At 39.0% G+C, this 53352-nt stretch overlaps 1 protein-coding gene and 1 pseudogene across 1 annotated transcript; one reads left to right on the forward strand and one right to left on the reverse strand.

Annotated features, from left to right (window-relative positions):
* The first annotated feature begins 6385 nt into the window (after positions 1-6385).
* Positions 6386-7295, forward strand: LOC148121934 (vomeronasal type-1 receptor 90-like; annotated as a pseudogene).
* A 25754-nt stretch (positions 7296-33049) lies between these two features.
* On the reverse strand, positions 33050-33967 carry LOC148121935 (vomeronasal type-1 receptor 90-like). Its single transcript, XM_087906741.1, has one exon. The coding sequence runs from the start codon at positions 33965-33967 to the stop codon at positions 33050-33052; it is 918 nt and encodes a 305-aa protein (XP_087762867.1).
* Positions 33968-53352: the final 19385 nt, after the last annotated feature.

Raw genomic sequence — 53352 nt, forward strand, 5'->3', positions numbered from 1 at the left:
TTTCACGATAGCCACAAACACCATAAAATATCTTGGGGTCACTCTAACCAAGGATGTGAAAGACCTATTTGACAAGAACTTTAAGCCTTTGAAAAGAGAAATTGAGGAGGATACCAGAAAATGGAAAGACCTCCCCTGCTCTTGGATTGGGAGAATCAACATAGTAAAAATGGCAATTCTACCAAAAGCAATCTACAGATTCAATGCAATCCCCATCAAAATCCCATCAAACTTCTTCACAGACCTTGAGAGAACATTAATCAAGTTTATATGGAAAAACAAAAAACCCAGGATAGCCAAAACAATCTTATACAATAAAAGAACTTCTGGAGGCATTACCATCCCTGACTTCAAACTCTATTATAGAGCTACAGTATTGAAAACAGCTTGGTATTGGCATAAGAACAGAGAAGTCGACCTATGGAATCGAATAGAAGACCCAGATATTAACCCACAAACTTATGAACACCTAATTTTCAACAAGGGAGCTAAAGGTATACAATGGAAGAAGGAAAGCATCTTTAACAAATGGTGCTGGCATAACTGGATGTCAATCTGTAAAAAAATGAAAGTAGATCCATATCTATCACCATGCACAAAAATCAAGTCCAAATGGATTAAAGACATCAACATTAATCCGTCCACTTTGAACCTGATAGAAGAGAAAGTGGGAAGTAGTCTACAAGATTTAGGCACAGGAGGCCTCTTCCTAAGTAGGACCCCAGCAGCACAGACAATAAGAGAAACAATGAATAAATGGGATCTACTGAAACTGGGAAGCTTCTGTAAAGCAAAGGACACTGTCAGTAGGACAAAAAGGCTGCCTTCTGACTGGGAGAAGATCTTCACCAACCCCTCATCAGACAAAGGTCTGATCTCCAGAATGTACAAAGAACTCAAGAAACTAGACACTAAAACTCTAATTAACCCAATTAAAAAATGGGGTACTGATCTGAACAGAGAATTCACAACAGATGAACTTCGAATGGCCAGAAGACACTTAAGGTCATGCTCAACCTCCTTAGCGATCAGGGAAATGCAAATCAAAACCACTTTGAGATACCATCTTACACCTGTCAGAATAGCTAAAGTTAAAAACACCAATGATAGCCTATGCTGGAGAGGATGTGGAATGAGGGGAACACTCATCCATTGTTGGTGGGAATGCAAACTTGTGCAGCCACTTTGGAAATCAGTGTGGCGGTTTCTCAGGAAACTGGGAGTCAACCTCCCTCAGGACCCAGCAATTCCACTCTTGGGAATATACCCTAGAGATTCCCAAACATACTACAAAAGTGTTTGTTCAACTATGTTCATAGCAGCACTATTTGTAATAGCCAGAACCTGGAAACAGCCTAGGTGCCCCTCAATAGAAGAATGGTTAAAAAAGGTGTGGAACATATACACATTAGAGTTTTACTCAGCGGTAAAAAATAATGACATCTTGAATTTTGCATGCAAATGGATGGACATAGAAAACGCTTTACTGAGTGAGGTAAGCCAGACCCAAAAAGAGGAACACGGTATGTATTCACTCATAAGTGGATTCTAACCATAATTTAAGGTCTTTGAGCCTATTATTCGTGATCCTAGAGAAGCTAAATAAGAAGACGAACCTGATGAAGATTATTTAGCTATCCGCCAGGAGGTAGGAAATAGTCAAGAGTCCCAGGTAACCTTGGGTGCATGGGGGGTGGGGGGGTGGGAGGGTTGTTGGAAGGGGAGAGGGTTAGAGAGAAGGGAGTAGGGGAGGAATGGAGAAAGCTCGGTTGACCGAGATGGGGGGAAGGGAGGAAGGATGAATGTGGGATCAGGGAAGAATATATTTCAACTAAGGGAGTCATTTTAGAGTTTACAGGAAACTTGATTATATATGGGATCCCAGGTCCAAGGAGAGATCCCCAGATTGTTCTCTGGACAGAGGAGGGGGTGCCTGAACCGGCCTTGGCCCGTGACCATACTGATGAATATTTTGCTTATCACCATAGATCCTTCATCTGGCGTTGGATGGCGATACAGATGGAGGCCCGCGTTGGAGCACCGAACTGAGCCCCCCAAGATCCAAATGAGGAGCAGAAGGAGGAAGAAAATGACGAAGGACTGCGAGGGATACTATCACCCACTGATACAAGGGGTCGGATCTAATGAGAGTTTACCAAGGCCAGATGGACCGTGACTGAACGAGCATGTGATCCAACCAGATTCTCTGAATGTGGCCGGATTTTCTGAATGTGGCTGGCCTGCAGTCTTTCTGAGAAGCCATTGACAATGACACTGGGACTGGTTTCTTCTGCATATACTGGATTTTTGGGATCCAGTCTGTTTGGATGCTCACCTTCCTGGACCTGGAGGGAGGGGGGAGGAACTTGGACTTCCCACAGGGCAGGAGACCCTGACTGCCCTTGGGGACAAAGAGGGAGGAGGAGAGGGAGGGGGGAGTGGGAGGGCGTTGGGAGGAGGGGCGTAAATGGAAACTTTTTATAATTTAATAAAATTACTTTCAAAAAAAAACTGTAGAACAATTTATGACTTGATACCAACAGGTAGACAGGAAAGACAGAATGCAAGTTAGGAGCCTTCAGTTTCCATTTCTATGAAATAAGAAATTCAGGGACTAAAATAAGCTCTGTGAACAGAAACAGAGGGGAGGTAACTGGGGCCGGCGGGGGGGGGGAGAACAAGAGGAGAGAAGGGAGGGAAAACTCAGATCAGGATGTAAAATAAATGAAAAAATAATTAAAAACAACAAAAAAGGAACTTAAGCCATCATTTAATAAGAATCCTGAATCCTCTGTGGAGTTTAGATGAGATAACCAATTTTTTTTAAAGATTCTAGCTTCATGTCTTATTCCAAGAGACAACATTTTTTGTATTTTTGAACCTTCCAATTACAAGACAGGATTTCTTTCTTTATTAGAATGTCTTGGAGAAGACAATGTAAGAGATAATGTATAAACTTCACTATACTTACATACTTTTTAGAAATAACCTTTATTGCCTTGGTTCAGGGGAAAAGAAAGAATAGTTTATTAATGACAATTCTACACTATAAAGCCAACTTCAAAAGATCCATCTTTAGTATAAATTTGCATTCTCATAACAAAATACATGAGAAACTATCTTCTGAATACATAAAGGAGGCATACCTGGAATGATATCATTGATATGCAGAAGAATTGTACTTTCAACATTCGCAAAACTACAAAGTTGTACTCCATCAAACCTTCCATCCCAGTTGCCAATAGGGTTATCCTTGAAATGCCAAAAAAGTAAACCTTTATACCTTTGTCAATAAAATATAAATATGAACACCAACATTTCTTACAAAAGTATTACCTAATATATCTTTCATAGAGAAATGTTAACTATTTTTCCCAAAAGAAAGGCTGTATTAGAAATATCTGCTAAAGTAACAACATTTTACAATAAAAGTAATAACAATCTACTTACAGCAAACACACAAAATAATGAATCAAAAGCGTTTTTCATACTTTAGTCTACAGTAATAACACCAGCTGAGGTTTAAAGAGACATTGTCTGCAAAAGAAAATTTACTAGAAATGCATTATCTTACCCAGAAACCTACCCTTAAAGTTAATCACACATTTGCACCCCCTGGGCACTGTGCTCACTGTATTCCTATTTGTCTTTCTATAAACAGAATAGCAGTTACTTCAGAATTCTCTTGTTATCTGTGGGTATACAAGATTTTCCTCAAAAAATGGGGATTTTCTAAGTTATTCTCTACTGTGTCACCAGCCACAGGAGTTATTAGTGAGGCACAACCAGTCACAGGAGTTATTAGTGAGGCCCTTGTTCTCCTCCTCCTGGGTGCCCTATGTCCATGTCGTCCTTCTCTTCAGAACCACGACACCGTTGGCTGGGAAAGGGAAAGACATTTAGCTAAGGTGGAGGACCCCCAGTCTCTCCTCTCCAGTCTCCCATAATAATGCAGCTACAGATGGACCCTCTTGGTCTATGGATGGTTTCAGTCACAGTGACAGTACCCCCAGAGTCCTGGCACCACACACATGAGGTCAATGGACTTCCCCTCTCCACAAGGCCACACAACCCACCCTCCATCCCGATGTTGCTTTTCACAGGCATGGGCCTCTTTTCCCCAGAGAGGCCAAGAGATGGAAGGGCTCATTGCAAACCTAAGGGCTCGTTGCAAACCTAAGGGCTCGTTGCAAACCTAAGGGAAACATGCCCAGCCAGGCCTTGCCATCCCAGTGACCTCCAGAATTCGTGCCGCACACTCCTCAGCGTCTCGAGTACCACATAGCATGTGATCTACAGTTGATAAGGTTCCTGTTACCTCCGCTGACACACCCTGGCACACTCCCTGAACTCCTGCTGCTCAGTTTAGGTGAGCTGGATGAGAGAAGAGCAAAGCCAGTGCAGTGTCTGTTAGAGGCATATTCGACATACATGCGTGCATGTGCAAGCGTGTGCGCACACACACATTCTTATATTCAAAGTGAGGCCCACTTCTTTTGCCCATGATATTATGAACCTTGGCTTGTGTCCTTCAAAATAACTGTCCATAGGCTGGGGAGGTGGCTCAGTTGGTAAAGTGTACCCGTGTACAAAAATAACAAGCTGGGTGTGGAGGTGCACCCCTGTAATCCCAGTGCCAGGGGAGCTGAGACAGTAGGATCCTTGTGGCTTGCTGATCAGGAAGCCTTGCCAAACCTACTATTCAGGTACTATCCAGGTTCATTGAGAGATACTGAGTCAAAAATAGAGATCACCTGAGAAAGACACTCAGTGTCAACCTCTGAGCTACACACACACACACAACCCAGAAGAATCATCAGACACTGCACCATACTCCAGGATCTACTTCTACCATAATGTATCCAGATCCTGAACATGTAAACTTCTCCAAGTTTTCATTACAAGCAAAGTCACCGGCTCCCACACACACAGAAAGCAGTGCCTCAGCATCTTTTCCAGATCTAAACTTTAGGTTTCATGGGAGATAAAAAGTGTTCTCCATCTTAGCAGGAATTAGCACACAGCCCACCTGGTGAGGAGGAGAGGGCTGGTTCTGTCAGTTCTGCGCGGGCCCTCCACGACTGCCTTCCGTAACTTCTGAGAGGCAGGTGGCCCACAAACTACTCTAGACTCCGATGAAGTAAACAGTGGGGACACTAGGGCAACTGCTGGCGTTAGGCTGAAGTCGAGGCTTGCACACCAATGTGACATCAGAACCTGCCTGGTTCCATCGTTCTTCACATAAAACAAGATTCATTCTTCCTGTGTTCGCCCAGTAGATGGCACTAACTCATTTCAAATGTGGCTTTAGAGGCGCCAGAAAAAAACGCAAGCTGGAGTCAGAACTGTGGCAGAGTCAATTATGAAGGAGGACAGTGGCAGCAGAAACGGCCAGAACAACCATCTGTCTTCAAGTCACACGGGGGAAGCTTAAGACCTCCTGCGTGTCATTTATGATGTGTCATGTAGTCCCCAAGGCTAGGTTTGCTTCCAACATCACCTGTTCCTTCCACACATACAGTCTGATGCGGGCTGACTACTTGGGAGCAATCATGTATTTTGTCATAACCTAATGTAACCACAAGAAGGCGCTGCTGCACGCAGGACAAGATGCTTAAGGAATCCCGAATTTTACCAAGCAGCATGGAGACTTGCTGAGGCAGAGAGGAGGATGAAGGGTGTGTTTATTAGTCTTGCAAGGCTATCTAAGTTCGTGACTGTATTTCCACTATGTTGCCGTTTCGGCTGCTACTGGTGGCTACCATCTAGTAAGGAGTTTCTGAGCACCAGGCATTGCGATCAAGCACTTTATAAACATGGCTTTATTCAACGTCTGCAGAAAGCCTTCTGGGGATGCTCTGCGATGTCTCCAAGATCACTTAGTTCATGTTTTTGGATTTCTTTCATGAATATTTTCCAGGTCAATGTACGTTTTACTGACTTGTAAAAATGTGACTGATTTCTGTGTTCATCATTACTGTATAATGTGTTAACTCTAAAACGAGGCAATGTAAATCAATAAGACTGGATTGCTAAGGCATGTACCCTGAGTTAATAGCGGGCCCACAAACTGTGCGTTCTGTAGAGGATGTGACTATATATATGCCTTTCCCATCTCTAGTATGCTATATACACAGGTAGATACATGGGGAAGTATATAAAAATGTGGGCTATGATGTCCATTCTGGAACACCAAAGGTTAAAGAAACAGGTTAATCAAGAATAAATAGGTAAAATAAAATGATGATATAGAAACACTGACCAGTGAATCACAAGTCTGATGTATACTCTATTATTTTTTCCAGGTATATAAAATACACTATTATTTTTTAGCTATATGAAATATGCTTCTACTATGAGCTTAAGATGAGTTCCCTTTCCACGTATGTCCTCATTAAAGATTGCCCTTAATTTCCAAGCTGCACTTGGAGTCTTGGCCAATATGTTTCTTTTTTTTTTCCTATACTTTTATAATCCTAAGCCACAGACCTAAACCCACGGACATGATCTCCTGTCAATTGGCCTTCATCCACATAGTGCTGGTCCTCACTGGAAGTGATATTTGGCTTAAAGAGATAGTTGAGTCATTGAACATTGAAAATGACTTCAAATGTAAGACAACTTTTTACATAAACAGAGTGATGAGAGGCCTCTCCATCTGCATCACCTGCCTCCTGAGTGTGTTTCAGGCTGTCACTATCAGTCCCAGTGCCTCTTTGTTGGCAAAATTTAAATATAATCTTTAAAAGTGAATGATTTGTGCTTTCTTATTTATTTGGTCTTTCAACTTGTCATTCAGTAGCAACCAGATTTTCTATGCTGGTGCTTTTACCAATGTGAGTGTGACCAACCAGATGAAGGTCAGTAAATCCTGCTCACTCTTCTCTTTGAACTACATTTTCTGGGCACTGATTTTAACAGTAGCAATCTCCAGAGATGTATTTCTTATAGGAGTTATGCTGGGCGCTAGTACATACATGGTGATTATCTTGTTCAGACATCAGAGGCAACACAAGCATCTTCACAGCCTCAGCCACCCAAGAGCATCCCCTGAGACAAGGGCCACCCAGACCATCTTGCTGCTGGTGGTTTTCTCTGTGGTGATGTACTCGGTAGACTTCATCATCTCATCCACCTCAGTCCTGTTATGTATGTACGACCCAGTCACCCTGAGTGTTCAGAAGTTTGTGATGAATGTCTATCCCACAATTATTCCTTTGGTACAAATCGGTTCTAATAGCAGAATAATTGATATACTGAAAAGCTTGTGGTCAAAGTGCCACCAGATTTTTTGAAAAGGATAATTTTTCTCGTTTTTAATAAAATTATTTATTTATTTTTATTTATGGGTATTGCATCAACATGTGTGTATATGTGAATTCCTGATACCCACAGAGGTCAGAAGAAGCTATTGGCCCCACTTGACCTGGATATAGAGATGGTTGTAAGGCATAATTCTGGTTCAGTTACAATTATATTTTTCAAAAATACAGATTTTTCTTAATTTTTTTAATAGTTCAAGTAAAAAAATCACGATTCTTTATATATTTAAATAAAATTTGTGATATTACACAGGTACGTTCTTGTGACATTTCTATTGCCAAGTACTGTATAGTCCTTTAAGTTCACTGTACTCCAGAAGTTGAAACTTCCCCAGGAAATCTCTTACTCTTTCCTTTTTACTTTATATCATAAATGTTCCTTTGACGCTGAGGTTATTCAAAGGAAGTGCCTTGCTGATATTAACATTAACATATTTTGTTTGAAGGGAATTTAATCCACTTTCAGTCATTAAGAATAGTGCAAATATTCTATTGTAGCTTTAACTCTCTATCCTAAGTAGTTTCTCTGCAGCACAAAAACAATGTGAATTGAATTTTCCATTTTTAATCAAGGTTAATTAATAAGTCTTAGATGAAAAATTCATTTGCCTGTGTATTTGAACTTCATTTCATTCACAATTTTTAAAATATTGTTGGTAACTAAAGATTGTTATATACACATACATGATGTACTGTGTGTTTTTTGTGAATGTGTGTATGCATGTGTGTGTGCTCATATGAAGGATGTGTGTGCATATGCACACTGAGGTCAGGAGACAACAATGTTGCCTTTAATTCTTCATATGCCATTTACTTTCTATCTTGAGAGAGCATCATTTGGTAGGAGCTTACAAACAGGCCAAGATGGTAGCTCCAGTGATTCTCCTGTCTCTGTCACCCCTGCTCTAGCTTTAGAAGTGTTCACCACCACAGCCCACCATTGAAATTTTGTGTTTTTCTTTTATAGATAAATGATTTTTTTCATACAATATATTCTGGTTAGAGTTTCCTGTTCCCCCAATTCTCTTAGTTCCTCCCCTCCCTCATCCAGAGCTACACACTTTCTGTCTCATTTTAGAAAACAAACAAGCACCTGAGCCTACTAATGAAATAAATATCAAGGTAAAACAAAAATAAACAAGTCAGAATAAAACAAAACAAACAGAAGAAAAGGAGACAATGAAAAAGCACAAGAAACACATATAGATAAAAAAGACAAGTTCACATATAGGGCTCTCATAAAAACACTAAACTAGAAGACATAATACATATGCAAAGGACCTGTAGATTCCACTGAGTTCATTTGTGTTGACCACCTTCTGTTGGGCATGGGGCCTACTCTTCAGAGTGGTTTATTTCCCCCAGTGAAACTCCCTTGGAAAAAAACTAATGCTTCATTTGCAAGTGACTATCAAATGGTGATACTTCTGGATTTGTGATGGGGCCAGGTAATCACTTCTCCTTTCTGTCTTGGAGTCCATCTGGTATAGACATGTGCTGTTGCCACAGTCTCTGAGTTTATATGCGTGTCTCTTGTTCTTTGTTTGGCAGGCCTTGTTACTTGGTGTCCTCCATTGTGTAGCAGAGTATATTGCAGGCAGGACACGATTGTGGATTGAAGGGTTGTAGCTGACTTGGTGTTTGCTTTTCTCCGGTTTTTGGTTCTCTCCTTTTGTAGTGTTCATGTTACTTTACAGTCCCATGAACTCTCATCTGCTGCGGTGAAGGCTTTAGATAAGCACCAGCTTGAATTCTTCATGTTCAATTAGTTGTGTAGGTATTGTCTTTGGGCAAAAGAGATGGTGTCTATCATTTTGTACAGAACAAACAATAGCCTTGACCATATCCTGGTTGTTTTCAGGTTCTCATGGAGCCCCTGTGGCCAACAACTCAATTAGATGTAACCATTGCCTAGTACTGGAAGCTTCATTTGATGATGAGAGATTGAGTTTGGGGCTCTGTCCTTCTGTTATTCTGTGATGTGATTGCTTTCTTATCTGTATGTACTTTAGGAAGTTTCTGCTCTATTGTTTTCCACATCATCCCTTAAGTGTTCCTTAGATCCAGTTGTCCCTCTCGGCATTTAATCCCCCTTTCCCCATTTAATCCCCCTCTCAAACCTCATCTATCCATAACTATCTAATCTATCTTCCTTCCTAGTGAGAGTCCCCCACTACTGTTCCCTAATTCTATACCTAACCTCTGTGGCTACATGGATCATGACTTGCTTATCAATGACATAATAAATAAAATCCAAATATGAAGAAACAAACCATGTTTGTCCTTCTGGGTCTGTGTTACCTCACTCAGAATGACTTTTACTAGTTCCTCTTTACCTGCAATTTTCATTACTTTCCACGGCTCAGTAATATTCTATTGTGTAAATATACCACATTTTCTCTATTCATTTATCTGTTATTGGTAATCTGGTTGTTTCCAATTTCTAGATGCTTTGAATAGCATGTGCCTCTATAGTAGGATGAAGTGTTCTCTGGGTTTATGCCTGGCAGTGGTAAAGCTGAATCTTGAAATTGCTCCATTCCCAACTTTCTGAGGAACCACCACCCTGATTTCCATAGTAAATGGGCAAGTCTGTGCTGCCAACAGCAATGGATGAGCATTCTCCTTACTTCATAACCATGCCACCAGGAAGTGTCATTTGTGTTATTCATCTTGGCCGTTCTGATTGGTGTAAGATAAAACCTCAAAGAAGCTTTAATTGACGTATTCCTCATGACTAGGGATGTTGAAAAGTTCTTTAAGTGCTTCTTAGTATGTGATTTTACTCTTTTGAAAATTCTCTGTTCAAATCCATACCCCACTTTTAAATTGTGTTATTTGTTTTCTTAATGTCAACATGTTGAGTTATTTATATATTTTGGAACATTAGCCCTCTATTTGATATGTAATTGTTAAAAATCTTTTCTCATTCTGTAGGCTTCAAATTTTTCTCTTTTTTTCCATTCAATTATTTACACTTCCTTCCCCCTCCTCCCAATCCCCTCCTGCTCCCCCATATCCCCCCTCCCTCTCCTGCACTGCTTGAGAGAGGGCCTGGAATCCTGCCCTGTGGGAAGTCCAAGACCCTCCTCCCTACATCCAGGCCTAGGGAACTGTGCATCCTTATAGACTAGGATCTCAAAAAGTCAGAACATGCCATAAAAATAAGTCCCACTGCCTTTATCAATGGCTTCTCAATCAGCCCCCATTGTCAGCCACAATCAGAGAGTCCGGTTTGATCACATGCTCCTTCAGTCCCAGTCCAACTGGATTTGGTGAGCTCCCATTAGAACAGGCACACTGTCTCTGTGGGTGGATGAAACCCTCACAGTCCTGACTTCCTTGATCATCATCTCCCTCCTTCTGCCTTTCAACTGGAACTTGGGAGCTCAGTCCGTTGCTCTGATGAGGATCTCTGTCTCTATCTCCATCCGTCGCGGGACGAAGATTCCATGGTGATATTTGAGATAATCATCAGCGTGATAGTGGGGCAAGGACAGTTCAGGCACCCTCTTCTCTGCTGTCCAAGGACCTAGCTGGGGACATCCCCGTGGACACCTGGGATCCCCTCTAGATCAAAGTCTCTTGCCAACCCTAAAATGGATCCCTTACTGTAGGTGTCTTCTTCCCTGCTCCTATATCAACTATTTCTCCATCTCCACCCTCCCACTCCCCCAAGCTCTTGCCAGTCCTTCCCTTCTCCCTTCCTTCTCGCCCTCTCCCCAAACTCACTCCCACCCCTGCCCCCACCCCCATGCTCACAGCTTTTGCCCTAAATCTTGTTTGCTTCGAATTTCCAGGAGGATCTATACAAGGGTCATACCTAAATATAATAAAAGCAATACATAGCAAGCCAACAGCTAATATCAAATTAAATGGAGAGAAACTCAAAGCTATTCCACTAAAATCAGTAACAAGACAAGGCTGTCCACTCTCTCCATATCTCTTCAACATAGTGCTTGAAGTTCTAGCAATAGCAATAAGACAACATAAGGAGATCAAGGGGATTCGGATCGGAAAGGAAGAAGTCAAATTTTCGTTATTTGCAGATGATATGATAGTGTACATTAGTGACCCCAAAAACTCTACCAAATTTTTCTAAATGAAGTTGATTTTTTTCCATACAGCAAGGCTTTTAGTTCATGAGAGTTTCTTTATTAATTGTTGTTCTTAGTGCCTGTGTAATCAGTGTTCTGCTCAGATCGCTTTTATTCTATGACAGGCTCAAGACTATTCCCAAATTTCTCTTTTGTCAAGTTCAGTGTATCTGGCCTTCTGTTGAGGTCTTTGATCCATTTAGAGTAGAGTTTTATACAGTCTGATAAGTATGGATCTATTTGCATTCTTCTACATGCATACATCCTATTTGACCAGTACCACTTATTGAAGATATTGTTTTCTTTTCCAGTGTGTATTTCTGATTTCTTCATTAAAAATCAGGTGTTCATTGATATGTGGATGTAGGAAGTTGCCATTTGATTGTTCCTGGCTGCTCAGCCTCAAACTAACAACACAAATTACATTATTTAAGTCACTGCTTGGCACTTAGCTCTAGTTTTTTATTGGCTAGCTTTTACATATTAATTTAACCCATTTCTACCAGTCTTTGTACCATCACATGGCTGTGGCTTACCAGGCAAAGTTCTGGCATCTCTCTCTGGCAGGGCTACATGCCTTGTCCTAACTCCACCTTCTTTCTCCCAGAATCAGTTTCATTTTCCTGGCCTAATTCTGCTCGACCCTATCAGGCCAAACCAGTTTCTCTATTCATTAACCAAAAAAGCAACACATAGACAGAAGAAGCTACCACATCATTTCCCTTTGCTGATTAAATAAAAGGAAGGTTTAAACTTTAACACAGAAAAATTACATATAACAAAACAGCTACCAAGTAAGAATTACAGTTACATTATTTATATCTACTTTATATTTTCTTATAACTAAGGAAAACTATAATTATAATTATCTATTCTTCAACTCCATCAAAGTCTCCAGAAAAATATAATATTATCTAAGTAAACAGGAAGTACATTGTAAGCAACTTCAAAAACTCTAGAATTGTCTGAGACATCTCACTACCCGGAAAGTCACCCAAAGTTCTTCTCTTATTGTTGGAGCATCCTTCTTCAGCCTACAGGCCCATTATATCCAACAGACTTTTCCTTGAAGCAGGAAATTTCAAAGACAGTTCCGCCTATATTGGCAGTTTGTCAGTTATATTTTCTGTGTCCTGCAGAATGTCTTGCAGACTCTTTCATGAAGCAGGAACCCTGAAGAACTGCCTCACCTTTAGGCAAGTTAAACAGTCATTTCTCTGTGGGTTCTACATGTCCAGTTCGTGTAGCATAGCATCAAGCAGTTCAGGCAGGATCCCAAATGACTAGCAAACTCCATAAGGAGCCTCTTCGATGCCCATCTTCCTCTTAAAATTATTGGTGCTGCCAGGAGCAGATGTGTCTCGCTGTCATGAAAAGTCCTAAGTTTTTAAAACATTTTAAATGCGATATTCTTTGAAGGTCTCTGAAAGATTTGAAGAATACCTATCTAACTGAAATATATCTCTATATATCTAAAAAACTTAACTAACATGACTTCAAGCTTGACTATTACAGATGATTACCTATTAGCTCGTATTTCTTATTTATACATTACATTTGTAAATGAACAGCACAAACAACATACATCAATCAAGAGCACAAATATACATATAAAAATTGACCTTAAAGCTGAAGGAGGGAGAATGTGAGCAAGGAAGTCAGGACCCAGAGGGGTGCGCCCACCAACTGAGACAATGGGGCTGATCTAATGGGAGCTCACCAAGGCCAGCTGGACTGGGAGTGATGGAGCATGTGGTCAAACTGGACTCTCTGAACGTGGCTGACAAGGAGGGTTGACAGAGAAACCAAGGACAATGGCACTGGGTTTTGATTCTACTGAATGTACTGGCTATGTAGGAGCCTAGTCTGTTTGGATGCTCACCTTCCTAGACCTGGATGGAGGGGGGAGGACCTTGGACTTCCCACAGGGCAGGGAACCCTGACTGCTCTTTGGACTGGAGAGGGAGGGAGAGGAGGATGCGGGGAGGGGGAGGGGGAGGGAAATAGGAGGAGGGGAGGAGGTGGAAATTTTTAATAAAAAATAAAAATAGATAAATAAAGAGAAACAACTAATTAAACTAGAGAGGATTAAAAAAATTGACCTTAGGTTAGTATCAATAGAGCAAGATCAATATCAATACAAATCTCTATAGCATTTAAATCCCCCTTTAAATGTAAATAAGCATTTATAAAAAATATTTGGGAGTTTGGGCATAGTTCTTTGCAAAGTGCTTTTTGCTTTTTGTTGGGCAAAGTATTTTTGGGGGTGTTCACAATGATCTTTCAGTAGGTCTTGGTCCACCCAACCACATAGCCTGCAATGAATCCACAGGTTCTCATTCTCTATAGAAACTAAAGAAGAATCTCTTTTCCAAAGCAATAAATTCTTAGACCCAAATTTTGAAGTCAAGAAACCTTTATGTTGTTTTATCTTAGCATCCTGTACAATGAAATGCCTCTCTGTACTTAGCTCCTTCACAGGCAAAAAATTCAAAGAAAACACAATAATATACAAAATCCAGACTCTCTGTGTATATTCCATCATTATGGTGCTTATTTTCCTCACTCTGTCACTTTTTCTACATGTTTAATGTTTATTTATTATCTATACTTCTTTAATTGTACTTTTACTGACTCTTCACTCTTTTTTTTCTCTCTCACAAGCCTACATACATTTTAAACACATTTTAGAGGTCTTTTTTTAAATTTATTTACTTATTTATTAAAAATTTTCCACCTCCTCCTGCCTCCCTTTTCCCTCCCTCTCCCCACCTCCCCCTCCCTCTCTAGTCCTAAGAGCAGTCAGGGTTCCCTGCCCCGTGGGAAGTCCAAGGTCCTCCCCCCTCCATCCAGGTCTATAAAGGGGAGCATCCAAACAAACCAGGCTCCCACAAAGTCAGTCCATGCAGTAGAATCTAAATCCAGTGCCTTTGTCCTTGGCTTCTCAGTCAGCCTTCATTGCCAGCCACATTCAGAGTGTCCAGTTTGATCACAGGCTCCATCACTCCCAGTCCAGCTGGTCTTGGTGAGCTCCCATTAGATCAGACCCACGGTCTCAGTGGGTGGATGTACCCCTCGTGATCCTGACTTCCTTGCTCATGTTCTCCCTCCTTCTACTCTTCATTTGAACCTTGGGAGCTAAATCCAGTGCTCCAATGTGGGTCTCTGTATCTATCTCCATCCATCACCAGATGAAAGTTCTATGGTGATATACAAGATATTCATCAGTGTGACTATGGGACAAGGCCAGTTCAGGCACCCTCTCCTCTGCAGTCCAAGGAACAATCTGGGGACCTCTCCTTGGACCTGGGAGCCCCTCTAGAGTCAAGTCTCTTGCAAACCCTAAAATGGCTCCCTTAATTAAGATATTTACTTCCCTGTTCCCATATCAACCCTTCCTCCATCCCACCCATCCCATTCCCCCAAACTTTCTCGAATCCTCCCCTTCTCCCTTCTCTCTACACATCTCCCCTTACATCCACCCCCACACCCCCGTGCACCCAACTTTTACCTGGCAATCTTGTCTACTTCCAATATACAGGAGGATAATTATATGATTTTCTGTGGGTTCACCTTCTTATTTACCTTCTCTAGGATCACGAATTATAGGCTCAATGTCCTTTAATTATGGCTAAAATCCACTTATGAGTGAGTACAAACCATGGTCCTCTTTTTGGGTCTGGGTTACCTCACTCAGTAAAGCGTTTTCTATTTCCATCCATTTGTATGCAAAAGTCAAGATGTCATTGTTTTTTACTGCTGAGTAAAACTCCAATGTGTATATGTTCCACACCTTTTTTAACCATTCTTCTATTGAGGGGCACCTAGGTTGTTTCCAGGTTCTGGCTATTACAAATAGTGCAACTATGAACATAGTTGAACAAATGCTTTTGCAGTATGATAGGGCATCTCTTGGGTATATTCCCAAAAGTGGAATTGCTGAGTCCTAAGGTAGGTTGATTCCCAGTTTCCTGAGAAACCGCCACACTGATTTCCAAAGTGGTTGCACAAGTTTGCATTCCTACCAACAATGGATGAGTGTTCCACTTACTCCACATCTTCTCCAGCATAGGCTATCATTGGTGTTTTTGGGTTTAGCTATTCTGACAGGTGTAAGATGGTATCTCAAAGTTGTTTTGATTTGCATTTACCTGATCACTAAGAAAGTTGAGCATGACCTTAAGTGTCTTTTGGCCATTCAAAGTCCTTCTGTCGAGAATTCTCTGTTCAGTTCAGCACCCCATTTTTTTAATTGGGTTAATTAGAGTTTTAGTGTCTAGTTTCTTGAGTTCTTTGTATATTTTGGAGATCAGACCTTTGTCTGATACAGGGTTGGTGAAGATCTTCTCCCAGTCAGAAGGTAGCCTTTTTGTCTTACTGACAGTGTCCTTTGCTTTACAGAAGCTTCTCAGTTTCAGGAGGTCCCATTTATTCATTGTTGCTCTTATTGTCTGTGCTACTAGGGTTCTACCTAGGAAGTGGTCTCCTGTGCCCCTGTCTTGTAGACTACTTCCCACTTTCTCTTCTATTAAGTTCAGTGTGGTCAGATTGATATTGAGGTCTTTAATCCATTTGGACTTGAGTTTTGTGCATGGTGATAGATAATGGATCTACTTTCATTCTTCTACAGGTTGACATCCAGTTATGCCAGCACCATTTGTTAAAGATGCTTTCTTCCTTCCATTGTATAGTTTTAGCTCCCTTGTCAAAAATCAGGTGTTCATAGGTTTGTGAGTTAATATCCGGGTCTTCTATTCGATTCCATAGGTCGACTTCTCTGTTTTTATGACAATATCAAGCTATTTTCATTACTTTAGCTCTGTAATAGAGTTTGAAGTCTGGGATGGTAATGCCTCCAGAAGTTCCTTTATTGTATAAGATTGTTTTGTCTATCCTGGTTTTTTTATTTTACCATATAAACTTGATTATTGTTCTCTCAAGGTCGGTGAAGAATTTTGATGGGATTTTGATGGGGATTGCATTGAATCTATAGATTGCTTTTGGTAGAATTGCCATTTTTACTGTGTTGATCCTCCCAATCCAAGAGCAAGGGAGATCCTTTCATTTTCTGGTATCCTCTTCAATTTCTTTCTTCAAAGACTTAAATCAAATAGATCTTTCACTTCCTTGGTTAGAGTTACCCCAAGATATTTTATACTATTTGTGGCTATCATGAAAGGTGATGCTTCTCTGATTTCCCTCTCTGCTTCTTTTCCTTTGTGTATAGGAGGGCAACTGATTCTTTGGAGTTGATCTTGTATCCTGTCACATTACAAAAGGTGTTTATCAGATGTATGAGTTCTTTCGTAGAGTTTTTGGGATCGCTTATGTACACTATCATATCATCTGCAAATAACGAAAGTTTAACTTCTTCCTTTTCTATTTGAATCCCCTTGATCCCCTTATGTTGTCTTATTGCTATTGCTAGAACTTCAAGCACTATATTAAAAAGGTATGGATAGAGTGGACAGCCTAGTCTTGTTCCTGATTTTAGTGGAATGGCTTTGAGTTTCTCTCCATTTAATTTGATGTTAGCTGTCAGTTTGCTGTAAATAACTTTTATTATATTTAGGTATGAACTTTGTATCCCTAATCTCTGCAACACCTTCATCATAAATGGGTGTTGAATTTTGTCAAATGCTTTTTCAGCATCCAATGAAATGATCATATGGTTTTTTTCTTTCGGTTTATTTATATAATGGATTACATTGATAGATTTGTGTATGCTGAACCAGCCCTGCATCTCTGGGATGAAGACTACTTGATCATAATGGATAATTTTTCTAATGTGTTCTTGGATTCGGTTTGCCAGTATTTTATTGAGAATTTTCACGTCGATGTTCATGAGTGAGATTGGCCTGTAATTCTCTTTCTTGGTTGTGTCTTTGAATGGTTTTGGTATCAGGGTAACTGTAGCTTCATAAAACGAATTTGGCAATGACTCTTCTGTTTCTATATTGTGAAATACATTAAGGAGTATAGGTATTAGCTCTTCTTGGAAGTTCTGGTAGAATTCTGCATTGAAACCATCTGGTCCTGGGCTTTTTGTGGTAGGGAGGTTTTTGATAACAGCTTCTAATTCTTCGCCATTTTAGAGGTCTTTAATGTCAGAATCTGTCCTTATTGCATATCTGTAATCCTTTTCTGACCAGAAATGCTTTTTTATGCTAAATGGGCATAGCTAGGGACAACACAGCCCTGCCTGCTTGCTCAGCCCAGTCTAACATGCCAGAGAAATGTTTGTTGCCTCTAAGAGCCATGCACATTTCCCCATTTTTAGGCACACAGTGGGTATATGTCTCCAGTAAATAAGCTGTAGCTCTCTGCTCACAGAACCCATTTAAATGTTCAGTCTCCTGAAAGAGCCAGAGTTTGTGCTGACAGTAAGGTCCAGGAAGCTGCCGTTTTGATACCACACAGGTTTTTTTTCTGCTACTACTGAGTCAAAAAGACTTCTCTTAAAGGAGCTGTGGCATACTGCCAGCAAACAGCAAGAAGCTGTGTTAAACTCTGTGTGTGTGTGTGTGTGTGTGTGTGTGTGTGTGTGTGTGTGTGTGTGTGTATCTAGAATTCCTTTGAATCCTTTTTCAGGTTTACATGGATTTAGCAAGCACATATTGGAACACCAATTTGTAGTAAGAGGTCATTTGTTTTTTCCTGACTGCTCAGCCCCAAAATAACCACACAGAAACTGTATTAATTAAATCGCTGCTTGGCCCATTATCTCTAGCTTCTCATTGGCTAATTGTTACATCTTAATTTAACCCATTTCCACTAATCTGTGTATCGACACATGACTGTGGTTTACTGAGTAAAATTCTGGCATCTGTCTCCAGCATGGCTTCTCCTGATTCTGCCTTCTTTCTTCCAGTATTTAGTTTAGTCTTCCCTGCCTAACTCTGCTTTACCCAATTCGGCCAATGAAAGCAACACATAGAGAGAAGGACTTCTCACATCATGTGGATTTATGTCTGAGTCTTCAGTTAGATTTCATTAATAAAAAGGTTTGTTTTGTGCCAATACCATGCTGTTTTTATTACAATAGATCTCTAGTACAATTTGAGATTGGAAATGGTGATACTAAGAAACCAGTCTACCTTACTTGAAGGTTAAAAAAAATCACCTTACGATAAAAACAAAAAAGATAATCCTCTACTGCCTGCTCCAGCAGGGCTATGTGTCTTTGTTTCAACAAGTTGTTTATAACCATCTTGAAAGCCATGCTTTGTTTCAAAATGGTTCAATAACCATTTTGGCTAGTTTGTTGTGACTACCTTGCTATTCCCACCTTGAACCTGCCTTTATTTCAAGAGAGACTAACTTGTTAATTTATGTTCTGCTCTTGTAACCTGCCTATAGTGCCCACCAAATCCCCTAATTACAATCCCCTTAATGCTGAGCTATAAAGGTCTTTTCTTCCTTACATACAATGCAAATCTTAGCGGGAGGCATCTTGTATACATGAAATAAAAAGCTTTCTTTAATCAGTTGCTTGTTTTTATCAGTTTCGTCATGGTGATTCGGGTCAATGGCTTTCTCTTATCATTTTTGGGATTAATAATAATTGTGGAAGCCCTTTTATTACTCAGAAGTGTTTTAGCTATTTTTAGCTGTTTTGCTATATATAACTTTTTTATTGGATTTAAAAAAAATACCAATCCAAATTCCCACTCCCTCCCCTCCTCCCATTCCCTCCACATAACCTCCTACTGCACCCTCCTCCAATCCTAGGAGAGGGCAAGGCACCTTGCCCTGTGGAAGGTCCAAGACACTCCCCACTACATCTAGGCTGAGCAAGGTATACATCAAAAGAGAATAGGATCCCAAAAGGTCACTTCATGCAGCAGAGACAAATCCAAGTGCCACCACCAGTGGCCCCTCAGTCTGCCCAAGCCATACAAATGACAACCTCAATTAGAGGGACTAGCTTGGTTCTAACCTTGTTCCTTCCTAGTCCCACTGGAGTTGGCGAGCTCCCATTAGCTCAGGTAAACTGCCTCAGTGGATCAAACCCTCATGGTCTTGAACTCTTTGCTCATATTCTCATTTTTCCTACTCTTCAACTGGACCTTGGGAACTCAGTCCAGTGCTCCAATGTGGATCTCTGCCTCGGTCTCCATCTGTTGTTGGACAAAGATTCTATGGTGATATTTAAGATAATCATCAATATGAATACAGGGCAATACCAGCTCAGGCAGTCTCTCCACTATTGCCTAGGGTCTTAGCTAGGGCCATTCTTGTGGATTTCTAGAAATATCTCTAGAGCCAGGCTTCTTGACAACCTGGTAATGGCACCCCCAATCAAGATATCTCCCTCCTTGCTCTCATATCTGTCCCCCGCCATCTAAACCATCCCTCAAGTTTTCTTCAACCCTCCCCTTCTCTCTCCTCTTCCCTTCTCCCCCTCCCTCTACTCCCCTACCACCCCCATGCTCCCAATTCTGTCAGGTGGCCCTGTCTGTCTCCAAACCGCAGGTGGGTCCATAAATGTTTTTCTTTGGGTTCACCTTATTACTTAGGCTCTAATGATCTATAGGATCATGAATTATAGGCTCAATTTCCTTTGTTTATAGCTAATATCCACTTATGAGTGAATACATACCATATTCATATTTTTAGGTCTGAGTTACCTCACTCAGGATAGTTTTTCTAATTTCACTCATTTGCATGCAACATTCAAGATGTCATTGTTTTTTACTACTGAGTAGTACTGTAATGTGTAAATGAGCTACACTTTCTTTAGCCATTCTTCAGTTGAGGGGCATCTAGGTTCTGACTATTACAAATAATGCTGCTATGAACATAAATGAACAAATGCTTTTGTAGTATGATTGAGCACCTTTTGGGTATATTCCCAAGAGTCATATTGCTGGATCCTGAGGTAGGTTGATTCCCAATTTTCTGAGAAATCAACATACTGATTTCCAGAGTGGTTGTACCAGTTTACATTCCCACCAGCAATGGATGAGTGTTCTCCTTACTCCATTCCTCTCCAGCATAAGCTATCATTAGTGTTTTTGAACTTAGCCATTCTGACAGGTGTAAAATGGTATTGCAAAGATATTTTGATTTGCATTTCCCTGATAGCTAAGGAAGATAAACATTTCCTTAATTATCTTTTGGCCATTTGAAATTCATCTATTGAGAATTCTCTGTTTAGTTCTGTAACCCATTTTTTTTAGTAATTTTATTAAATTATAAAAGTTTCCATTTCCGCCCCTCCTCCCAACACCCTCCCACTCCCCCCACTCCCTCTCCTCCTCCCTCTCCATCCCTAAGAGCAGTCAGGGTTTCCTGCCCTGTGGGAAGTTCAAGTTCCTCCCGCCTCCCTCCAGGTCCAGGAAGGTGAGTGTCCAGACAGACTGGATCCACAAAATCCAGTATATGCAGAGGAAACAAGTCCAAGTGCCATTGTCAATGGCTTTTCGGAAAGACTCCGGGCCAGCCACATTCAGATAATCCGGCCACATTCAGAGAATCTGGTTGGATTGCGTCCTCGTTCAGTCCCAGTCCAACTGGCCTTGGTAAACTCTCATTAGATCCGTCCCCTTGTATCAGTGGGTGATCGCATCCCTAGCAGTCCTTATTTCCTTTTTCATTTTCTTCCTCCTTCTACTCCTCATTTGGACCTTGGGGGGGCTCAGTCCGGTGCTCCAATGTGGGTCTCCGTCTGTATCGCCATCCATCGTCGGATGAAGGTTCTCTCTGATCTTGCCTTCTTTGCTCACGTTTTCTTTCCTTCTGCTGGGTTATTTAGAATTTTACTCTCTAATCTCATGAGTTCTTTGTGTATTTTTGGGATCAGATGCTGTTGGACAATGGTCTGTACACTTTCAATGATATTTTAAATAAATGCTGATTGGACAGTAGCCTGGCAGGAAGTATAGGCACAGTGACCAGGCAGAAAGTAGAAGTGGGGCAACAAGAATTCGGGGAAGAGGGAAGTTTGAGTCTGCAGTCATGACCCAGCCACAGAAGAAGCAAGACGTGACTTCTTCAATGAATACAGTACTAAATCATGTGGCTAACAAAGACAAGAATAATGGGCTAATATAAGTTATAAGAGTTAATAAGAAGCCTGAGATAATGGGTCAATCAGTGTATAACTAATGTAGATCTCTGTGCATTTCTTTGGAGCTAAATGGCTGTGGGACCTGGTGGGACAGAAAACCTTAGACAACAATCAGTCCTTTGTCTGATGTGGGGTTGGTGAAGATCTTTTCACATTTAGCAGGCTGCCTTTTGTCTTATTGACTGTGGCCTTTGCTTTACAGAAGTTTCTCAGTTTCACAAGGTCAAAATTTACTTATTGTTTCTCTTAGTGTCTGCACTACTGGGGTTATATTTGCGGATTAGTCTCCTGTGCCTATGTATTGAAGACTACTTCCCACTTTCTCTTCTATCAGGTTCAGTGTGGTTTAATTTATATTGAGATCTTTAATCCATTTGGACTTGAGTTTTATGCACGTTGATAGGTATGGATCTATTTTCCTACTTCTACGTGTTGATATCAAGTTATGCCAGCATCATTTGTTGAAGATACTTCTTTATTTCATTGTGTACTTTTAGGTTCTTTGTCAAAAATCAGGTGTTCATATGTATGTGAATTCATATTTGGGTCTTCAATTCGATTCTATTGTTCAATGTCTCTGTTTTTATGCCAATACCAAGCTGTTTCCTCTACTTTAGGTCTGTAATAGAACTTGTTGTCAAGGATGGTAATGCCTCTGTAAGTTGCCTTATTGTACAGGATTGTTTTGGCTATCCTGGGTTTTTTGTTTATCCATATGAGGTTGATTATTGTTCTTTCAAGATATGTGAAGAATTGTGTTGGGATTTTGATTGAGATCGCATGGAATCTATAGATTGCTTTTGGTAGGATTGCCATTTATACTTTGTTGATCCTTAATATCCATGAACTTGGGCAATCTTTCCATTTTCTGTTATCTTCTTCAATTTCTTTCTTCAAGGGCTCAAAGTTTTTGTCAAATAGGTCTTTCACTTTCTTGGTTAGTGTTACCCCCAAGATATTTTATGTTATTTGTGGTTATTGTGAAAGGTGATATTTCTCCGATTTCCCTCTCAGCTTCTTTATCATTTGTGTATAGGAGGGCTACTGTTTTTTTTTTTTTTGAGTTGATCTTGTATCCTGCCACATTATTGAAGATATTTATCAGCTTTTAGAAGTTCTCTGGTAGAATTTTGGGGGTCACTTATATATACTCTTATATCATTTGTAAATAACCAAAGTTTGACTTTTCCTTTCCAATTTGAATCCTTTTCATCTCAGTTTGTTTTCTTATTGCTATTGCTAAAACTTCAGGAACTATGTAGGGGACAGCCTTGTCTTGTTCCTGATTTTAGTGTAATCACTTTGAGTTCCTCTCTGTTTTATTTGATGTTTTCTGTTGGCTTGATGTATATTGCTTTTATTATATTTAGTTATGAACTCTGTATCCCTGATCTCTCCAAGACCTTTATAATGAAGGAGTATTGGATTTTGTCAAATGCTTTATCAGCATCTAATGAAATAATCATATGTATTTTCTTTGAATTTATTTAAATGATGGATTACATTGATGAATTTTTGTATGTTGAGCCAGACTTACATTTCTGGGGTAAAGCCTACTTGATCATGATGGATGATTTTTTTTATGTGTTCTTGGATTTGGTTTGCCAGTATTTTATTAAGAATTTTTGCATCAATGTTCGTGAGTGAGATTGGTTTGTAATTCTCTTTCTTGGTTGAGTCTTTGTGTGGTTTTGGTAACAGTATAACTTTAGTCTCATCAAAAGAATTTTGCAATATTCCTGCTGTTTCTATTATGTGGAAAACTTTAAGGTATATAGGTATTAGATCTTTTTGGAAGTTCTGGTAGAATTCTGCACTAAAACCATCCAACATCCAGCACTGGGCTTTTTTAGGAGGTTTTTGATGACAGTTTCTATTTCCTCGAAGCTTATAGGTCTATTTAAATTGCTCTCCTGGTTCTGATTTAATTTTGGTATATGGCATATGTCTAAAAAATTGTCCATTTCGTTTACATTTTCCAATTTTGTGGAGTACAGGTTTTTGTAGTAAGACCTAATGATTCTCTAAATAACCTCAGTTCTGTTGTTATGCCCCCCTTTTCATTTCTGAGTTTATTAATTTGGATGTTCTCTCTCTGCCTTTTGATTAGTTTGAATCAGCATTTGTCAATCTTGTTGATTTTCTCAAAGAACCAGTTCTTTGTTTCATTGATTCTTTGGATTGTTTTCTTTGTTTCTATTTTGTTGATGTCAGCCCTCAATTTGATTATTTCCTGTCTTCTATTCCTCCTGGGTGAATCTCCTTCTTTTTTTCTAGAGCTTTCAGTTGTGCTGTTAACTCACTAATGTGAGCTTTCTCTGTTTTCTTTATGTGTGCACTTAGTGCTATGAACTTTTCACTTAGCCTGCTTTCATAGTGTCCCATAAGTTTGGGTATGTTGTGCCTTCATTTTGTTGAATTCAACAAAAATGGGGTTTCCCTTCTAGTACTTTCTGTAAGGTTGGTTTGTGAATACGTATTTTTTAAATCTGTCTTTGTCGTGGAATATCTTGTTTTCTCCATCGATGGTGAATGAAATCACTGCTGAGTATACTAGTCTGGGCTTGCATCCACGGTCTCTTAGTGTCTGCAGCACATCTATCCAAGAACTTCTGACTTTCATGGTTTCTAATGAGAAGTCAGGTGTGATTCTTACAGGCTTAACTTTATTTGTTACTTGACCTTTTTTCTTTGCAGCTCTTAATATTCTTTCTTTATTCTGTATGTTTTCTGTTTTGATTATTATATGGCAAAGGAATGTGCTTTTTTTGATCCAGTCTATTTGGTGTTCTGTAAGCTTCTTGTGCCTTCTTTAGGTTGGGAAAATTTTCTTCTATAATTTTATTAAATAAAATGTCCATGCCTTTGAGCTGGAGTTCTTCTCCTTCTTCTACCCATATAATTCTTAGATTTGGTCTTTTCATGGTATCCCAGATTTTCTGAATGTTTTGTGTTAAAAATTTGTTGGATTTAATATTTTCTTTGGCCAATAAGTCTATTTTATCTATAGTATCTTCAGCACCTGAGATTCTTTCTTCTATCTATTATATTTTGTTGGTTATGCTTGACTCTGTAGTTCCTGTTCATTTACCCAGATTTTTCATATCCAGAATTCCCTCAGTTCATGTTTTCTTTATTTCCACTATTTCAGCCTTCAAGTCTTGAACTGTTTCCTTCACCTGTTTGATTGGTTTTTTTTCTTGGTTTTCTTGGATTTCTTAGAGGGCTTTATTAATTTCTTCCAATTTTTGTTTGTCTTCTCTTCCATTTCTTTAAGGGAGTTTTTCACTTCCTCTTTAAAGGTCTCCATAATTTTCATAATGTTACTATTAAAGTCATTTTCTTCTACTTCTTCTGGGTTAGGATGATCATGTCATCCTTTTGTGTCCACTGGGTTCTGGTGTTACCATGTTGCTTTTTAGGTTGTTGGAGGAATTCTTGCATTGGCACCTACCCATATCTTCCTTCAAATGAAGCCTGCAGTGTCTTTGCATCTTGGTTCAGTCCATGCTGTGACTGTCTCTTATGTTCCCTCAGTATTGAAGCAAGCTATGTTTCAGAGTTCCACTGAGATTGCAGGCAAACAGACACGTTTGGAGGCAGAGTGTAGCCAGTAGTTTTGATGGCAGCTGGATGGGTTGAAGGGTAGCCTAACCACAGGAAAACTCCCTGCTGGTTGGCTAAAAAAGCCTAGGGAGTTGGATAGGGCCCCTGGGTTTTGTCCCACTGCGGAGGTCCTAATGAGTGGGGCGTCCTTCTCTGTGACTCTTCACTCACCTCTTAGGTTCTCTCAATATTGGAGCAAGCTGTGTTTCAGAGTTCCACTGAGACTGCAGGTGAATAGGCGGATTTGGGGCAGGGAGTAGCTAGTAGTTTGTATGGTGGATGCATGATTTCTCCAGTAGTCTACCTGCAGGTAAACTCTCTGCTGGCTGGCTAGTAAGCCAATGGATTTGGGAAAGGGGCCCAGGGTTTTATCCTACGGAATTCTCCAGTCTTCTACTCATCCTGGGTGAGCCAGCTTCGTTTTATTCTAGAGCTTTCAGGTGTGCTGTTAAGTTTCTAATGTGAGCTTTCTCCATTTTTTTAATGTGAGCTATGAACTTTCCTCTTAGCACTGTTTTCATAGTGTCCCATAGGTTTGCGTATGTTATGTCTTTATTTTCATTGAATTCAAGGAAGACTTTAATTTCTTTCTTTATGTCTTCCCAGACCCAGGGGTGATTCATTAGTTGACTGTTCAGTTTCCATGAGTTTGTAGGCTTTCTTGGGGTAGAATTGTTGTTAAATTCTGACTTTATTCAATGGTGATCCAATAAGACACAGGAGGTTACTAATATTTTTTTGTATCTGTGGAAGTTTGTTTTGTTACCAAGTATGTGATCAATTTTCGAGAAGGTTTTATGAGACACTGAGAAGAAGGTATATTCTTTCCTATTTGGGTAGAATGTCCTATAGATGTCTGTTAAGTCCATTTGATTCAGTACCTCCGTTAGTTCTCTTATTTCTCTGCTAGGTTTCTGTCTGATTGACCTGTCCATTGGTGAGAGAGGAGTGTTGAAGTCTCCTACTATTAGTGTGTATGGTTTGATGTGTGCCTTGAGTTCTAGTAATGTTTCTTTTACATAAATGGGTGTTTTTATATTAGGGGCATAGATATTCAGGATTGAGTCTTCATCCTGATAAATTGTTCCTGTTATGAGTATAGAGTGTCCATCTCTTCTAATTGATTTTAGTTTGAAGTCAATTTTGTTAGGTATTAGTATAGCCACACCCATTTGTTTCTTAGGTCTGTTTGCTTGGAAAACCTTTTCCCAACCCTTTACACAGAGTAGATGTCTGTTTTTGTGGCTGAGATGTGTTTCTTGTAAACAACATAATGTTGGATCCTGTGTTTCCATCCAATCTCTTAGACTATGTCTTTTTATAGGTGAATTGAGTCCATTGATATTAAGTGATATTAATGACCAGTGGTTGTTAACTCCGGTTTTTTTTGTCTATTTATTTGTTTGTTTGTTTGCTTGCTTTTGGTGGTAGAGTTTGTGTGTTTCCCTTCTTTGAATTGTGATGGTGAAGGGTTGTTAGATGTCTGAGTTATTGTGCACATTGTTGGGTTCCTTGAGTTGTGATTTTCCTTCTTTTACTTTCTGTAACACTGGATTTGTGGCTACATATTGCTTAAATTTGTTTTTATCCTGAAACATCTTGTTTTCTCCATTGATGGTGAATGAAAGCTTGGCTGGGTATAGTAGTCTGGGCTTGCATCCATGGTCTCTTAGTTTCTGCAGCATATCTATCCAAGACCATCTGGCTTTCATGGTTTCCATAGAGAACCTTAGTAATAAGGTGAACCCAAACAAAAACATATATAGATCCTCCTGGAAATTGGAAGCAGACAAGATCGCCAGGCAAAAGTTGGGAGCATGAGCATGGGGGTAGGGTAGGGAAGGGAGAGAGCAAAAGAGAGAAAAGAGAAGGGGAGGGTTGGGGAGAGCTTGGGGGAGTGGGATATTTGAGATAGAGGAAGGACATATATGGAAGCAGGGAAGAAGTTATCTTAATTAAGGGAGGCATTGTGTGGTTGGCAACAGGCTTGACTCTAGAGGGGTTCACAAATACCCACAGGGATGTCCGCAGCTAGGACCCTGGGCAGTGGAGGAGAGGGTGCCTGAACTGGCCTTGTCCATAGTCAGACTGGTGACTATCTTGAATGTCACCATAGAACTTTCATCCAGCAACAGATGGAGATAGAGACAGAAACCCACATCAGAACACTGGACTGAGCTCCCAAGGTCCAGTTGAAGAGCAGAAAGAGGGAGTATGTGAGCAAGGAAGTCAGGACCACGAGGGATTGGTGCACCCACTGAGGCAGTGTGCCTAAGCTAATGGGAGCTCACCAAAGCCAGCTGGACTGGGACTGAATGAGCATGGGATCAAACTGGACCCTCTGAATGTGGCTGACAATTGGGGCAGACTGAGAAGCCAATGATAATGGCACTGGGATTTGTCTCTACAGCATGTACTGGCTTTTTGGGATCCTATTCTATTTGGATACATACCTTCCTAAGCCTGGATGAGCCTTGGACTTCCCACAGGGCAGGGTACCCTGCCTTCTCTTAGGATTGGAGGAGAAGGAAAGAGGGTGAATGGGGAGCTGGAGGAAAATGGGAGGAGTAGAGAAAGTGGAAATTTTGAATAGTATTATTTATAAATCAATAAAAAAGAGAACACAAAAAACAACAGCCATAAATAATATGAAATATCATGGGGTAACTCTAGCCTAACAAGTGAACAACCTGTATGAAAAAAAATTTTAAATCTCTGAAGAAAGAAATTGAAAAAGATATCAGAAAGTAGAAAGATCTCCCATGCTCTTGTATAGGCAAGATTAAAATAATAAAAATGACAATCTTACAAAAAGCAATGTACAGGTTCAATGCAATCTCCATCAAAATTCCAAAAGAATAATACACAGACTTCAAAAGAACAATACTGAACTTCATATGGGAAAAAGCACATGATAGCTAAAACAATCCTGTGTTATAAAGGATATACTACAAAGACATCACCATCCCTGACTTCAAGCTCTACTATAGAGCCATAGTCATAAAAAAGTTTGGTATTGGCATTAAGAAAGACACATGAACCAATGGAATCAAATTGAAGACGCTGACATTAAACCATACAACTATGAACACCTGATATTTTACAAAGAAGCTAAAACTGCACAATGGAAAAATGAAAACATCTTCAACAAATGATGCTGGCATAACTGGACATCATTATGCAAAAGAATGTAAATAAATCCATATCTATCACTATGTGCAAAACTCAAGACCAAGTGGAGCAAAGACCTCAACATAAATGCAGGTACACTGAACCTGATAGAATAGGAAGTGGAGGAAGCCTTGAGCATATTGGCACAGGAGACCACTTCCTAAATGCCAGCAGCATAGACACTAGGAGCAACAATCAATAAATTGGACCTCCTGAATTTAAGAAGCTTCTATAAGGCAAAGGACACCACAAATAAGACAAAATGACAGCCTACAGAATAGGAAAAGATCTTCACCAACCCCACATCTGACAGAGGGCTGATCTCCAAAATATATTTAAAAATCGAGGAACTAGAAGACAAAATACAAAATAATCCAATGAAAAATGGGGTACAGTGCTACGGACAAGCTCAGCTGGAGCACTGGGACCTACGGGACAGACAGGGTCTCAGGAATAGGTGGTTAAGGAGTCAGAGAATGACAAACAGACACAAGACTCAAAAGGGATTGCATCTAAATGCATCTTTACCAGGCATGAGGCTCATTCTTTATAGATAAAACATTGCTTAATAGCATTATTGTTTAACCATACAAAACAGATTATTCTTAGAATCATTATATCAGATACACGAGAATAAAATTTCATCAGACAGATGTCCCCAGTGTGAGTCTGCAACTCATGCAAGACATGGCTTGACATTAGTTTCGATATAAATCTTTATCTAGGATAGGAGTGCATGATATTTTGAGCTAAGGACAAGCAGTCGTGGTTAACAGTCACATAGTCTACAGTCATTTTATATTTCTGCAATCTATGCAGAAGAACTTCTTCTTTTCTTCTCCTTCTCCATATTTCTAACTCCTTTTCAAACCTTCCCCAAAACCAATCTTTTTTTATTTTTTATTTATTTTTACTTATTAAAAATTTCCACCTCCTCCCATCCTCCATTTCCCACCAACTCCATCCACTCCCCCTCTCCCTCCTTCTCCAGTCCTAAGAGCAGTCAGGGTGCCCTGCCTTGTGGGAAGTCCAAGTTCCTCCCCCCTCCATCCAGGTCTAGGAAGGTGAGCATCCAAACAGACTAGGCTCCCACAAAGCCAGTCCATGCAGTAGAATAAAAACCCAGTGCCATTGTCCTTGGCTTCTCAGTCAGCCCTCAATGTCAGCTGCATTCAGAGAGTCCGGTTTGATCACATACTCATTCAGTCCCAGTCCAGCTGGCCTTAGTGAGCTCACATTAGATCAGTCCCACCATCTTCGTGGGTGGACACAACTCTCGGAGTCCTAACTTCCTTGCTCAAGTTCTTCCTCCTTCTACTCTTCATTTGGACGTTGGGGGCTCAGTTCAGTGCTCCAATGTGGGTCTCTGTCTCTATCTCCATTCATCACCAGATGAAAGTTCTATGGTGATATGCAAGATATTCATCAGTGTGGCAATGAGATAAGGCCAGTTCAGGCACCCTCTCCTCTGCTGCCCAAGGAACAAGCTGGGGACAACTCCTTGGACACCTGGGAACCCCTCTAGAGTAAAGTCTCTTGCCAACCCTAAAATGGCTCCCTTAATTAAGATATCTACTTCCCTGCTCCCATATCCACCCTTCCTCCATCTTAACCATCCCATTCCCCCAAGCTCTACCCAAAAACTTTACCAAAGAACTCCAACAGCTGATAAACACCTTTAGTAATGTGACAGGATACAAGATCAACTCCAAAACATCAGTTGCCATCCTATACACAAAGGATAAAGAAGGAAATCAGAGAAACATCACCTTTCACAATAGTCACAAATAGCATAAAGTATCTTGGGGTAACTCTAACCAAGGAAGTGAAAGAACTCTTTGACAAGAACTTTAAGGTTTTGAAGAAAGAAATTGAAGAGGACACCAGAAAATGGAAGGATCTCCCATGCTCTTGGATTGGGAGGATCAACATAGTAAAAATGGCAATTCTACCAAAAGCAATCTATAGATTCAATACAATACCCATCAAAATCCCATCAAACTTCTTCACCGACCTTGAGAGAACAATAATCAACTTTACATGGAAAAACAAAAAAAAACCCAGATAGCCAAAACAATCTTATACAATAAAGGAACTTCTGGAGGCATTTCCATCCCTGACTTCAAACTCTATTACAGAGCTACAGTAATGAAAACAGCTTGGTATTGGCATAAAAACAGAGAAGTCGACTTATGGAATTGAATAGAAGACCCGGATATTAACCCACAAACCTATGAACACCTGAATTTTGACAAGGGAGCTAAAAGTATACAATGGAAGAAAGAAAGCATCTTCAACAAATGGTGCTTACACAACTGGATGTCAACCTGTAGAAGAATGAAAATAGATCCATATCTATCACCATGCACAAAACTCAAGTCCAAATGGATTAAAGACCTCAAAATAAATCTGACCACACTGAACCTGATAGAAGAGAGAGTGGGAAGTAGACTGCAACACATGAGCACAGGAGACCACCTCCTACGTATAACCCCAGTAGCACAGACATCAAGAACAACAGTGAATAAATGTGACCTCCTGAAACTGAGAAGTTTCTGTAAAGCTTCCAAGGTCCAAATGAGGAGCAGATAAAGAAAGTGTGGAATATATGCATATTAGAGTACTACTCAGAGGTAAAAAATAATAATATTTTGAATTTTGCATGCAAATGGATAGAAATAGAAAACACTATCCTGAGTGAGATAACTCAGACCCAAAAAGATGAATATGGAATGTACTCACTCATTAGTGGACTCTATCCATAAACAAAGGACATTAAGCCTATAGTTGGCAGCCTAGAGAAGCCAAATAACAAGGTCACCCCAAAAAAACATATATAGATCCGCTTGGAAATTGGAAGCAAACAAGACTGCTGGGCAAAAGTTGGGAGCATGAGGGTGGGGGTGGGATTGGGGGAAGAGGAGAGGGGGAGAGAAAAGAGAAAAGGGAAAGACTGGAGAGTGCTTGGGGGAGTGGGAGGGTTGAGATGGAGGAAGGACAGATATAGGAGCATTTTAGGGTTGGCAAGAGACATGGCTCTACAGGGGATCCCAGATGTCTACGGGGATGTCCCCAGCTAGGTCCTTGGGCCGCAGAGTAGAGAGTGCCTGAATTGGCCTTGCCCCACTAACACACTGAATATCACCATAGAATCTTTGTCCAGCCACGGATAGAGATAGAGACAAAGTCCCTGATCAGAGCAACAGACTGAGCTCCCAAGGTCCAATTGAAGAGCAGAAGGAGGGAGAAGATGAGTAAGGAAGTCTGGTCCGCGAGGGGTTGATCCACCCACTGAGACAGTGTGCCTGTTCTAATGGGAGCTCACCAAATCCAGCTGGACCAGGACTGAATGAGCATGGGACCAAACAGGACTCTGAATGTGGCTGAAATGGGGGGCTGATTGAGAAGGCATTGATAAAGAACCTTCATCTGGCGATGGATGAAGATACAGACAGAGACCCACATTGGAGCACTGGACTGAGCTACCAAGGCCCAGATGAAGAGCAGAAGGAGGGAGAACATGAGCAAGGAAATCAGGACCGCGAGGGGTGTACCCACCCACGGAGACGGTGGGACTGATCTAATGGGAGTTCACCAAGGTCAGCTGGAATGGGACTGATCAAGCATGTGATCAAATAGGACTCTCTGAATGTGACTGACAATGAGGGCAGACTGAGAACCCAATGATAATGACACGGGATTGTAGCATGAGGGCTGGCTTGTTGGGGTTTCTGTCCCGCCCAGTACCCCACGTCCGGCAAGCCCAAAGAGAAATCACACATAAGACTCCATAAGGTTATAAAACTGATTGGCCCATTAGGTCAGGCTACTTATTAGTTTTTATAACTTTTGTTACCCCATTATCCTTATCTATGTCAGCCATACGGTACCTTTCTCAGCTGGGCAGCTTACATCTTGCCTCTTTGGTGGTCTGCGTAGGAATGGCTGAGAGAGAGCTTCTGCTTCCAGAATACTCCCAGTCTCTTTGCTCCACCCCTACTTCCTGTCTGGCTTTCCCGCCTATACTGCCTGCCTGGCCAATCAGCGTTTTATTAAAATATGATTGACAAAATACAGATAATTCTCCCACACCACCGGATTTTGATTCTATTACATGTACTGGCTTTTTGGGAGCCTAGTCTGTTTGGATGCACACCTTCCTAGACCTGGATGGAGGGGGAGGGCGCTTGGACTTTCCACAGGGCAGGGAACCCTGACTTCTCTTAGGACTGGAGAGTGAGGGGGAGGGAGAGTTGGGGGAATGGGAGGGAAATGGGAGAATGGTAGGAGGAGGATATTTTTAATGAGTAAAGAAATAAATTTTTTTTAAAAAAAGAGTCAGTATTAGCAAGGAGTTTCTTTTGATCGACCTCAACATCAAGGAACATTTATAATATAAGGTAAAAAAGAAAGAGAAAGAAAATTTCTGTGGAAATTTCAACTTATAGTGTAGAATGAAGTTAAAGGAATCGGCAGCACTTGGCAGCAGAAATATCACAAGAATGCCCATGTGTAATACCACAAATTTTATTTAAAATATGAAAAATCTTGATTTTCTATTCGCACTACTACAGACTTTAAAAAGAATATGTTTTTTGGAAAAATTAGTTGTGGCTGCATCAGAATGCCGCCTCACAAACATCTGTCTGTCCAGCTCAGGAGGGGGAGACAACGGCTTCTGACATTGTGGGCACCAGGAATTAACAGATACATACAAGCTGACACAGTACTCATGAATATAAAAACAATAAATAAATAATTTTATGAAAAATGAGGAAAAATTAACGCTTTTCAAAAATCTGATGGCACATAGACTGCATGTGTTTCACCATATTGATTATTCTGCTATCAGAACTGATTTGTACCAAAGGAGTAATTGTGGGATAGACATTCATCACAAACTTCTGAACACTCAGGGTGACTGGGTTGTACATCTGTAACAGGACTGCAGTGGATGAGATGATGAAGTTCACCGAGTACATCACCACAAAGAAAACCACCAGCAGCAAGATGGACTGTGTGGCCCTTTTTTCAGGAGATGCTCTCAGGTGGCTGAGGCTGTGAAGATGCTTGTGTTGTCTCTGATGTCTGAACAAAATGATCACCATGTACACACTTGTGGTCAGCATAACTACTAGAAGAAATACATCTCTGGAGATTGTCACTGTTAAAATCAGTGCCCTGATGATATAGTTCATGGGGAAGAGTAAACAGAATTTAGTGACTTTCATCTGGTTGGTCTCGTTCACGTTGGTAAAAGCACCAGCATAGAAGATTCGGTTGCTAATGAATAACAAGTTGAAAGACCAAATAAATAAGAAAGCATAAATCAGGTGGTTTTTTAGTTTATATTTAAATTTTGCCAACAAAGAGGAACTGGGGCTGATAGTGACAGCCTGAAACATACTCAGGAGGCAGGTGATGCACATGGAGAGGCCTCTCATCACCCTGCTGATGTAAAAATTTGCCTTACATTTGAAGTCATTATCGATGTTTAATGACTCAAATATGTCCCAAAGCCAAATATCCCCTCCAGTGAGGAGCAACAATATGTGGATGAAGGTCAGTTGAAAGGAGATCATGTCCATTGTTTTAGGTCTTCGACCTAGAATTATGAAAGTATAGAAAACAAGGAGAAACATATTGGCCAGGACTCCAAATCCAGCTTGGAAATTAAGGACAATCCTTAATGAGGACATATGTAGAAATTCTATTCACCTTAAAAACATGAAAAGAAAGAATGAAATTTATGCCCTTGCAATGCTGAAGCATGCATGGGCAGCCCATATATGGTGGTTCTGTTGGCCTTGTCCATATTGGGTTTCATGGTCTAAGTTGATGAGGGCAACTGACCAGGTATGTTCCTCAAAAGGGCACCAGATCCCAACACAAATGGTTGTGGAAATCTATTTCAAATATCTGAAAAAAATAATAGAGTGTTCACCAAACTTTTGAATCACTTGTCAATATGTCTATATCATCATTCTGTTTTGTCTATTTATTCTTGATTAACCCATATCTTGAATTTTTGAAGTTTCACATTAGACATGGCCTATGTTTCTAAATAGCCTCAATGTTTCTCCTGGACATACAACATATTGAGCATGATAAATGCATTCTTAGCCATGTCCTGTATTATACAGAATGCATACTTTATGTGCTTGTATTGCACCTAAACCGCAAGGCTTAGAAATTGTATCCTACTAATCTGACTTACATTGCCTCATTTTACAGATAACACTGAAAATGGCAATGATGAGAATACAGGAGCATAATCATATTTGTACAACTGATTAAAAATTATGTTGATCTGGGGAAAAAATCACAAAAAATATTCTAAAGAGTGAGGTGAGTCAGTTTTATATTCCATAATTTTAATAACCTCTAATTTAAACTATCCATGTTTCATTCATAATTCTGATTGAATCAGAGTTGATAATTCATGATAATCCCACTATTTTAATCAGTGGGATGTCTATCTCTATTTATCTATTTATTTTTATTTTTCAATGAGATCACCACCCCAGAATCTGGGATTAAAGACAATGATACAGTTGGAAGCCATTAGTGCACTTTCCATACCATATTAACTTTAAAGCCATTACTGTTATAAACGCTCCTGTGTCTCCCAGTTTACTTCACATCCATGTAAAACTTGTGTGAACTCTACTTATAGTTTAAAAAACTAACACCCAGCAATCAAGACAAACATTATTTTTTTTCACAGCAGGACAGTGGTGGGGAGTAAATCATTAGTAGTATGATTCCTTTGGGTTTTTAATCCATCCCTTGTTACTTTCCCACCTATTCCATCTTCTGTATTTATAACCTCCTCTTTAACTAAGAAACACCATTTTCCCTATCAGATCAATGGTCTCCTGCTACTCCACTGTACCTTCCTCCCACCTCCTTCTATATGAACTTCCCTCCTTCCTGCTAAGGAGCCCACCCTTTCCCATTTCCTTGATAAGATCGCTTGTACCCTGTTCTTCTTCTCTCCTTTGCTACCCACGATCAACCCCATCTAGACCATGGCCCCATTTTGCTTTCCTGATATCCTTAGTTTACACGGGCTAAATACTCTCATCTGAAGATGTGGAGCTAGAAGCCCCCAACAAGAGAGAGCATGTGACATTAAGAATAACACTATTTTGAACACATTGTGGCAAACATAAGCTTGCCAAAGATGATTCACATAGTGATCCTGTTTTAGAATCTCTGTTTTAAAAGAAATTCCTTCCCTAGTCTACAAGATATAGGCACAGGAGCCCTCTTCCTAAGTAGGACCCCAGCAGCACAGACAATAAGAGAAACAATGAATAAATGGGATCTACTGAAACTGAGAAGCTTCTGTAAAGCAAAGGACACTGTCAGTAAGACAAAAAGGCTACCTTCTGACTGGGAGAAGATCTTCACCAACCCCTCATCAGACAAAGGTCTGATCTCCAGAATATACAAAGAACTCAAGAAACTAGGCACTAAAACTCTAATTAACCCAATTAAAAAATGGGGTACTGATCTGAACAGAGAATTCACAACAGATGAACTTCGAATGGCCAGAAGACACTTAAGGTCATGCTCAACCTCCTTAGCGATCAGGGAAATGCAAATCAAAACCACTTTGAGATACCATCTTACACCTGTCAGAATAGCTAAAGTTAAAAACACCAATGATAGCCTATGCTGGAGGGGATGTGGAATGAGGGGAACACTCATCCATTGTTGGTGGGAATGCAAACTTGTGCAGCCACTTTGGAAATCAGTGTGGCGGTTTCTCAGGAAACTGGGAGTCAACCTCCCTCAGGACCCAGCAATTCCTCTCTTGGGAATATACCCTAGAGATGCCCAAACATACTACAAAAGCGTTTGTTCAACTATGTTCATAGCAGCACTATTTGTAATAGCCAGAACCTGGAAACAGCCTAGGTGCCCCTCAATAGAAGAATGGTTAAAAAAGGTGTGGAACATATACACATTAGAGTTTTACTCAGCGGTAAAAAATAATGACATCTTGAATTTTGCATGCAAATGGATGGACATAGAAAACGCTTTACTGAGTGAGGTAAGCCAGACCCAAAAAGAGGAACACGGTATGTATTCACTCATAAGTGGATTCTAACCATAATTAAAGGTCTTTGAGCCTATTATTCGTGATCCTAGAGAAGCTAAATAAGAAGACGAACCTGATGAAGATTATTTACCTATCCGCCAGGAGGTAGGAAATAGTCAAGAGTCCCAGGTAACCTTGGGTGCATGGGGGGGGGTGGTGGGAGGGTTGTTGGAAGGGGAGAGGGTTAGAGAGAAGGGAGCAGGGGAGGAATGGAGAAAGCTCGGTTGACCGTGATGGGGGGAAGGGAGGAAGGATGAATGTGGGATCAGGGAAGAATATATTTCAACTAAGGGAGTCACATTAGAGTTTACAGGAAACTTGATTATATATGGGATCCCAGGTCCAAGGAGAGATCCCCAGATTGTTCTCTGGACAGAGGAGGGGGTGCCTGAACCGGCCTTGGCCCGTGACCATACTGATGAATATTTTGCTTATCACCATAGATCCCTCACCTGGCGTTGGATGACGATACAGATGGATACCCGCGTTGGAGCACCGAACTGAGCCCCCAAAGTTCCAAACGAGGAGCAAAAGGAGGAAGAAAATGATGAAGGACTGCGAGGGATACTATCACCCACTGATACAAGGGGTCGGATCTAATGAGAGTTTACCAAGGCCAGATGGACCGTGACTGAACGAGCATGTGATCCAACCAGATTCTCTGAATGTGGCTGGATTTTCTGAATGTGGCTGGCCTGCAGTCTTTCCGAGAAGCCATTGACAATGACACTGGGACTGGTTTCCTCTGCATATACTGGATTTTTGGGATCCAGTCTGTTTGGATGCTCACCTTCCTGGACCTGGAGTGAGGGGGGAGGAACTTGGACTTCCCACAGGGCAGGAGACCCTGACTGCCCTTGGGGACAAAGAGGGAGGAGGAGAGGGAGGGGGGGAGTGGGAGGGCGTTGGGAGGAGGGGCGTAAATGGAAACTTTTTATAATTTAATAAAATTACTAAAAGAAAAAAAAAAAGAAATTCCTTCCCATGCAGTGGAAATCAAGGGCCCCACTGTCATCATACATCATCAACACACAGACAGTTTTTATAATTTCAACAAATAGTCTTAGCTTTTGTTAGTTCTTTAGCCTGGTTACCAGTATCATTATTTTATCAAATTAGTATAATTTGTAACTTTAAAATCAACTGTGTGATAGAAAAATAGAAAACTGTACCAACTAAGATTCTTGCAAGAAAGAGTGACTAATTGTATTTTCAAGTTCACTTGTATATTCCATATATATATATATATATATATATATATATATATATATATGTGCATGCATGTATATATAGAAATAATTCAGAAGTCAGTAAATGAGACCTTGCTATAGTAACTCCATAAATATGCCAACATAAAAAATATATTTTACACATATACATTATATTTGATCTTAGAAAGCTTTATCTAATAAAGGAATAGACTCAGTCTAATTGCCAGAGCCAAACATATGATTCTCCCACCAACATAGTTATAGTAGCTGCACAGTGGTTTTCTGGTTTTTTTTTTTTAGTTCTAGGACACAAGCTGGAAAGATAGCACAGTGGTTTAGAGCATGTTTTACTCTTGCAAATAACCTGGACTACATTCCCAGTAATGACATGGTGGCTCATAACCATCTGTAACTCTAGTTATAGAGAATCTACTGCCTTCTCTGATATTGCAAGAAAGAGTGGTACAGAGATGTACATGCAGGTAAAACACATATATGTGGAAAATAAAATAAGTAAATATTAAAGGAATGAAGAAAAAAGAAAGAAAGAAAGAAAATATATTATCTGATTTATTAAGGATAACAATTAATTCAAGGCTTGATTTCTAAACTGAAAGAACTGTAGCACATTTCAATTTTAAAATTGCAAATGGACAAAATCTATATGTATAATCAATCATTTTATTAACAACACCTCTATAATTTATTAATAAGGTAACATATTATAAATAAAATAAAAAGATTATGATAGAAGTTAAAGATGGTAACAAAAAAATTTCTTATCTCAAAGCTATGGACTTCAACGTCTCTACTTCACATCCTTTGCTTAGTTAATATTTGTCACCTACAGAAAATGATGCTTCTTCTCATTCTTTATGTGGCATCTTTTTCTGGGGAACACTGGAGGGGAAACTTTACCAGAAAAACCATAGTTACCATGGTTATACACTGAGTTGTCAACATATCCATAAACTGAGAAAAGTCATTCATTTTATTTAAAAAAAAATGCAGTACATTAGTCTAAGTTGTAGAACTTAGTTGTAAGGATTAAACTCAAAGTGTATTCATAAACATTCATAATAGTTAGAATGTGGTCACTATCAACGGGATCCAGACCAAAAGACTGGGCAGGCAGCATACAGCTGTCTGAAGTAACGTGCAAAGGAAAAAGAGCTGTTTCCTCGGAACTCGACATTCTTCTGAGAAAAATCATTATCACAGTATTTGATTTTAGAACAGTCCTGTTTTATGAATTTATGGTAGTCTTTGCATTCTTTTTTGAGGAGATAGTAATACAATGAACATGCAAACATATTAGATCAAAAGTATCATTTTCATTTTAAGTCTTACCATATTTAATGAGCAATGACTTAAATGCAGTGTGACTGCTCAGAGAACGTGGAGTGTTTGTATGACTTTCAGGTGACAAGACACATGCTGTTCGCTGATGTGCTGTCCACTGTCAGCAACATTAACAAGTCTTCGGGAGTTTCAGGAAGATGAGAACCTTAGACACTCAAATAAGGTCCATGAGCAGATTTTTATGAAATTATATGTCAGTAGCAATAGAGTTATTAAGTTATTAAGGTATTAATCATAGCACTTGACTCAACTCTTATAATTTTAAAGTATAAGTCACTCTTCAGAAATTGAACTTAGCTCACCTGCAACTGGAAGCACACAGACACTCACTAGAACTTTACAGTCTCACACTTTGCAGCCAGTTCCCCTGCGATGAAGCAGCAGCAGCAGTGTCACTGCAGAGCCTGTGGGGAAGCAGTCAGACCCAGAGCTCTATCACAGGTCACATGGTGTAAGTCTGGGAAAGACATGAAAATGTTCACTGGAAGAGTGTGTGTGTGTGTGTGTGTGTGTGTGTGTGTGTGTGTGAAATGACTACCTGAGTAAGAATAGATCAATAGCCCATCATGTGCTGGGGCTGTTGTCATGAGTAAATGAAACAGCATTGAGTGAAAACAGCGTTATATCAAATATATTTCTAAAATAATAAAATCTCTATTTCCTGGATGACTTGATCAAATCCATGAAGGTCCTTCCAAGTGCATCAGCATCAGTGTAGATTCTTAAAGTGAACTGGACAGAACAAACTGAAAATTCTGAAGTGCTTGCAGACATAAACTCATTCTTCCATCATTTGGTTTTCACAGAGTAAACGGTCTGTGTCTAATGATTAGATAACATTTATTGGCATCATTTTATTTCATTTTAAAAGCAATGATTTCACAATTCTACATAATCTCTTTACCACTATAAGTTTGTTGTATTTGTGTGTGGGAGAGATGGAGATAGAGGGAGCAGCTCAACCTTAGTTCAGTCTGACGTCAACCAAACTCACAAAGCTCCTGTCTTAGCTGTCAAAGTGCTGGGTTCATAGGTGTTGCCACCACACCTGACTTCACTTTCCATTTGAGTCTTTTGTATGTATTAATAATAGATATTTCAGAAATATTGAAATGGACTTATGACATTCATCAGCTAAACTAAAATTTACTTGACACATTTTCTGCATGTATATTTAAATGAACAATTTTATTTTGCAACTTTTAAAAAACTTTGGGTATTTTGGCTTTAAATAATTGGATACTAGTAATTCAAGGACTGGAACTATTTCTCACTGCTAAAGAAAAGCTTCCTCGACATTCCATCAGTAGCAGTGTTAACAATGTCAACATAGAAAACTTAAATGTTGAAAATTAATTCATTATCATTAAAACACTGAAAATTACTCAGTTTAAATTTTCGTAAAGATAACATTGAAATAATTTATATAGTTTATTTTCATTTTAGGATAATAAAATATAAAGAGATAAAAAGAATTAATTAAAAGTGAAGCATGATTCGCGATACTTTTGAGATGACCAAAGAAAGATCTACTTCATTAGAAATTACTACAGTAGAATAACAAAATCTATGAAAAAATTTAATCTCATTAATATAATGTTAAGACTATCTTACAATTTACTAAGTCATGAAATGAAACTTTACTAAGAATTCCTAAGTATACACAAACTTAACAGAACAGAAAAATGCTTATAACACTAAATTAATTAATAATTGTTGCATAGTCCTGATGAAGTTTCATATAAACCAATGCATAGGCTTGAAAAGTATAAAAATGAGAAAATATAAAATATAATATATATATATATATTAATATTATAAATGTGTGTTCTTTGTGTTTCACCCTCTAAGCCATTTCAGGTGTTTTGTGAGAGAGTTGGAAATTTAACACAGCTGCCATTAGTTAGGAGGAACCATGTTTATAGAATTATAAGAGTACCCCTCAGGAACATCCATAGGCAGATATGCTCATTAAAATACTCCATTTGGGGTCACTTTTTACAGAGATGTGAATGTACATTTACTGTAAAAAGAGATAGATATCACTATATTTTCATTCAATACATAATACCCATTGATAACATTCACCCTATTAGCCTTCCCTGTCTCTCTGTCCACACTTTTGCTAGGCCCTGTCCTCTTTCCAATAGGATCACCTTCTACATCACATAAATTACAATCAGAGGTCACAGCAAGTGAAATCTATATTCTTCTACAAATCATTACACTGATATTTTATGTCTAAAGACATCTTTTCTGTTTGAAATTGATACAATTAGGCACAAAAATAAATTCTAAACAGAGAATTCTCTAATCATTTTATTACAGAAAACTCTGCTTCCTTCTACCACTTACAGCTCTCACTATTACTGAAGAGAAAAAGAAACGCTCACCTGGCCGGTCCTTTGATAAACATCCATTTGGAATGAGGCCCTAAGAAGTAGTTATAAGGAAGGAATGTCATCAGCTCATCTCTCTCTAGACCCATAATTACCATGTCACCTGGAAAGGGGAAGTTCTGAACTTGAGGTTGTTAGAAAGTGGTACCATTAACTGGAAGAGTGAACTTCTCTAATTCCAGGACATCAGTAGAGAAGGAGCAGCTGAGCTCTGGCTTTCCCATGTGTGATCTCTTCTCCCCAGCCCATATCTGTCTGTGTGGATTAGTGGATCCCTGTCCTTCTGGACAAAGCTAAAGTAAAAATAAAATCACATTCCTAAGAAGTAGAAAAACACTTAATTCCTCAAGGAATTCTTCCTGGTTCCAAAATATTCCTTAATGGCCTCCACACTTACTTGACAGTGGCTTCATGACCTAACCAAGAAATTAAAATCACTTTTGCTAAAATTAAGAAAATGTACATAAATACATTTGGGAAAAGTAATCTTTCTTGCAGGAGCCACAGACATGAGATGATATAATCATCAGATAGTGAGTTGTGGGGCTGGGGATGTAACTTAGTTAGTAGAATGTATGTATACACACTGTTGTTAATGTGAAATACCATGGAGAAATCAAACCTTGAAATCCTATGCACAGGTGAGGGAGAAGAATCCCTAGTCAATGGCGAACACAAGACTTTCAAGGAGATCATAGAAAAAAACTGTACCATGCAAAGGAAAGACTCACCCACACACATAAAAGAAACACACAGAACACATTAAAGACAAGACTCGAAAAGGATCTCATATTTAAAATATTTCATATTTAAAACACTGAGAAGACCGAGCAATAAAGATGAATTAAAATTTGCAAGAGAAAAAGTGCAAATCACAAGTAAAGAACACTTTTCAAAGAACAACTGATTGCTCAAGGAAAGCTTTGAAAGCCAAAAGATACTGGAATAATACCACCCAAGATCTAAATGACAGTCAACTTAAAATAATATGGCCAGCAAAATTATTGCCATGATTGAAGGAAAAGGAACAATTTTACAAACATTTTCAGTCTAAAAATAATTTGTATTCAAAAACCAAACCTAAGGTGATACAGGAAGCTTGATTTGGAGGTAAATAGAGGGATAAGCAAAACATAGAGACTTTGGAAGGAACATGAGCCATTATTATTTAACCATAAAGCCCAATGAGAACACAACAACAAAATCAATAACATGATTGCCAGAACTAGCACACGCATTTCTATAACAATTTAAGCATGAATGGCCTCCATTCTCCACTCAAAAGACAAAGAATGATGAATGGATCAAGAAATAACACCTATCTATTGCCTAAAAGAAACAGATTTCAGTTTTGAAGATAGGCACCATCTTAGAGTAAAAGGATAGACAAAAGTATTCCAATCAAATGGAATCACACTGAAAGAAGGCATCACCATCCAATCATCTAAGATAATAGACTTGAAGCAGAAACTGATCAACAGAAATAAAGGGGGAAACTGCATTCGGATCCAGGGAGCACTTAACCAAGAAGACATTACTGCCCTAAACATATGCGCACCAAAATGAGAGACACAAAATTTCAAAAAAAATTATCACTGTTTTAAAAGACACAGATTACACCAACCCATTAGTAATAGGAGAATTCAATACTCAACTTTCTCCAATAGACAAGATATCTCACAAAGAAAAATATACAGAGAAACAACAGAATTAATTGACCTCATATATCAAAGGGACTTAAAAATGCCTACAGAACAGTCCACCCAAATACAAAAGAATACATATTTTACTCTGCATTATAAAGAAACTTTTCTAAAATAGACCACATACTGAAATGCAAAAAAAAAATCATTACAAATGAGAAAGATTGAATAAATGTCCTTGTAGCATGATTGAGCATCTTTTGGGTATATGCCCAAGAGTGGTATTGATGGGTCCTGAGGTAAGCTGATCCCAAATTTTCTGAGATACTGTCATACTGATTTCCAGAGTTGTACAAGTTTGCATTGTCCCAGGAATGAATGAGTAATCTACTTACTCCACATTCGTTCCAAGATAAGCTATCATTGGTGTTTTTCATCTTAGCCATTCTGAGTGGTGTAATATGGTATCTCAGAGTCGTTTTGATTTGCATTTCCCTGATAGATAAAGATGTTGTATTTCGACCACTTGAGATTCTTCTGTTGAGAATTTTCTGTTTAGTTCTGTACCACATTTTTTAATTGGGTTATCTGTAATTTTAATGTCTAATTTCTTGTGTTCTTTATATATTTTGAAGATCAGACCTCAGTCCATATGGGCATGGTTGACCCTGGACCTATGCGTGGTCTTGTTATCCAAAATTTTCTTTTCTATTCCTGTCTTTTATGTGTTCTGTGTTTCTGTTTATTTGTGAGTGTGTGTTACCAGCACAGTTTTCTTTTATGATCTTATTGAAGGTCTTGTCTTTGCCATTGACTTGGGGTTCTTGTCTCTTTTATGCCTATAACTTGAAATTTCGTTTTATATTTTTATAATATTCCACATATAAAATTCTTTCCATGTGTGCGCTCTACCACCTTAGCTACTGTAATGGTATTTTATTTCTCTCTTAATAAATTCTGCTTTCCTGAAGATCAGAGAGTAATATAGTCCCACTGGTCAACCTTATAGACCAGGAAGTGGTGACACTCAACTTTAATCCCACTAGCCAAACTAGTGGGAAACCAGGTGGTAGTGGTACACATCTTTAATCCCAGCCCTAGAAGGAATATAAAATGGGAAGAGACAGCTCTCAGATACAGTCTTAATCTGAGATTCCTGAATGCAAAAACATCATTTCACACTGAGGTAGAGCTAACAGTCAGACACTGGCTGTTTTGCTTTTCTGATCTTCAGGTTGAAATCCAATACCTGTTTCTGTTTCTGTGTTTTTATTAATCTTGCTACATTTGACATCCAATGTTTGGGTTGTGAATTCATGGAAAAGGCTATTTCCCTGAGGATTTTTAGCCACTGGCATAGGCCAGGGCTAGACCCAAACCTAATCACTTGGGTTTGGAAGAAAAACTAATATTGCCCTGGCTTAGATTTTTCTCCATCCCTGCCTGTCAACCCATGACTTCTGGTGGCACTCATGGCTTGCTGTCATCCTGCAAAGCACCCACACAGCTTCCTCCAGTTGAAAGTAGCCCAGTCATTCCCAGTCACTGTGGAGGACATGCCGACACAAGAAAATGAGTAAATCCAGTACCTGCTGTAAAAAAAATCATACTACTCTGAATGATGAAATAGCAATGAAGGATGAATCAAAAATTTCAAGAGAAAATGGAATATGTATACTTTTGAAGGCTTCTATAAAGAATCAAAGACCAAATCTGATAGTACAAATAAATAACATTGTAATTGAAGCATTATTAGACGCAGGTGAAGATGTGACTATTATTACTCCAGAATCTTGGCATCCAAATTGGCCTCCTCAGGAGGCACATGTTCAATTCCTAGGACTTGGAACCCTACTTCAGGTAAAACAAATCCAAAGATGGCTTGAATTCATATGCCTGGAAGGACAAAGAAAAAGGCTAGTATAGCTAATATAGCAATGACTCTATGGGGTGGTCATCTGTTACAACAATGGAATACCCATATTAACATTCTTTCAGTCTCAGAAATTAATCATATCAACTCATGTTTCTGGAAAGGGTATTATAAGGCAATATAAAAATATAGACACAGACCATTCAAGCTGTACAAAAGCAAAGAACAACAACTAGCCTACTCTCAGAGATACCAACGGCCTTACCTTTAAAATGGCTAACTAAGAAGCATAGGAGCTAAGCAATTGTCTGTTTTAAAGAGAAACTGGAGGTTTTAGAACAGCTGGTATAGGAGCATCTAGATGCTCAACATATTGAAGAATTAACCATCCCTTGGAACTCTCCTGGATTTGTTATTAAAAAGAAATCTGGAAAATGGAGAATGGTAACAGATCTGAGAGCTGTTAATAAGGTGATTCTTCCAATGGGCTCTGTGAAGTCTGGTATTCCATTGCCATCCCTATTGCCTAAAGAATGGAATCTTATAATTTTGATTTAAAAGATTATTTCTTCACTATACCTTTACAAGAAAAAGACAGAGAAAAATTTGCTTTCACAGTGCCTATTTATAATAATTCTGAGTTCTTTAAGAGATATCAATGAAAGACTATTCAGCAGGGAATGTTAAATAGCCCCCCCGTGACAATATTTTGAAAGTCAACCATTGGAAATGATATGTAAGCAATTTCCTGAATCTATAGTTTATCATTACATGGACGATGTTTTACTATCTGATTCAAATATATATACTTTAGAAAGAATGTTAGAAGTAAAGAAAAATTTCGTTTGTTGGGGATTAAAATTGCTCCTGAAAAAATAAAAAGAGGAAATTCTATGAATTGTTTAGGCTATAAAATAGATTTATAAGAAATTAGATCTTAACAGGTGCAAGTTAGGAGTGAGCTATTGCATATTTTTAATAACTTTCAAAGATTGCTATGAGACATTTCCCAGCTATGGGCCACTACTGGGATAGACCCTGATGACCTGATTAATTTAAACAAAATCTTAGATGTTGATAGAGCTTAAATAGTCAGTAGGAATTCTCAACTGAAGCTGAGAGGGAACTCATTTTAACTGAAGAGAAATTACAGGAGTCACATATGGATCCAGTGGATTCGAATCTTAACTGCATTTTTGTCATATACCCTGCAAACAATGCCCTACAGGAATTGAAAGGCAGAGGGAAGATGTTATCTTAGAATGTATCTTTGTATCACATAAACTGAAAAAAAAAGTTAAATACTTTTGTGGAAAAGGTCTCTGAGCTAATTAAAAAAGGAAAATTGAGACTTTGTCAATTAGCAGGAATAGACCTGGAAGAAATTCTGGTACCATTCACTAATGTTGAAATTAACAAATTATGGGAAGGAAACCATGCCTGACAAAGAGCTTTTAGTAATTTTTTATGAGAGATTAACAACTATCACAAAAGTGAGAGAATTTGAGTTATAATGAGAATAAATTGGATCCTTCCTTGCACTAACTATATGGGGTACACCAATAGCTGGAGCCCCTACAGTCTACGCTGATGCACAAAATTCAGAAAAGGCAGGTTACAAATCTGAAACTTTTCAATAAATTGGAAAAAAACACTTTTGAATCTGTTCAAAATGAAAAATCGTATGCTATTCTCATGGTACTAAAGGATTTTAAAGAATGTCTCAACATAGTTAACTTGTAAGCTGACGCCAGATTCCCCAACATTGCAGATGAACTTTGGGTGACTGTCCAGGCATCTAGCTATTTTCTGCCATTTCTCACAGTTTTTGGACGTCGTTTGCTCACACTTTCTCCTCACTCAGTTAATATTATTTCCTTCTTGGTTCTAAAGGAGTTGAAGACTAGATAGTTTTAGTTATTGTTTTCATTGTTTACCTGAGGCAGAAATCAAGTTATGATAGAGAATAAATTGGGTACAGAATGTTGGACTTACCAAAATGAGATATATATGAAGCATATTCCCTGAATCCAATGCAAATAGACTAGACATTGTTCGTGTCTGTATATATTTATTGACTGTGTATATATATATATATACATATATATGTGTATATATATGTATATATATATATAGTCATTGTACTTAATGTAGATGGTTTTTTATGTTAGTTTTGGCCTGCTTTTTTATTTTAGACAAAAAGGAAAAATGTAGTGATATTTCATTTGTCTTTTAGTAAATAAGGCTTGTCTGAAGATCAGAGAGTAAAATGGCCCCAATGATCAGCCTTACGGACCAGGAAGCAGTGATACTCACCTTTAATCCCACTAGCCAAACTGTTTGCAATAGAAACCAAGTGGTAGGGGTACATGTCTTTAATCCCAGTCCTAGAGAGGAATATAAGATGGGAGGAGACATCTCTCAGATACAGACTTATTCTGAGATTCCTGGAGGTGGGATCATCATTTCAGACTGAGGTAGAGGTAAGAGCCAGTATGTTGACAGAGGTTTCTGTACTGCACAGTCCAACAGTCATTCAGTCCCAAAGAAGCACACAGAAGCCTACATTAATTACAAACTGGCCTATTAGCTCAGGTTTCTTATCAATTAACTCTTACATCTTACAATAACCCATGATTCTTGTCTGTGTTAGACATGTGGCATGGTACCTTGTATCAGTGAGGCATTCTCATCTTGCTTCTCTGTGTCTGGGTGATGACAGAAGACTGACTTTTCCGCTTCCCAGAATTCTCCTATTCTTGTCATCCTGCCTATACTTCCTGCCTGTACTTCCAATCAGCATGTTATTAAACCAATGCAAGTGAAAATCTTTACAGGGTACACCAGTGGCTGGCTGTTTTGCTTTTCTGACCTTCAGGTTGAACATCAATATGTGTCTGAGTTTTTCTTAATCATGGTACAAGTTGCATTACCAGTCTATCTGCTGATAATACAGATACACCGCCTCACATCTGTGCATTCTGTAAAAAAGATTACTTTATAAAAGGCAGTTTAGAGGAGGTAACATTTACTTTATTTTCTTTCTCCCTAATTTTTTTATACAAAGAACAAGTTTATTTTAGCATATGGTTTCACAGGTTTAAGAGTTCATCATGACAGGAAGACATGCCAGTAAGAGTCGGGCATGGTTCAGGAGCAGAAAGCCAAGAGTTTACCTCTGGAATCACAAGCATGAAGCAGCAAGGACTGGAAATAGTATAGATCCTTAACAATCAAAGTCTGCTTTCAGTGACAACTTCCTTCTAAAAGGTCACACCTTTTAAACCTCCCTATATAGAAATGTCAACCGGGAATTAAGTGTTTAAATTCCCAAGGCTTCAGGGGACATCTCATTTAACTATTCCAGGTCTGATCCAATTTAGATCATCTGTTGTGTGCCTCATATCTTAGTCCCTGTGTAGCAACCTTAAAATCTCTGTTTCAGGGTTTATTTTAGATATGGTAAGAATTTTCGAGTATTTCTTTTTGAATAAGTTCAAGGCACAATTTTTTAACTGTAGATGCTTCTTCCCCCATTCTCTTCTTCCTCCTCCTCTTCTTTCTAATATTTCTTTCCTATTGTTTGGCTGTGGGTCTGCATCTGTTGCTGGATGAATCCTGGCTGATGACAATTGAGCTAGGCAAAAATCTATGTGTACAGCAGAACATTGTTAAGCATCATTACACTGACAATTTTTTCTTTTCTTGTGTGTGGTTCTATCCTAGGTCTCTGGGCCATCCAGTCTCTGTGGCCTGGTACTACAGGCAGTATCTGGGTGGTCTTACACTCCTCCATGGATTTTAGGCTAGACTGGTAGTTGGCTGACCACTCCCTCAATCTATAGCTCACCCTTACCCAAGCACATCTGACAGACAGGACAGGCTGTAGATCAAAGGTTACATGGCTGTATGAACATCTTAATTTCAGCAAAAGTTATATTAATTTCTAGATGAGACTCTGAAGCCACTGTCAAGTAAGTGTCGAGGCTACCAGGAATGTTTTGGAAGCAGCCAGAATAACTTGGGGAAGCAAAAATGTTTTTCTACTTCTTTTAAATGGAATATTTTTGTTTTACTTGTGTTTTGTTCACCAGAACTGGGATCAGCTAATGCACACAGACATGTAGGGCCTGGGGAGAACAGTTCACATGTGGGAAACCCAGAGCTCAGCTGTTCCTACTGCACTGTTTTCCTGGAATTAGGAAAGTTCACTTTCCCATTGATGGTTGCACTTCCTAACAACTTCAGTGTCAAAACTTTCCTCTACTGATGACACGATAATTATTTTTCTAGAGGGAGATGAGCTGATGACATTTCTTCCTTATAACTGCCTCTTAGAGTCTCATTCTACGTGGTGTTTATCAAAGGCCTGGCCAGGTGAGTGTGTTGGTTTTTCTGTTCATTAATAGTGAGAGTTGTAAGTGGCTGGTGAGTGAATCCAGATTTTCTGTAATGAAATAATTAGAGAATGCTTTGCTTAAAATTTTACTATTGAGCCACATTGTGTCATAAGCAAGCACAAGAGATGCTTATAGACATAACACATCAGTGTAATGATTCGTAAAAGAACATAGATTGCACTTACTATGACCTCTGACTATAATATATGTGACAGTAGAATGTGGGGCTGTTGGAAAGAGTAGCAGAAGTGTGGAAAGAGAGACAAGAAAGGCTAACAGGGTGAGGATAATCAATGGATGTTATATATTCAATGAAAATATCATAAAAATCCTTCCATTTTATAATGAATACACACTAGTACATATGTAAAAAGTGACCCCAAGTGGACTATTTTAGCAATCATATCTGACTATAGATTTTCTTGCATGTTCTCTAATCTTTCTGAGAACATGGTTCCAGCTAGTAATGCCCACTGTCTTAGTTTTCCATTCTTATCACATCTGAAATAACTTAGAGGGTGAAAATCAGATAACACACATTTATTTGTTTGCAGGTGTACAGTGATAATAATAAATTACTTTTAAATGATACTTCGTTTTTCTCATTTTACTGCTTTTCTCAAGTTAACTTTCCCTACATTTATTTATATAAAACTTAAGTCAGAAATATACAACAAATATTAACTGATTTAATGTTTATCAGTAAGTTTTTGTTAAGTTTGCATATACTTAGGCATTATGAGGAAAGTTTCAGCTTATGTCCTACTAAACCATAAAATGGTCTTCAACACTGTGTAAAGTTGGAAAATTTAAGTTGCATATTGAGTGTTTTATTTAAAATAAGTTTAATATATCAAGTCTTCTAAATTGAACTTTGTAACATTGAGACTGATACAATATTGAATAATATTTTCATTAGCAGTAGGAAAGTAATTTCAATTATTGAATAGTATAAAATTATTTAAAGTCAAATTCTCCAAGTTCTTTAGAAAATACTATTGCTCTTTAAAATACACATTCATAAAAATGCCAAGTAAATTTAAGTTTAACTGCTGAATGTCATGAGTCCATTTTTATATTGCTGCAAAATCACTAATGTATGTGGGAGAATACATGGAAAGTGAAGGCTGGCATGGTGGCACACGGCTATGATCTCTGCTCTTTGAGGGCTAATTCACAAGCATTGTGAGTTTAATAAAACCAGTCTGGACTACAGGTCGAGACAGCAACCCACAGACCCACGCAAATACAATATTACAGTGGAAATCAGAAAATGTACAATTATGAATTTGTTTAAGAAATTGAATGAACTATGCAGGTAAATGTCATTTCATAACTGGCCACAGACTGTGAACAGCATGAAAACAAATGATGGAAGCAGAGTTTCTGTTTGCAAGCGTTACAGAATTTTCAACCTGTTTTGCTGGATGCACATGAAAAGTCTGCACTGATGCACTAGGCAGGACCCTCATTGATCTCATCAAGTCACGCAGAAAACAAAGGATACACTCTCCATTTTCCTTTAAGTTCATTATTTCACAAACATATTTGATAAAAATCTCAGTTTCACTCAAATGCTGTACACATATTCATGAGATCAGCTCCAGCACACAATATGCTATTGATCTATTCTTAGTCCCGGTAGTCATTTCAAACACACACACAGACACACACACACAGAGACACATACACACAGACAGACAGACAGACAGAGACTCTTCCAGTGAACATTTTCATGTCTTTCCCAGACTTACACCATGTGACCTGTGATCGAGCTCTGGGTCTGACTGCTTCCCCACAGGCTCTGCAGTGACACTGCTGCTGCTGCTTCATCGCAGGGGAACTGGCTGGAAAGTGTGAGCCTGTAAAGTTCTAGAGAGCGTCTGTGAGCTTCCAGTTGCAGACAAGCTAAATTCAATTTCATAATATTAATTTATGCATTTTTATTATTGAAGTATATCAGGTAATAGCTATGAATTAATACCATATTAGTAAGTAGTCACTATTTGTTCCCGCTGGCATTATGTTTTTCATAAAGATCTGCTCATGGAACTGGTTTGAGTGTCTAAGGTCTTCATCTTCCTGAGATTCCCGAAGACTTGTTAATATTACTGACAGTGGGCAGCACATCAGCTAACACCATGTATCTATCTTCTCATCAGAAGTCACACAGTCGCTCTATGTTCTCTCTGAGTAGTCACACAGTTTTTAAGTCATTACTCACTAAATATGGTAAAACTTAAAATGAAAATGATCATTTTGATCCAGTATGTTTTTATGTTCATTATATTAGTGACTGTCCATCAAGAAGAATAGAAAGATCACCATAACTCTTAAAACAAGACTGTTCTAAAATAAAATACAGTAATACTGAAGGGGTAAAGTGATTTTTTCTTGTAAGAATGTAGAGCTATGTATCCATAAGGAGCCCTAGGTTTTTTATTGTTGCTCATCTCCTCAGACAGCTTCCTGGAGACTGCTTGGTGTCTAGGTCTGGGTCAATTTAATATTGATGGCTTCTGTATATTGTAAATGTTTATGGCCACACCTCATGTTTTAGTACTGACAACTAAATGTTGCAACTGGAACTGACCTGAAGCCCCCAGCATTGAAATTTATTTTTCAAGTAAAACAATTATTTGTCGTTGCATTTATATGTTAATGGTTCAGTTTGTATTTAATGGTAGATACGTTTTCCTTTTCTGGTTAAGTCTCAACTAGAGTGAGCTTCGCAGAAAAATGACACAGGATGATTTAGGAGTTGCATGATTTTCTATAAGTCATAGTTATTTACAAATCAATGTATATGAAATATACAGATTATAGAACATATCTTTGTGCTAAGAGAAAAATTTAAATTACTACCTTTTACTTGATATTATCATTTTTTGTATTACATATAATGCATGTGCTATATTGATATATTATAGATGTACAGTTAATAAGTTATTTTACATAAATGGTTTGTACAGTTGCAATTTGGAAAACGGAATTGAACTACCATTCTTTCAGTTTGGAGGTGAAGATTTGAATTAAATCCTATCCTGGAGCTTTTCATTTATTTAATATTTATTATTTAGAATATATTTCTTTTATTTTGAATATATGAGTTTTGCCTGCATATGTGTCTATGTGCCACTTGCATGCCTGAATCAGAGAGGGGAATGGAACCTGCAGAAATGAAGTAAAAGATGGTTATGAGCCACCACGTCATTGCTAAAAATCTAATCCAGGTCCTTTGCAAGAGTAAAATATGTTTTCAACCACTGAACTATCTTCCAAGTTGTTTTTTTGGAACTTTAAAAAAAAACAGAGCATCACTGTGCAGCTACTGTATATGTACGCTGGTGGGGGAATCACACACATTAACTTCTGCATTATGTCCACACATACATGCATCCATCCGTCTATGTGTGTGGAATATACAAGTGAACGCGACAATTTAATTGGGCACTCTTCTGTCTCAGGAATCTGAGTAAGTGTAGTTGTTTTCTATTTCTTTATCACAAAGCTGTTTGAAAGTACTGAACTACAGTAATTTGACAAAATAATGATATTGGTAACTGGGCCAAATAGCTAACATAAGCACCAAAGGTAAGACTGTTGATCGAAATTCAAAAAGCTGTGTGTTGATGATGTGTGTTAACACTGGAACCCTTGATTTCCACTGCATGGGAAAGAATCTCTTTTAAAACAGAAATTCCAAACCAGGATCACTACATAGTCATCTGTGGAAAGTTCATGCTTGTCACAATGTGTTGAAAATAGTGTTTGTCTTAGTGAGGCATGTTTAATCTTCTTGGATGCTCCTAGCACCACGTCTAAGATGTGAGTGTGTAGCCTGTAGTAACTTCAGAGACCAGAGCAAACCAGGACGATGGCCAGGAGTGGGATGGTGTGTGGAGCATTAGGAAGGAGCACAGCAGGGTACAAGTGATCTCAGGAGAGAATGGAAAGGGGAGATCATTAGGCAGGGGGAGGACAGAAGTAAATATAGCAGAAGGTGGGAGGAAGGAATAGGGGTGTAGCAGAGTACAATTGAGCTGATAGGGAAAATGTAATGGGCAGTTCTTAGGTAAGGTGGAG

Source organism: Myodes glareolus, chromosome 6 (genome assembly GCF_982192425.1).
Source record: "Myodes glareolus chromosome 6, mMyoGla1.1, whole genome shotgun sequence".
Lineage (NCBI taxonomy): Eukaryota > Metazoa > Chordata > Mammalia > Rodentia > Cricetidae > Myodes > Myodes glareolus.

Coding starts and splice junctions, on each gene's coding strand:
- LOC148121935 (XM_087906741.1), bottom strand. CDS start 33,967: ATGTCCTCATTAAGGATTGTCCTTAATTTCCAAGCTGGATTTGGAGTC.